The sequence below is a fragment of the Thalassophryne amazonica genome, chromosome 6 (genome assembly GCF_902500255.1).
Source record: "Thalassophryne amazonica chromosome 6, fThaAma1.1, whole genome shotgun sequence".
NCBI lineage: Eukaryota > Metazoa > Chordata > Actinopteri > Batrachoidiformes > Batrachoididae > Thalassophryne > Thalassophryne amazonica.
This window is the reverse complement of record NC_047108.1, coordinates 125,657,253-125,729,341: the sequence shown is the minus strand read 5'-3', so window position 1 is coordinate 125,729,341 and position 72,089 is coordinate 125,657,253. Positions and strand designations below refer to the sequence as shown.

At 43.1% G+C, this 72,089-nt stretch overlaps 1 protein-coding gene and 1 long non-coding RNA gene across 3 annotated transcripts; one reads left to right on the top strand and one right to left on the bottom strand.

Annotated features, from left to right (window-relative positions):
• Positions 1-19,683: 19,683 nt before the first annotated feature.
• On the top strand, positions 19,684-44,638 carry camk1gb (calcium/calmodulin-dependent protein kinase IGb). Its single transcript, XM_034173380.1, has 13 exons — positions 19,684-19,833; positions 23,332-23,443; positions 27,700-27,825; positions 27,936-28,010; positions 28,106-28,244; positions 29,139-29,262; positions 29,362-29,437; positions 32,467-32,579; positions 32,665-32,743; positions 33,134-33,221; positions 35,039-35,388; positions 35,482-35,580; positions 44,494-44,638. Exons 1-12 carry the CDS (start codon positions 19,722-19,724, stop codon positions 35,537-35,539), a joined length of 1,452 nt encoding a protein of 483 aa, XP_034029271.1. The 5' UTR covers positions 19,684-19,721; the 3' UTR covers positions 35,540-35,580; positions 44,494-44,638.
• Positions 44,639-44,820: 182 nt separating this feature from the next.
• LOC117511737 lies at positions 44,821-63,075 on the bottom strand. 2 transcript variants are annotated; one of them, XR_004561063.1, is made up of 3 exons: positions 63,057-63,075; positions 57,941-57,946; positions 44,821-45,220 (listed from the first exon to the last, which is right to left on the bottom strand). It is a non-coding gene; the product is annotated as an uncharacterized LOC117511737 (long non-coding RNA). The 2 variants fall into 2 exon arrangements; XR_004561062.1 differs by lacking the exon at positions 57,941-57,946 and adding an exon at positions 57,263-57,264 and having other exon boundaries at positions 44,821-45,224.
• Positions 63,076-72,089: the final 9,014 nt, after the last annotated feature.

Below are 72,089 nucleotides of genomic sequence, written 5' to 3'. Positions count from 1 at the left end.
AAAACGACCCCCTGTGAGCAAGCACTTGGCTACAGTGGGAAGGAAAAACTCCCTTTTAACAGGAAGAAACCTCCAGCAGAACCAGGCTCAGGGAGGGGCAGTCTTCTGCTGGGACTGGTTGGGGTTGAGGGAGAGAACCGGGAAAAAGACATGCTGTGGAGGGGAGCAGAGATCGATCACTAATGATTAAATGCAGAGTGGTGCATACAGAGCAAAAAGAGAAAGAAACAGTGCATCATGGGAACCCCCCAGCAGTCTACGTCTATAGCAGCATAACTAAGGGATGGTTCAGGGTCACCTGATCCAGCCCTAACTATAAGCTTTAGCAAAAAGGAAAGTTTTAAGCCTAATCTTAAAAGTAGAGAGGGTGTCTGTCTCCCTGATCTGAATTGGGAGCTGGTTCCACAGGAGAGGAGCCTGAAAGCTGAAGGCTCTGCCTCCCATTCTACTCTTACAAACCCTAGGAACTACAAGTAAGCCTGCAGTCTGAGAGCGAAGCGCTCTAATGGGGTGATATGGTACTACGAGGTCCCTAAGATACAATGGGACCTGATTATTCAAAACCTTATAAGTAAGAAGAAGAATTTTAAATTCTATTCTAGAATTAACAGGAAGCCAATGAAGAGAGGCCAATATGGGTGAGATATGCTCTCTCCTGCTAGTCCCCGTCAGTACTCTAGCTGCAGCATTTTGAATTAACTGAAGGCTTTTTAGGGAACTTTTAGGACAACCTGATAATAATGAATTACAATAGTCCAGCCTAGAGGAAATAAATGCATGAATTAGTTTTTCAGCATCACTCTGAGACAAGACCTTTCTGATTTTAGAGATATTGCGTAAATGCAAAAAAGCAGTCCTACATATTTGTTTAATATGCGCTTTGAATGACATATCCTGATCAAAAATGACTCCAAGATTTCTCACAGTATTACTAGAGGTCAGGGTAATGCCATCCAGAGTAAGGATCTGGTTAGACACCATGTTTCTAAGATTTGTGGGGCCAAGTACAATAACTTCAGTTTTATCTGAGTTTAAAAGCAGGAAATTAGAGGTCATCCATGTCTTTATGTCTGTAAGACAATCCTGCAGTTTAGCTAATTGGTGTGTGTCCTCTGGCTTCATGGATAGATAAAGCTGGGTATCATCTGCGTAACAATGAAAATTTAAGCAATACCGTCTAATAATACTGCCTAAGGGAAGCATGTATAAAGTGAATAAAATTGGTCCTAGCACAGAACCTTGTGGAACTCCATAATTAACTTTAGTCTGTGAAGAAGATTCCCCATTTACATGAACAAACTGTAATCTATTAGACAAATATGATTCAAACCACCGCAGTGCAGTGCCTTTAATACCTATGGCATGCTCTAATCTCTGTAATAAAATTTTATGGTCAACAGTATCAAAAGCAGCACTGAGGTCTAACAGAACAAGCACAGAGATGAGTCCACTGTCCGAGGCCATAAGAAGATCATTTGTAACCTTCACTAATGCTGTTTCTGTACTATGATGAATTCTAAAACCTGACTGAAACTCTTCAAATAGACCATTCCTCTGCAGATGATCAGTTAGCTGTTTTACAACTATCCTTTCAAGAATTTTTGAGAGAAAAGGAAGGTTGGAGATTGGCCTATAATTAGCTAAGATAGCTGGGTCAAGTGATGGCTTTTTAAGTAATGGTTTAATTACTGCCACCTTAAAAGCCTGTGGTACATAGCCAACTAACAAAGATAGATTGATCATATTTAAGATCGAAGCATTAAATAATGGTAGGGCGTCCTTGAGCAGCCTGGCAGGAATGGGGTCTAATAAACATGTTGATGGTTTGGATGAAGTAACTAATGAAAATAACTCAGACAGAACAATCGGAGAGAAAGAGTCTAACCAAATACCGGCATCACTGAGAGCAGCCAAAGATAACGATACGTCTTTGGGATGGTTATGAGTAATTTTTTCTCTAATAGTTAAAATTTTGTTAGCAAAGAAAGTCATGAAGTCATTACTAGTTAAAGTTAATGGAATACTCAGCTCAATAGAGCTCTGACTCTTTGTCAGCCTGGCTACAGTGCTGAAAAGAAACCTGGGGTTGTTCTTATTTTCTTCAATTAGTGATGAGTAGAAAGATGTCCTAGCTTTACGGAGGGCTTTTTTATAGAGCAACAGACTCTTTTTCCAGGCTAAGTGAAGATCTTCTAAATTAGTGAGACGCCATTTCCTCTCCAACTTACGGGTTATCTGCTTTAAGCTACGAGTTTGTGAGTTATACCACGGAGTCAGACACTTCTGATTTAAAGCTCTCTTTTTCAGAGGAGCTACAGCATCCAAAGTTGTCTTCAATGAGGATGTAAAACTATTGATGAGATACTCTATCTCCCTTACAGAGTTTAGGTAGCTACTCTGCACTGTGTTGGTATATGGCATTAGAGAACATAAAGAAGGAATCATATCCTTAAACCTAGTTACAGCGCTTTCTGAAAGACTTCTAGTGTAATGAAACTTATTCCCCACTGCTGGGTAGTCCATCAGAGTAAATGTAAATGTTATTAAGAAATGATCAGACAGAAGGGAGTTTTCAGGGAATACTGTTAAGTCTTCTATTTCCATACCATAAGTCAGAACAAGATCTAAGATATGACTAAAGTGGTGGGTGGACTCATTTACTTTTTGAGCAAAGCCAATAGAGTCAAATAATAGATTAAATGCAGTGTTGAGGCTGTCATTCTCAGCATCTGTGTGGATATTAAAATCGCCCACTATAATTATCTTATCTGAGCTAAGCACTAAGTCAGACAAAAGGTCTGAAAATTCACAGAGAAACTCACAGTAACGACCAGGTGGACGATAGATAATAACAAATAAAACTGGTTTTTGGGACTTCCAATTTGGATGGACAAGACTAAGAGTCAAGCTTTCAAATGAATTAAAGCTCTGTCTGGGTTTTTGATTAATTAATAAGCTGGAATGGAAGATTGCTGCTAATGCTCCGCCTCGGCCCGTGCTACGAGCATTCTGACAGCTAGTGTGACTCGGGGGTGTTGACTCATTTAAACTAACATATTCATCCTGCTGTAACCAGGTTTCTGTTAGGCAGAATAAATCAATATGTTGATCAATTATTATATCATTTACCAACAGGGACTTAGAAGAGAGAGACCTAATGTTTAATAGACCACATTTAACTGTTTTAGTCTGTGGTGCAGTTGAAGGTGCTATATTATTTTTTCTTTTTGAATTTTTATGCTTAAATAGATTTTTGCTGGTTATTGGTGGTCTGGGAGCAAGCACCGTCTCTACGGGGATGGGGTAATGAGGGGATGGCAGGGGGAGAGAAGCTGCAGAGAGGTGTGTAAGACTACAACTCTGCTTCCTGGTCCCAACCCTGGACAGTCACAGTTTGGAGGATCCAAGAAAATTGGCCAGATTTCTAGAAATGAGAGCTGCTCCATCCAAAGTGGGATGGATGCCGTCTCTCCTAACAAGACCAGGTTTTCCCCAGAAGCTTTGCCAATTATCTATGAAGCCCACCTCATTCACTCAGACAGCCAGCAATTCAAGGAGAACATGCGGCTAAACATGTCACTCCCGGTCCGATTGGGGAGGGGCCCAGAGAAAACTACAGAGTCCGACATTGTTTTTGCAAAGTTACACACCGATTTAATGTTCATTTTAGTGACCTCCGATTGGCGTAACCGGGTGTCATTACTGCCGACGTGAATTACAATCTTACCAAATTTACGCTTAGCCTTAGCCAGCAATTTCAAATTTCCTTCAATGTCGCCTGCTCTGGCCCCCGGAAGACAATTGACTATGGTTGCTGGTGTCGCTAACTTCACATTTCTCAAAACAGAGTCGCCAATAACCAGAGTTTGATCCTCGGCGGGTGTATCGTCGAGTGGGGAAAAACGGTTAGAGATGTGAACGGGTTGGCGGTGTACACGGGGCTTCTGTTTAGGGCTACGCTTCCTCCTCAGTCACCCAGTCGGCCTACTTTCCCGGCTGCTCAGGATCTGCCAGGGGGGAACTAACGGCGGCTAAGCTACCTTGGTCCGCACCGACTACAGGGGCCTGGCTAGCTGTAGAATTTTCCACGGTGCGGAGCCGAGTCTCCAATTCGCCCAGCCTGGCCTCCAAAGCTACGAATAAGCTACACTTATTACAAGTACCATTACTGCTAAAGGAGGCCGAGGAATAACTAAACATTTCACACCCAGAGCAGAAAAGTGCGGGAGAGACAGGAGAAGCCGCCATGCTAAATCGGCTAAGAGCTAGTAGGTACGCTAAGCTAGCGGATTCCTAAAAACACGCAAAGTGAATAATGTGTAAATAATTTAGAGGTGATTCAGCAGAAGGAGTGCTTTAGTTAAGGCACCAGACAGGCCATGAAGCAGCACAGGTAACGCACGGCAACAGTGCTAAAAAATAAAATAAAATAAAAATCCACCAGACAGGCTGTGGAGCAGCACAGGTAACGCACGGCAACAGTGCTAAAAAATAAAATAAAAACGAAAGCGTTAGCAAGCTAGTTAGCTTGCTAAAAAAAAAAAACCTACTGGGGCAGTTTTGTTTTTCCTCTGAAGCGATTAGATGGTGTCATTTTCCACTTCATTAAGAAAAAAGGGCAAAGCTGAAGACTGCAGCCCTGATCAGAGTGACTGGAACCTCTCAGTTTTAAATACACAATTTAAAAAAAATGTTAAGAAATGAATTCAGATTAACCAATTTTGTACAATCTGAATAATTAATTAAAAAAAATCAGTTAATGAACAAGACAAAATGCTTTAGTGACTAAAAATTTGACATCAAATTTTAAAAAAATCAGTTAATGAACAAGAAGAAATGCTTTAATGACTAAAAATTTGACATCAAATGTATGCAAACAGATATTGATAAATGGAGAAACGTACAATAAATCACCACTTTCACAGCCAGTTTTCTTGGAGATGCATCAACATTTCCAAATCACTGCATCCACCAGACCACGGAACAGTCTTTGGTCCTGGATGGCAACCACCCATGTAGATGACCAGCCCATCTTCACTTCTCAAAACTAGCTGTCTGTCTGCCGCAACCAGGTGAGACGTGGGTGTCCCCTTGGCCAGCCTTTGATGCTAGTGTCCACAACAATGAGGCATTTTTATCCTGGGTCATGTCCACATAAACGCACCACATGGCCAAAAAATGTAGCTGAAGTTAACCTCCCCATGCAAGTGATACTCTTCATCCCTAACTAATTGCTTTAACAGTCATTCTAGCAGTAACCAAGCATCCTAAAAAGTCCTGCTGCTACCAAGGACATCCACGAGGTCACTAGTTATGGTACAAGTCTCACAATTATACATTAAGCCAGGAAACTTCAGGACCATAAAGACTCAGACCTTCATTCATCTGCAAACATAACTTGAGTCACCAAACACTTCTGTCAGTGACCTCATGACTCCCATGAGCTCTTCCCAGATCCAGAGACATGAATGTTTCTACAGGTTGAACACTTTTGCTGCATACAGAGACATCTGATGGCCAAGTCCAAGAAAGTTCTTGAAGTTGTGATCCAGGACTGTTGCAGACCCAGACACTCGGATTCCTCACTCAGCTTCTCAAGTGCTGGAATGGGCTGTCTTTGATTCCTCAAAGATCACTGCGTCAGTGTGATTTCAGGTGGTGTCAGAAAAAATTATGGCAGCAAACATTTGCTTGATGAACTCATCTGGTGCAGACCGTGTTTGATTTGGCATTGCATGCTATCCAGCAAATTGTGTGGTAGATAACATGAGCCTGCACAGACTAATGCATGAGAACCTATAAAAGGTTCCGTGTGAGCATGACTTATAATGTCACACAAGGTAAAGCCATAAAGACATCCAAAACATATGATGTGTGCAGCCAGTGCATTCTGAGTGCCGGTCCCAAGCCCGGATCAATGAGGAGGGTTGCATCAGGAAGGACATCTGGTGTAAAAAGTACCATAATTAAAGATGCAGATACCAAATTGAATTTCCATACCGGATCGGTCAAGACCTGGATTAACAACGACCACCGCCGGTGCCGTTGCCCAGCAAGCTGCCAGAGGAAGTTGGGCTACGGCAGGGCGAAGAAGAAGAGGAAAACATGTTCAGAGAGAGTGTGAGAAGAGGAAAACTAGAAGGAAGGAAGTGAAAGTTGGGACTTTGAATGTTGGTAGTATGACTGGTAAAGGGAGAGAGCTATGATGGAGAGGAGAAAGGTGGACATACTGTGTGTGCAAAGACCAAGTGGAAAGAAAATAAGAGCAGGAGCATCGGCAGTGGGTTCAAGTTGTATCATGGTGAGGACAGGAAGAGAAACAGTGATGGGGTCATTTTAAAGGAAGAGTATGTTAAGAGTGTGTTGGGGGTTAAATGAGTGTCTGACAGGGTGATGAGTGTGAAGTTGGAAACTGAAGGCATGATAATGAATATCATCAGTGCATATGCACCACAGGTAGGTTGCGAGATGGAGAAAGAAGATTTCTGGAGTGAGTTGGATGAGGTGGTGGAGAGTGAACCCAAGCATGAAAGAGTAGTGATAGGAGCGGACTTCAGTGGGCATGTTGGTGAAGGGAACAGAAGTGATGAGGAAGTAATGGGTAGATATGGTATCAAGGATAGGAATGGGGAAGGACAGATCGTAGTTGATTCTGCAAAAAGGATGGAAATGGCTGTGGTGAACACCAACTTTAAGAAAAGGGAGGAGCACAGGGTAACACATAAGAGTGGAGGAAGGTGCACCCATTCTTTGTCTTCTTCTTTGTCTTTCAGCTGTTCCCTTTAGGGGTCGCCACAGCAGATCAGTCGTTTCCATCTCACCCTGTCCTCTGTATCTTCCTCTGTCACACCAACCACCTGCATTTCCTCCCTCAGCACATCCATAAACCTCCTCTTTGGCCTCCCTCTTCTCCTCCTGCCTGGTGGCTCCATCCTCAGCATCCTTCTCCCTATATACCCTGGGTCCCTCCTCTGCACATGTCCAAACCATCTCAATCTCACCTCTCTGACTTTGTCTCCAAACCGTCCCACCTGAGCTGTCCCTCTGATATGTTCATTCCTAATCTTGTCCATTCATGTCACTCCCAAAGAGAATCTCAACATCTTCAGCTCTGCCATCTTCAGCTCTGCCTCCTGTCTTTTTGTTAGTGCCACCGTCTCTAAACCATACAACATAGCTGGTCTCACTACTGTTTTGTAAACTTTCCCCTTCACTCTTGCTGATATTCTTCTGTCACAAATCACTCCTGCCACCTTTCTCCACCCACTCCACCCTGCCTGCACTCTCTTCTTTACCTCTCCACCACACTCTCCATTACTTTGAACAGTTGACCCCAAGTATTTAAGCTCATCTACTTTCACCACTTCTATTCCTTGTAACTGCACTATTCCACTGGGCTCCCTCCCATTCACACACATGTACTCAGTCTTGCTTCTACTGACTTTCATTCCCCTTCTCTCCAAAGCATATCTCCACCTCTCCAGACTAGACTCAACTTGCTCTCTACTCTCACTACAGATCACAATGTCATCTGCAAACATCATAGTCCATGGGAAATCCTGTCTGATCTCATCCGTCAATCTGTCCATCACCACTGCAAACAAGAAAGGACTCAGAGCTGATCCTTGATGTAATCTCACCTCAATTTTTCAATTTCAATTTATTTTCATTTATATAGTGCCAAATCATAACAGAGTTGCTTCAAGGTGGTTCATACAGGTAAGGTCTAACCTTATCAACCCCCAGAGCAACAGTGGTAAGGAAAAACTCCCTCTGAGGAAGAAACCTCAAGCAGACCAGACTTCCCATCTCTGGATGAAGCTGCACCTTAAACAGAGAGGAAAAAACAGAATCAGGCATAGGTAAGACAAAAAAAAAAAAAATACTGTATAATTTGCCAGCATTAAACAACAAGAAAAACAGAGAAATACTAAGGTGATCGCCGGCCACTAGCCCTAAACCTCACTAAAAGACCCAGAATTTAGGTAAAGTTGAGGCCGTGGCACGCTCCGTTTACTAATAAAATGAATTAAAAGAGTAAAAAGCTTAAAACAAAACTGTACCAGTATGCTAGCCATATGAAAGGGAAAATAAGTGTGTCTTAAGTCTGGACTTGAAAGTCTGCACAGAATCTGACTGTTTTATTGACGCAGGGAGATCATTCCACAGAACAGGGGCATGATAAGAGAAAGCTCTGTGACCCACAGACTTCTTATTCACCTTAGGGACACAAAGTAGTCCTGCACCCTGAGAACGTAAAGCCCGGGCCGGTATGTAAGGTGTAATTAGGTCAACTAGGTAGGGAGATGCCAGTCCATGAATAATTTTATAGGTTAGTAGCAGAACCTTAAAATCTGATCTCACTGGGACAGGAAGCCAGTGAAGGGATGCCAAAATGGGTGTAATATGGTCGAACTTTCTGCTTCGTGTCAAAAGTCTGGCTGCAGCATTTTGAACCAATTGGAGACCCCTAATGCTAGACTGCAGTAAACCAGAAAATAGAACATTGCAGTACTCCAATCTGGAAGAGATAAATGCATGGATCGGGGTCTAATGTGGAGGTCAAAGGACAACGAAGGATCAAAAATTACCCCAAGGTTCCTCACTTTGTCAGTGTGATGTATGACACACGAGCCAAGGCTGAGCGTTAACTGGTCAAATTGATGCCGATGTCTCATTGGACCAAGAACCATCATTTCAGTCTTATCAGAGTTTAAAAGTAGGAAGTTTCTAGACATCCAACTTCTCACTGCTGCAAGGCAATCTTCTAAGGATTTTATGTGAACGAGATTACCAGCAGTTATCGGCATATATAACTGAGTATCATCTGCATAGCAGTGAAAGATAAACCCAAAATGCCACAATATGTGCCCAAGGGATACTATATAAAGGGAGAAAAGCAGGGGGCCTAAGACAGACCCCTGTGGAACCCCAAATTTCATGTCACTAAGGTTAGAGGTAGTGTTACTGTACAAAACACAGTGAGAACAACTGGTCAAGTATGACGTCAGCCATGCAAGGGCACTCCCAGTAATCCCAAAATGATTTTCCAGCCTATCAAGTAGAATATGGTGATCTACTGTATTTAATGCAGCACTGAGATCTAACAGCAACAGAACCGTAGTGGTGTCAGAATCCATTGTATGCAGAAGATCATTCACCACTTTAGTGAGAGCCGTCTCTGTGGAATGATATTTTCTAAAAGCAGACTGCAGTGGCTCAAAGAGATTATTCTCAGTAAGATAGTCTACGAGCTGCCATGACATCACTTTTTCCAGAATTTTAGAGAAAAATGATAGATTTGATATCGGCCGATAGTTTGTCAATACACTAGGGTCAAGATTAGGTTTCTTAAGTAATGGTTTAATCACTGCAGATTTGAAACATTTAGGAACAGATCCAGAAGTTAAAGAAAGATTAATCATTTCCAGCACAGTCGGCTGGAAATGATGGCCCAAGAGTGGGCCACAGGTCCTTAAACAGTGTTGTTGGTATATGATCAAATAAACAGGTTGTGCTTTTTGTTGACATTACGAGTTTTGTCAGCATGCCTAGTGAGATACTGTCAAATTCTGTAAATCTAGGTAATACCTCAGTAGTGGCGCCCACATGAATAGCAGGGTGTAGTGGCTGGATTAAGGCATGCTGGGATATGTTTAATCTAATGTCTTCTATTTTCTTCCCAAAGTAATCCAGGAAATCTTGTGCTGTAAAAGGAGAGCAAACTGCAGGTGGTTGTCCATGCAAAAGTGTTGCCACCGTGTCGAACAAGAACTTTGAGTTATGCTTGTTTTGTTGATCAAATCAGAGTAGTAAGTCCACTTTGTAGCCAATAATGCATGCTTATAGTCTAAGATAGCATCACGCCACGCAAGGTTAAATACTTCTAATTTTGAACGACGCCATTTCCGTTCTAGACCTCTTGCCTTATGCTTGAGGTCACACAGATAATCACTGAACCAAGGTGACTGTGATTTGGGGGAGCGCAGTTTTAACACAGGTGGTGCAATCATGTCGAGTGTAGTTTTGAGCACTGAGTTTAAACTATCCACATGTCTGTCTACTGACTGGGTATTTGTCAAATGTGAAGCTAAGACATCAGGCAGTCTAGCTTCGAGTTCAGTCTTAGTTGAGGAGTTTATGCATCACCGTAATGATATATAAGGTTGTTGTTCCACTAAACACGGCAGCGAAACTGTAAACTTAATAAGTGAGTGATCAGACACCACTGATGTAAGAGGCATGATGTCAATATTCGTGACAGCAATACCACGTGCGAGAACCAGATCCAGGGTATTTCCACTAATGTGCGTCGAATCCCAAATGCATTGCCGAAATCCTAATGCATCCACAATTTCCATAAATGATTTGCAGAGGGGATCAGAAGGCTTATTTATATGAATGTTAAAGTCACCAATGATCAGAATGTTATCTACACTAGTTGACAAGCTAGAGATGAACGCAACAAATTAATCTAAGAATTCAGAATATGGGCCAGGAGGCCTATATACAGTGACAAAGTAATACGACTGATTTTTACTCTTCTGACCTTGGTAATGTGTAATATCCTGAGCAGAGCGGAGAATCAGATGCTCAAACGAGTGATATTTGTAACCCCCAACAGCTAATAAGCTAAACCTAGATTTATAAATAAGAGCAATACCCCCGCCTTGCTTCGCATCACGAGGGACGTGACTAAATGTATATGCTGGTGGGCAGGCCTCATTTAAGGGGAGGACAGCTGTAGGTTTAAGCCAGGTTTCACATAGCGCAATCATATCTAAGTGATGATCAATAATTAGATCAATGATTTTGAGGACAGTGATCTTATGTTAATGAGACCCAGTCTAAGGACCTCAGTGAGGTTGACAGTTGAACTGTCTGGGTTTAGGGGTGGTTCCAGAGTAGCATATATAAGATGCCTAGAAGTAGGTTTAGGTTTAAGACATTCCACGCGCATTGTAGGTAGCAAACACAAAATCTTTGCTATTGCTGGAACAACCACTGGGCCATCCTCAATTTCAGCATCATCCAATATAGTAATGGGTATTAAGTTTGGAAAGCATATCCCTCTATGATTTTTATGGACACGACTACGGAAGCAGGCCACAGTCTCAACTTGTTGAAATTCCCTCCCTGGCAAATAAACTGCACTATCACCATAGTGGATTTTCTGCACCAAATTCCCCACTAAGCTAATGGATTCCATACCCACATTTGTCATAAGCCTTGCAGGGTCTCTAATCACTTGCTCCGTGGCCTGCTGTAGATTCCTAATGTTACCTTCCCTGTAGAGCTCTATCTATGTTCGCAAACAAGATGGCGGCACCTTCCCCAGTAGGGTGGAGGCCGTCCGGCATCAGCAACCCACGGCGGCCCCAGAACGAAGGCCAGTTATCAATAAAGCTAAAGCCTTGCTGTCTACAAAACTGTGCCAGCCACCTATTTAATGATGTCAGCCTGCTGAACGCCTCATCAGTACCCCGGGGGGGACCAGAGACTATTAATCGATGCCGACACATCTTTCTGGCAAGGTCACAAGTCCTCTCTATGTCCATTTTTGTGACCTCTGAGTGCTTCATCCTGATATCATTGGTGCCAACGTGTGACTATATCTCATGTCATGTTCCTTCGTCTGTCTTCCCTTCTGCAGCATCAGCACCCTAAGATGAGATGCAATGTCGGGAGCTCTGGCCCCAGGAATACATTTAACATCAGCCGGTGTCTGTAACCTGACTTTGCGGGTGATAGAATTCCCTATCACTAAAGTCCGGTGTTTCAGCCTGGAGACAGGAGTGGAAGTCACTTGTGGGCTCAGAGAATTCACATCTGGCAAATCCAAGGGGGAAAACCGATTCACAGTTCACACTGGCGAGTGTGATTGGGGTGCCACAACCGGGCACCAAGCCCTATGGGGCTTCCTCTGCCTAGCCACATTCCGAAAGCCGTCCTCCACAGCCGGCATTTCTAAGCTGATGCTAATGGGCTCGCTAGCCGGCCCAACAGTAACCTCATCTGGAGTGCCCGTAACATCTAACTCCACTGCGTTAAGAAGCTGCTCTAACTTACGGACACGGCTCTCTAAGAGAGCAACCCTATCTTCCAACATCACGCAGGATTTACGGAGGGTGTAAAGTAGGATTAGTAGTGTACTTTGTGCACTAAGAAATTCAAGAATGAAGCCAAGCAAACACGAGCTAACCACTCCTAAGGGTCACACAGACACAAATAAATTTATTAAAATTCACAGCAGTTACACTGAAAAACTAACAGAAGTATTAAATAGGTAAAAAAGCAGCAGCTATAAAATACACTAAACAGTTAATTAACTAACAGGAGTGTAAAAAAATTAAATGAAAAAATGATGACGGGGTCTGAAATAGCTAACGCAAGCTAACCACTAGCGAAAATGCTAGCCGCTCCTAAGATTTTACACAGGAGTAAAATAATTACTTAAAAGTCACAGCAGTTCAACTGAAAAATGAACAGAAGTATTAAACGGGTAAAAAAGAAACAGATATAAAAAGTAACAACTGAGAGGGGAGGGGTCGACCTAGCTAGTGAAAGCTAACCGCTAGCGATTCACAACAGGACTGTTGTTAAATAATGTTCAGAGTAGATACAATTAATAACCAGAAGAGTGCTAAACAGAAATAAAAGAAGTGTATACAACCGTGTGAAGTTCAGAGTGGCGTCACAGCAACAAACAGTCCGTCAGAAGCAAGTTGCCAGATTTGTGAAAACCTCCACTTTGAATGAGTCTATCATTCCGACTGCGCATCTCACCGCTGTCACACTCTTCTTGTACATGTCCTGCACTACCCTAACATACTTCTCTGCCACTCCAGACTTCCTCATACAATACCACAGCTCTTCTCTTGGAACCCTATCATAAGCTTTTTCTAAGTCCACAAACACACAATGTAACTCTTTCTGGCCTTCTCTGTACTTCTCCAACAGTATTCTCAGAGCAAACATTGCATCTGCAGTGCTCTTTCTCGGCATGAAACCATATTGCTGCTCACAGATAGCTGTCTCCCTCACCACATCTACAGTACTTTTCCAGTTGTCCAAAAATGCTTCCCCTCCAACCAGTGCTTTTCTCACCTGCTCGCTAAATTTCACACAGCAGTCTTCCTCCTTCAGCTTCCACCATCTAATCCTTTGTTGAGCTCTCACTCTCTTCTTCTTTACCTCTAAAGTCATCCTACAAACAACCATCCTATGCTGTCTAACGACACTCTCTCCTGCCACCACCTTACAGTCCCTGGTTTCTTTTAGCTTGCATCTCCTATAAAGAATGTAGTCCACCTGTGTGCACCTTCCTACCCCTCTTATACATCACCCTGTGCTCCTCTCTTTTCTTAAGGTAGGTATTCACCACAGCGAATTCTACAGCTAGCCAGGCCCCTGTAGTCGGTGCGGACCAAGGTAGCTTAGCCGCCGTTAGTTACCCCCTGGCAGATCCCGAGCAGCCGGGAAAGCAGGCTGACTGGGTGACTGTGAGGAGGAAGCGTAGTTCTAAACAGAAGCCCCGTGTACACCGCCAACCCGTTCACATCTCTAACCGTTTTTCCCCACTCGACGACACACCCGCCGAGGATCAAACTCTGGATATTGGCGACTCTGTTTTGCGAAATGTGAAGTTAGCGACACCAGCAATCATAGTCAATTGTCTTCCGGGGGCCAGAGCAGGCGACATTGAAGGAAATTTGAAACTGCTGGCTAAGGCTAAGCGTAAATTTGGTAAGATTGTAATTCACGTCGGCAGTAATGACACTCGGTTACGCCAATCGGAGGTCACTAAAATTAACATTAAATCGGTGTGTAACTTTGCAAAAACAATGTCGGACTCTGTAGTCTTCTCTGGGCCCCTCCCCAATCAGACCGGGAGTGACATGTTTAGCCGCATGTTCTCCTTGAATTGCTGGCTGTCTGAGTGGTGTCCAAAAAATGAGGTGGGCTTCATAGATAATTGGCAAAGCTTCTGCGGAAAACCTGGTCTTGTTAGGAGAGATGGCATCCATCCCACTTTGGATGGAGCAGCTCTCATTTCTAGAAATCTGGCCAATTTTCTTAAATCCTCCAAACCGTGACTATCCAGGGTTGGGACCAGGAAGCAGAGTTGTAGTCTTACACACCTCTCTGCAGCTTCTCTCCCCCTGCCATCCCCTCATTACCCCATCCCCATAGAGACGGTGCCTGCTCCCAGACTACCAATAACCAGCAAAAATCTATTTAAGCATAAAAATTCAAAAAGAAAAAATAATATAGCACCTTCAACTGCACCACAGACTAAAACAGTTAAATGTGGTCTATTAAACATTAGGTCTCTCTCTTCTAAGTCCCTGTTGGTAAATGATATAATAATTGATCAACATATTGATTTATTCTGCCTTACAGAAACCTGGTTACAGCAGGATGAATATGTTAGTTTAAATGAGTCAACACCCCCGAGTCACACTAACTGTCAGAATGCTCGTAGCACGGGCCGGGGCGGAGGATTAGCAGCAATCTTCCATTCCAGCTTATTAATTAATCAAAAACCCAGACAGAGCTTTAATTCATTTGAAAGCTTGACTCTTAGTCTTGTCCATCCAAATTGGAAGTCCCAAAAACCAGTTTTATTTGTTATTATCTATCGTCCACCTGGTCGTTACTGTGAGTTTCTCTGTGAATTTTCAGACCTTTTGTCTGACTTAGTGCTTAGCTCAGATAAGATAATTATAGTGGGCGATTTTAACATCCACACAGATGCTGAGAATGACAGCCTCAACACTGCATTTAATCTATTATTAGACTCTATTGGCTTTGCTCAAAAAGTAAATGAGTCCACCCACCACTTTAATCATATCTTAGATCTTGTTCTGACTTATGGTATGGAAATAGAAGACTTAACAGTATTCCCTGAAAACTCCCTTCTGTCTGATCATTTCTTAATAACATTTACATTTACTCTGATGGACTACCCAGCAGTGGGGAATAAGTTTCATTACACTAGAAGTCTTTCAGAAAGCGCTGTAACTAGGTTTAAGGATATGATTCCTTCTTTATGTTCTCTAATGCCATATACCAACACAGTGCAGAGTAGCTACCTAAACTCTGTAAGTGAGATAGAGTATCTCGTCAATAGTTTTACATCCTCATTGAAGACAACTTTGAATGCTGTAGCTCCTCTAAAAAAGAGAGCTTTAAATCAGAAGTGCCTGACTCCGTGGTATAACTCACAAACTCGTAGCTTAAAGCAGATAACCCGTAAGTTGGAGAGGAAATGGCGTCTCACTAATTTAGAAGATCTTCACTTAGCCTGGAAAAAGAGTCTGTTGCTCTATAAAAAAGCCCTCCGTAAAGCTAAGACATCTTTCTACTCATCACTAATTGAAGAAAATAAGAACAACCCCAGGTTTCTTTTCAGCACTGTAGCCAGGCTGACAAAGAGTCAGAGCTCTATTGAGCTGAGTATTCCATTAACTTCAACTAGTAATGACTTCATGACTTTCTTTGCTAACAAAATTTTAACTATTAGAGAAAAAATTACTCATAAGCATCCCAAAGACGTATCGTTATCTTTGGCTGCTTTCAGTGATGCCGGTATTTGGTTAGACTCTTTCTCTCCGATTGTTCTGTCTGAGTTATTTTCATTAGTTACTTCATCCAAACCATCAACATGTTTATTAGACCCCATTCCTACCAGGCTGCTCAAGGAAGCCCTACCATTATTTAATGCTTCGATCTTAAATATGATCAATCTATCTTTGTTAGTTGGCTATGTACCACAGGCTTTTAAGGTGGCAGTAATTAAACCATTACTTAAAAAGCCATCACTTGACCCAGCTATCTTAGCTAATTATAGGCCAATCTCCAACCTTCCTTTTCTCTCAAAAATTCTTGAAAGGGTAGTTGTAAAACAGCTAACTGATCATCTGCAGAGGAATGGTCTATTTGAAGAGTTTCAGTCAGGTTTTAGAATTCATCATAGTACAGAAACAGCATTAGTGAAGGTTACAAATGATCTTCTTATGGCCTCGGACAGTGGACTCATCTCTGTGCTTGTTCTGTTAGACCTCAGTGCTGCTTTTGATACTGTTGACCATAAAATTTTATTACAGAGATTAGAGCATGCCATAGGTATTAAAGGCACTGCGCTGCGGTGGTTTGAATCATATTTGTCTAATAGATTACAATTTGTTCATGTAAATGGGGAATCTTCTTCACAGACTAAAGTTAATTATGGAGTTCCACAAGGTTCTGTGCTAGGACCAATTTTATTCACTTTATACATGCTTCCCTTAGGCAGTATTATTAGACGGTATTGCTTAAATTTTCATTGTTACGCAGATGATACCCAGCTTTATCTATCCATGAAGCCAGAGGACACACACCAATTAGCTAAACTGCAGGATTGTCTTACAGACATAAAGACATGGATGACCTCTAATTTCCTGCTTTTAAACTCAGATAAAACTGAAGTTATTGTACTTGGCCCCACAAATCTTAGAAACATGGTGTCTAACCAGATCCTTACTGTGGATGGCATTACCCTGACCTCTAGTAATACTGTGAGAAATCTTGGAGTCATTTTTGATCATAATATGTCATTCAAAGCGCATATTAAACAAATATGTAGGACTGCTTTTTTGCATTTACGCAATATCTCTAAAATCAGAAAGGTCTTGTCTCAGAGTGATGCTGAAAAACTAATTCATGCATTTATTTCCTCTAGGCTGGACTATTGTAATTCATTATTATCAGGTTGTCCTAAAAGTTCCCTAAAAAGCCTTCAGTTAATTCAAAATGCTGCAGCTAGAGTACTGACGGGGACTAGAAGGAGAGAGCATATCTCACCCATATTGGCCTCTCTTCATTGGCTTCCTGTTAATTCTAGAATAGAATTTAAAATTCTTCTTCTTACTTATAAGGTTTTGAATAATCAGGTCCCATCTTATCTTAGGGACCTCGTAGTACCATATCACCCCAATAGAGCGCTTCGCTCTCAGACTGCAGGCTTACTTGTAGTTCCTAGGGTTTGTAAGAGTAGAATGGGAGGCAGAGCCTTCAGCTTTCAGGCTCCTCTCCTGTGGAACCAGCTCCCAATTCAGATCAGGGAGACAGACACCCTCTCTACTTTTAAGATTAGGCTTAAAACTTTCCTTTTTGCTAAAGCTTATAGTTAGGGCTGGATCAGGTGACCCTGAACCATCCCTTAGTTATGCTGCTATAGACGTAGACTGCTGGGGGGTTCCCATGATGCACTGTTTCTTTCTCTTTTTGCTCTGTATGCACCACTCTGCATTTAATCATTAGTGATCGATCTCTGCTCCCCTCCACAGCATGTCTTTTTCCTGGTTCTCTCCCTCAGCCCCAACCAGTCCCAGCAGAAGACTGCCCCTCCCTGAGCCTGGTTCTGCTGGAGGTTTCTTCCTGTTAAAAGGGAGTTTTTCCTTCCCACTGTAGCCAAGTGCTTGCTCACAGGGGGTCGTTTTGACCGTTGGGGTTTTACATAATTATTGTATGGCCTTGCCTTACAATATAAAGCGCCTTGGGGCAACTGTTTGTTGTGATTTGGCCCTATATAAAAAAATTGATTGATTGATTGAGCCATTTCCATCCTTTTTGCAAAATCAACTACCATCTGTCCTTCCCCATTCCTATCCTTGATACCATATCTTCCCATTACTTCCTCATCACCTCTGTTCCCTTCACCAACATGCCAATTGAATTCTGCTCCTATCACCACTCTTTCATGCTTGGGCACACTCTCCACCACCTCATCTAACACACTCCAGAAATCTTCTTTCTCCTTCATCTCACAACCTACCTGTGGGGCATATGCACTGATGATATTCATCATCACCCCTTCAATTTCCAACTTCACACTCATCACCCTGTCAGACACTCGCTTAACCTCCAACACACTTTTAACATACTCTTCCTTTAAAATGACCCCAACACCATTTCTCTTCCTGTCCTCACCATGGTACAACAACTTGTACCCACCGCCGATGCTCCTGCTCTTACTTCCCTTCCACTTGGTCTCTTGCACACACAATATGTCTACCTTTCTCCTCTCCATCATATCAGCCAGCTCTCTCCCTTTACCAGTCATACTACCAACATTCAAAGTCCCCACTCTCATTTCCACCCTTCTAGTTTTCTTCTTCTCCCGCTGTTTGTGGCAACGTTTTCCTCCTCTTCTTCGTCGTCTTCGCCCAGCAGTAGCCCAATTTCCACCGTCACCCTGTTGGGCAACAGCACCGGTGGCGGATGTTGTTAACCCGGGCTGCGACCGATCCGGTATGGGAATTCGATTCTTAGTCTGCATAGTTGGGTTGGCTTGTTTTACACCAGATGCCCTTCCTGACACAACCCTCCTCATTTTTCCGGGCTTGGGACCGGCACTCAGAATGTACTGGCTGCACACCCCATGTGGCTGAGTTGTGCACCCATTCTTTGTAGGAGATGCAAACTAAAAGAAATTGGAGACTGTAAGGTGGTGGGTAGTATGAGAGCGTGTAGCTAGACAGCATAGGATGGTGGTTTGTAGGATGACTTTAGACATAAAGAAGAAGAAGAAGGTGAGAACTCAACAAAGGATCAGATGGTGGAAGCTGAAGGAGGAAGCCTGTTGTTTTAAATTCAGCGAGCAGGTGAAGCAATTGTGGGCAACTGGAAAAGTACTGCAGATGTAGTGAGGGAGACAGATAGGAAGGTACTGGGTGTGACATCTGGACAGCAGAAGGAAAACAAGGAGACTTGGTGGTGGAATGAAGAGGTCCAGGAAAGCATAAGTAGAAAGAAGTTGGCAAAAAAGAATTTGGATAGTTGGAGAGATGAAGAAGGTAGACAGGAGCACAAAGCAGCGTAAGTCAAAAAGAGAATAGTCAAAAGCTAAGGAAAAGGCATTTAGCAAACTGTACAAGAAGTTGAATAGTAAGGAAGGAGAAAAGGACTTGTACTGATTGGGCAGACAAAGGGACAGAGCTGGAAAGGATGTGCAGCAGGTTAGTGTGGCACATGGTAATGTGATGACAAGCGAGGAGAGTGTGTTGAGAAGGTGGAGGGAATATTTTGAGGAGCTGATGAATGAAGAAAATGAGAGAAAAGGCTGGATGATGTGGAGAGAGTAAATCGTGAAGTGCAAGGATGAAGAGTGGAAAGGCAGTTTGTCCAGATGACATTCCTGTGAAGGCATGGAAATGAGAGATGGCAGTGGAGTTTCTAAACAGATTTTTTAATAAAATCTTGATAGGATGCCTGAGGAGTGGAGATGAAGTGTATTGGTTCTTATTTTTAAGAACAAGGTGTGCAGAGCTGCAGTAACTACAGAGGCATTGAGCTGATCAGCCACAACATGAAGGTAGTAGCTATTCTGTAAATGTGGAGTTAAAGGGGGCGGAGCCTTTGTGGTTTTTTTTGTTTTTGTTTTTTTACTCCTGTCAGCACTCTGTAGGAGGTTTTAGGGTTTTGCAGCACTGATACGCTACACTGAGTGCTTTTTTAGCTTTGATTCGTCCTTTTTTGTCATTGCCACCTGCAGAAGCAGATTATTTTCTCTGTAGAATTTTTTCTGAACTTACTGTTGTAAGTACAATGTGCTGAATTATCCTGCGGATGCACATTTTTGATTGGCCCCTGTCGGAGTCGTTTGGCCCTTCATAACGCTGCAGCAGCAGGAGCACCTGTGCGCGCGCGGCCCCGCCCCCTCCGCGCTCGCGCTCCACATGGATTCAGCCTGCGATTTGACAGCAGGTGTTAATATCTCTGAGCCCCCAGACGTCGCTGGGCTTTTGGCAGGAGAGTCAGAGCAGAGCTGCTGCGGCGCCGAGTCTCTCGGTGAGTCTGAAATCCCGCAAACACGCACATCTGCAGTTTGCTGCCTACTTTGTATTCTGCGCGTCAATCTGTGCAGATTTTAAACGCATTCCTCTTTTGCGTGGTCATATCTGGTCATCTTGCCGCAGAATGATCCGTGCGCGGGCGCCGCGCCTCCGTGCGTTTTATATTTATTTATTTTGCATGAATATTTTTGTTTATTGCAGAAGAAGGCGATCGTTTCTGCGCAGCGGTCTTGGGATCAGTGGCTGCTGCAGATCACATGTGGCGGACAGTATAATTTGTGTAAATGTTGCATCTTGAAGCTGGTGACGTCAGCGTGCATGTGTTCTTGTTATTGTTGTTGTGATCCGCGCGGCTGGAAAAAACAAACACGCGGCGTTTGTGCGACCTGATGACTGTCAGAGCAAACAGGGAAAATAAAGCTGCAACAACTTTAACTCTTATGTGAGGAAATACAGCAGAATCTCTCACATGTAATAGAGAAGAAAATAAAGGTGGAATTGTTCCTGCAAGTTTCCTCATCTGCTCTTTGTTTTCTGACCTTTTCTGGCGTCATGTTTGAGCATTTTCCGTTATTTTAGTTCTCCATTGTTTGTGTGAAAAACTAATCCTTTTATATAAGAGAAAAGAAGGAAGGAACCAGAAATAACCTGACTTAAAACGCTCCTTTAATCCTCCTCACGTCCTTTATACTAAAGGGGAACCTGCAGAGTGCATCCATCTGCCACAATTACACATGCATGTGCATGTTGGGATTCAAAACATTATTGCATTTTTTTAAGCAATAATTTCATTAACAGTCTGAATGTGTATTTTCACCACTGCATCATGATCTTCTTCTTTGTCTTTCGGCTGTTCCCGTTAGGGGTCGCCACAGCAGATCAATTGTTTCCATCTCACCCTGTCCTCTGTATCTTCCTCTGTCACACCAACCACCTGCATGTCCTCCCTCAGCACATCCATGAACCTCCTCTTTGGTCTCCCTCTTCTCTTCCTGCCTGGTGGCTCCATCCTCAGCATCCTTCTCCCTATATACCATGGGTCCCTCCTCTGCACATGTCCAAACCATCTCAATCTCGCCTCTCTGACTTTGTCTCCAAACCGTCCCACCTGAGCTGTCCCTCTGATATGTTCATTCCTAATCTTGTCCATTCTTGTCACTCCCAAAGAGAATCTCAACATCTTCAGCTCTGCCACCTCCAGCTCTGCCTCCTGTCTTTTTGTTAGTGCCACTGTCTCTAAACCATACAACATAGCTGGTCTCACTACTGTTTTGTAAACTTTCCCCTTCACTCTTGCTGATATTCTTCAGTCACAAATCACTCCTGCCACCTTTCTCCACCCACTCCACCCTGCCTGCACTCTCTTCTTCACCTCTCTACCACACTCTCCATTACTTTGAACAGTTGACCCCAAATATTTAAACTCATCTACTTTCATCACGTCTACTCCTTGTAACTGCACTATTCCACTGGGCTCCCTCTCATTCACACACATGTACTCAGTTTTGCTTCTGCTGACTTTCATTCCCCTTCTCTCCAAAGCATATCTCCACTTCTCCAGACTAGACTCAACTTGCTCTCTACTCTCACTACAGATCACAATGTCATCTGCAAACATCATAGTCCATGGGGACTCCTGTCTGATCTCATCTGTTAAACTGTCCATCACCACTGCAAACAAGAAAGGACTCAGAGCTGATCCTTGGTGTAATCCCACCTCCACCTTGAATGAGTCTGTCATTCCGACTGCGCGTCTCACCACTGTAACACTATTCTTGTACATGTCCTGCACTACCCTAACATACTTCTCTGCCACTCCAGACTTCCTCATACAATGCCACAACTCTTCTCTTGGCACCCTATCATAAGCTTTTTCTAAGTCTACAAACACACAATGTAACTCTTTCTGTCCTTCTCTGTACTTTTCCAACAGTATTCTCAGAGCAAACATTGCATCTGTAGTGCTCTTTCTCTGCATGAAACCATATTGCTGCTCACAGATCTTCACCTGTTTTCTAAGCCTAGCTTCTACTACTCTTTCCCATAACTTCATGCTGTAGCTGATCAGCTTTATGCCTCTGTAGTTACTGTAGCTCTGCACATTACCCTTGTTCTTGAAAATAGGAACCAGCACACTTCGTCTCCACTCCTCAGGCATCCTCTCACTTTCCAAGATTTTATTAAACAATCTGGTTAGAAACTCTACTGCCATCTCTCCTAGACATTTCCATGCCTCCATTGGAATGTCATCTGGACCAACTGCCTTTCCACTCTTCATCCTCTTCATAGCAGCCCTCACTTCTTCCTTGCTAATCTCTTTTACTTCCTGATTTACTCTCACCACATCATCCAGCCTTTTCTCTCCTCATTTTCTTTATTCATCAACTCACCACTGCATCATGATGCAGATCTAAAATCAAATCTGTCACCGGATGTGTGTAACTGACAGCTTTCATCAAGATCAGTGAAATATATTAAAATCTTCAACCAAATTAACTTTAGTGCAAGTATGTAAAAGAATTTAAAGAAATGATTCCGAATCTACATGTAAAACCTGATCAATGCCAACATTTAAAGGATTCTTACTCTTGACATTAGTGATTATGCCTCCACATTTAGGATCAAATGACTAGTTTGGTGAGGAAAATGATCAAAATGTCAGAAGTTCCCCATTTCTGTACATGAAAGTTCAAAATAAAAGACATGCAGATCTCAGTCAGTTTTAAAGTTGAGTGGAGACGAGCTGCGGAAACATAACCTCTTCAAATATCAAAATAAATAAATTAGTAAATCACAATTTTCTCATTGAAAAGTAAAGATTTGTTGAAACATTTTGCGAAAATTCATCAAAATGTGGTGATGATGGGTGGGGGATCCCAAAAAAACTATAAATATTACACTGAGTTGTGGTCAACACTCAATTTTAATGAACTCTTCCTCTTCGGAGTAGTTATTAATACACTATGTGACAAAACTCCAAATATCCAGAGAACAGAAAAAAAAACATTTTGCACACTAAGTGATGTGAAGTTGTATGAAATAATGCAGCAGACTCTGATATCTGAATGAATTCTAATCCTCTTTATGCAAGTCATTTTTTTCTGCATTAAAAAAAGAACACTATTCTTGCACATTCATATCACATGGATTGTGTCTGCGTGCTGGGTTTGGGCCGCTGCACCGCCCTGTGTGCACCTGGCTGCAGGGATTAGTGCCCTCACCTTCAGTGTGCCAGATGCCACGTCACGTCTGCGTCCTCCAGCAGACAGTCTGAGCAGTGCTGTAGACAAACCACCTTCATACCTGATTCAATAATCCCAGTAGAATTATGATTATGATGACACGGGAGTCTGGACATTAACACGGGATTGTCAGGAGCCTTGTTGTCCCCGAATGAAGCAGCCTCCTCTGAAAAAGGGGCATTGTGGAGCTTCAGTTGTTGGTGACTTTTGTTCTTGTGTCTTTTCTTTCTGCTCGATCCGGATCGTGCCAGAATTCCCTGTTGAAGCTGCTGCAGACATGGGTCGCCAGGAGGCCGACTACGTGTGGAAGAAGAGCACTGAAAACATTCAAGAAGTTTTTGAGTTCGTGGAGGAGTTGGGATCGTAAGTACACGCAGCACCAGTTGACTCATTAAATCCAAATGTTAATTTGATGCACTCCATCTTAAATTTTGTCAGTAATACATATTTATGCTGTTGTGGTACTTGGACAAGATAGTCCTCTGAATCCAGGACAGATTACTGGTTTAATTGGATTACTGTGAGGAGACCTACTTTACTGAAGCCTTAGACATCAAGATGCTCTGGCACATAGTTTCGTCATGATGCCTCAATCATCTTAGCAGATCATTCACACGCAGACACAGAAGTAAAATAAACAAGAACCTGTGTACGTACCAACCAAAAACCATCCACATTATGTCTCAGCAACCACAGGTTTTACGGTCTTAATTCTGGATTTCCTCCTGCAAATTATTGATGACTGACTCCAAACACTGATCTGGAACAGGGGCGGCTCTAGCTTCATGTGCAGAGGGTGGGGGGAGGGGGGGAGTGACTTGGTTAGGCATGCCTTTTCCTGCACTCTGAGGCAGTCTGGGAAGTTAAATACTTGCTTTAGTCATTTTTAATGCACAATTTATTTATTTATTTAGTTTAAAGATTGGAAATCTTAAGAGGACTGTGACTTCTGTCAGATTTTCTGAACAGTGCACTGCAGAAGCTGTTTGTCCCTATCATATACAGTCATCTTGGGGGAGGTGATGGTCTAGAGGTTAAACGTTGGGCTTGAGACCAGAGGATCCTCGGTTCAAATCCCAGCCTGACCGGAAAATCACTAAGGTCCCTTGGGCAAGGTCGTTAATCCCCTAGTTGCTCCCGGTGTGTAGTAGGCTCCTTGTATGGCAGCACCCTGACATCGGGGTAAATGTGAGACATTATTGTAAAGTCAATCCCCTCTCTACATCTCTCACTGCTGGGCGGTGCTCAAGGCACCGAAAAGGAATGACTTAGTGTCAAGCTCGTGGTTCCTTATTATCACTTGCATTTTGAGGCAACGTTGGTGCCTGCAGTTTGACTGTGGTGCGTTTCTCTGATCATGTGCTGAAGACCCCATTGGCTGGAGAAGGCCAAGGGGATGTCAGCGGTTCACCTGGCTGCAGCAGGGAGATGATTTAGTTCTGAGAGGTAGGGATGGACCAGTTGCATGCCTGGGTGGTTGCCATCCAGGCATGCAAATGGTTCTGTCATGTCATGAATGTGGCAACACGTGCACTCCTCTTTGTTTCCATTCCCACACAGCTGAAGACCATGTGGAGACCCACCACATCTGACTTCAACCAATAAAAGTTTTTATTATTATTATTATTATTTTTTTAGTAAAGGTTCAGCTGCACATTTTCAAGTGGCCTTTCACTGTGACCCGTCCAAGGCACATCTGTGCAATAATCCTGCTGCTTAATCAGCATCTTGATGGGTCACACCAGCCAGGTGGGTGGATTATCTCGACAAACTGCTCACGAACACAGACCTCTAACAAATTTGTATGAGCAAAATTTATTTCAACTCTTTAAAAATGGGAGTGGAAAAAGAAAGTGTTGCATTTATATTTTTGTTCAGTGCGCACGCTGGGCCTCTGGGTCTGTGCAGGACTCGGTTCTTCATCTTCTTCTCAGCTGGAATCTACGTCAGTTGATTTCTCAAGGGTCACAATTAACTTTCTGGCGAGGAAAATGAGTTCTGGTAACCAAGGAGACCTCCATGCTGATGCTGCTCTCCAGCTTGCCTCAATTTAAGCCCCGTGCACGTCTGTGACAACCTGCAACACGTGCAACAGCATGCATATAAAGAGGGAAGCTGGAAGAACATCACTGTTGTGTTGTTAGAGGAAGAACATTAAGGGTAGAGCAGGCTTTTACTCATTCTGTGCCGCCTCCTCTCTGACGAGTGCAGGTTTCTCCTCTGCCTGTGTGACCTCTGTGACCTGGAACATGTTGTTCCATCGATCCTTCCACACATGCTCACTTTGACTTTTGTGCCTAGAGCCCACAAGCCGCCAGTTTCCATTGCATCATGGATAAAGGGCCTAATCCTCCTGGTAGAACAACTATTTCTAGACCTGGCTGAGGACAACATGGTGACACCGTGGAGAAACAATAAGCCTCTGCTACTTTTACTTTTGTTGATATGTGACTGGTTAATCCACTTAGATCTTTAATTGCTCTTAATTGGCCCTGTGAAGATTTCTATTTTTGCTGGATGCTATTGGGATTAACCTCTATTCCTGTATGGCAGAATGATGCAAGGAGAAACAACGCAGCTTCAAATATGGGACACTTTGTGTTTATTGAAATCTATATGAACATATAAGATGAGATTAAATATTTTCAGGCCTAATTCAGAATGTTTAGAAGTACAATGGTAAGAATATTTCATGAGGTGAAAGATGGAATGAATGGAACATTCCATCTTTCACCTCATGAAATATTCTTACCATTGCAAGAATGAAAAAAACATTCATTATTTGTTTTTAGTAATGCATAAAATAATATAATTACCATTACAAGAATAAAAACAATTCATTATTTGTTTTGTATAATGCCTAAAATAATATTCTTGCCATTGCACAAATGAAAAAACATTCATTATTTGTTTTATATAACACCTAAAATAGATTGTCATTTCATATTTTATTAATTTATAAACAAGCTCCTACAATGTCCACCAAAGCTTGGTAGCGAGACTGAGATGCCCTGTCTCACCCAGGTATCATCTAACAGAGCCTGCTGTGCCCCAAATGGCAGAATTAGTTGAGTTAGCCTGGTGACTTTTTTTTCCTCCACATGCCAAAATGAGAACACGCAACTTTCCAGTGCTGTTCTGTTACATCAAGACCGAGTGTGAGCGACCTTACGAGCTGTGGATGATTGATGATTGTAGGGCACAGGACGGGGCGCATTAACAAAATGTTGTTAGGATCCTTAACATCACTTGGTGTGTTGCACCCTCTGTGCTTTTAGTCCGTGGGCTAGGGTGGGTTACCGTGCACCCCCCCAGGACTCATTGCCATTGGTGTTTTTTGATGCTCTAGGGTATATAAAAGAAGACTAAAGACGTTAACAGTGAAAATTTTGGGATGCAACCACCCTTCTGATAGACATTCTAGAGTAACCCTCAAGAGATTACCCAAAAATGCAAAAATGTATGTTTTTTTAAACCTAACATTGTAGCTTCCTCATACCTTTATTGTTAACAGCAGGGAAAAAAATGCTGATTTGCCTCTATGTGGACACCTTTTGGATGTACAAAACAACAAACTAAATTTAAAAATCTCATCTACTTAAGACACAGTAGATGTTTTACAAAATACTGTCTATTCGTTAACTTATAGTTGCAGTTTTGACAAAAATATAACCCAAAAGTTTTTATAATAGTTTACTGTAAAAACCAGAATGTGGGTGTGGTTTGCATATTGGCTGTAAATGTGTCAAAATACATCACAGGAAAGTCATTGATGGCTTAAATTGTTCCCAAGACATTGTACTCAAGACCTAAAGTCAATAAAATTCCAAATTGTAGGTACAAGTAGCTGCCAAAAAACTTTTGGGTTATATTTTTGTCAAAACTGCAACTATAAGCTAACGAATAGACAGTATTTTGTAAAACAGCTACTGTGTCTTAAGTAGATGAGATTTTTAAGTTTAGTTTGTTGTTTTGTACATCCAAAAGGTGTCCACATAGAGGCAAATCAACATTTTTTTTCCTGCTGTTAACAATAAAGGTATGAGGAAGCTACAATGTTAGGTTTAAAAAAACACACATTTTTGCATTTTTGGGTAATCTCTTGAGGGTTACTCTAGAATTTCTATCAGAAGGGTGGTTGCATCCCAAAATTTTCACTGTTAACATCTTTAGTCTTCTTTTATATACCCTAGAGCATCAAAAAACACCAATGGCGATGAGTCCTGGGGGGGGGGGGGGGGGGGGGTGCACGGTAACCCACCCTAGCCCACGGACTATTTGCATTTTGCAGCATAGCTGGAAGCCCTAACGTGGGGGGGGGGGGGGGGGGGGTCGTGGAATCAGCGGCTGCTCCCCTGTACGCTGTCTACTGGTTACTAGTGCAGTTTGAAAATCTGTGTTTTAGTGAAATGGAAGATCATACATATTGCTTATCACAAAAGACAGCAATTCAACTTCACTGCTAGATGGCACTAAATCCTACATACTGTTGCTAGATTCTTGCATTTTACTTAAAATGCAACAATTTTATGAGAGAATTTTGTGTTTGTGTGATGTTTCAAAGCAATTATCCAGCATGTCATCAGCAACTGATGTCATCGATGTGTGTTCATTGGCAGCGGTGCCTTCTCAGAGGTTTACATGGTGAAGGAGAAGACGACAGGAAAGATGTTTGCCATGAAGTGTGTGAAAAAGAAACAGAAGAGGGACATCAATCTGGAGAATGAAATTGCTGTGTTGAGAAGGTAAAATCAGCTCCCCTTACAGGGCTTCATCAAACTGTTGTTTATGTTCAATACACTTATATTTACCGCTGATGTCACAATGAAAGTGGCTTCTTGTTCTTCCTGGACAGGATCAAACACGAGAATGTTATTGGAATGGAGGATTTCTATGAAAGTCGAACCCATTACTATCTTATCATGGAGCTGTGAGTTTGGCAGTTTGGCAAGACGAGCAAACTAAAAGGTTTTTGTTAAGTGGGGTTCAAGGCAGGTTAATGGGGCCCTTTTTTTTTTTTTGCAGTGTTTCAGGCGGTGAGCTCTTTGACCGTATTCTGGACCGGGGGATGTACTCGGAGCAGGATGCCAGCAGAGTCATTCAGCAGGTGTTGCACGCTGTCGCGTACCTGCACCAGAACGGCATTGTGCACCGTGACCTCAAGGTAGGCAGTGGACCGATAAGCAGAAATGGTGACAAAGGTCAGTTTCAGTTGTTTAGTCCCTTAAGTGGTACAAAAAACCTGCTTATGTCCTATAGTTCCTGACATATGGTCAATAATGTCTTTTAGAAGATTGTTTGAACTTGAACTTGACCTGAGATCGTTACTACACCTGTGTTGCAAGAGAATTGCCCACTAAGTTTTATTGAAATTGCTCTTTGTATTTTGAAGATATTTCTGGTACGGCCTTTAAAATAATGCCTGTCCTCTTCACAGTGAGGTTAATCTCTGATGCTATCACCGTGTGCATCTCCATATTAAAAGGACATATGATGAGGATAAACTGACTGAAATTTGCTCATAGCTGATGCATCAGACCAAATCAAAAAAGCAACTTTGATTTGTTTATGCACTATCCTATAGAGTGCCTTAATTGAGATTGACTGAGTGCCTCAATTAAGGCACTGTACTAGCCTATAAACCTGCCTGCCACCTGCTGGACATGAATGGTATTGTTGCAGGGAATAGTTTTATCTTCACACGCATGATGGGCATTAAGAGCAGGTGTGGTTAAAGTTGCATTTACTGTTGCTTCAAATTATCTTATTTATTGGTCCCTCTATTATTGTTATTATTATTTCCTTATTTATTTCATGCTTTTACATGTTTAATATGCCGATGCAAATCTGAGAGACTCTGAGGGTTTTGCACGTTATTGAGCTTTAGTTTTTAAATGATGCAAAGGGACACAGAGCTCACCGTATTATTATTATTATTATTATTATTATTATTATTATTCATAAATCTGCAGGACTTTTTCATTTAGCGCTCATGTTTATTTTACAGCAGTGATACATTTAAATTGTTAATGATTAATGTCTTTCTGTCCCCATGCAGCCAGAGAACATTCTGTACTACAGCCAGGATGAGAACTCCAAAATCATGATCAGTGACTTTGGACTGTCCAAGATGGTCGATAACGGCATCATGTCGACAGCCTGCGGCACACCGGGATATGTAGGTAAGGAAACGCACCTGTGCAGAAAACAATCCTGCATATAAAAACAGACCTGATTAGTGGTGTCACCGACAGTTTGATATTTTGATTCTCCACTTTCAGCACCTGAAGTTTTGGCACAGAAACCTTACAGCAACGCAGTGGACTGCTGGTCTATTGGCGTTATCACCTACATCCTGTGAGTATCATCGCCGCCTGTGTGCACACACAACATCACCAGTAATTAGGCTCAAAATGATTATGATTGGTTGAGCTTTACTGTTTGTATTTTTTATGTTTTAGTTAATGGGCCAAGCAGGCTAAGGTGAAGAAACAAGACTTACAATCCAGCCTCAGTAGAACACAAAACACAAAATGTACGGTGGCCATCCCTGGTTGGCAGTGGTCAACATTTAAAAATGCTATAATCATACTGATTAGTATACCGCATTATTTTTCTGATCATATATATTCCAAAAAAGGATACAGTTTGGACTGTCTACGACTGAATGTTATGAGGGAAAAAACAGAGATTGTGATTCCCTGTAAGTTATCACCTTACAGGGTCACAGGACGTAGAATCCAATGGCATCAACCTTTTTTGACCATTACTTTGGAAACCAAATATTCAACATGATCAAAACTATTTCATTTATTAATCCCACTAGCTCAACCAATAACTTGAAGACTTTTTTTTTTTTTTTTTACCTAAAATAAAGCAACTTTAACTTTTGACTACTTTACAAGCTGAAATTGACCATTTTTTGTTCTAAAACATTCAGTCATAGATGATATAAAATATCTCTTTTTGGAATCTTTAGTCAAATAAACTGGTATAACCTTTCAATATGATATAAGCATTTTTAAATGTTGACACTTGTGTAATCCTTCACTGACCCCCAGCTTGCATTATAGCTGCTACTCTCTGATGGCCACCATACATTGTTGTGTCGACTGTGGTATACTGAGGCTGGGTTCTAAGTGTTGTTTAGTCACCTGAAGTGGTACCGTTTAGGTCCAAATTGGCTTCAGACTCACTGACCATTAAACGGTTGTTGATCTGATTTATTTAGCACAAAATAAAACTCATACAAAATAATGTATATACAATAAACAACAAAAGAGAGAGAAAGAGAAGAAAAAATACAATATACGAGGTCTGTTAGAAAAGTATCGGACCTTTTTATTTTTTGCAAAAACCTGGTGGATTTGAATCACGTGTGCTTGCATGAGCAAACCTTGAACCTTCGTGCACATGCGTGAACTTTTTCACACCTGTCGATTGCATCATTTTCTGGTAAGTGGCCTTTGTGTGAGGACGTGTGCAGTGCGCTCGGTGGATTTTCATTTCAAGGAAAAAGACGGAACAACTGGAGCAGCGCCGCATCAAATTTTGCCAGAAACTGGGCGACAGCCAGGTGGAAACCATTCGGATGATTCAGACGGCTTTCGGTGACTTTTCAGTCGTGTGACTATCCGAGAAATTGTGGAAGAGGTGGGCATGTCACAGCATGTCCTGTGAGACTTCAACCCGGAGGCGCTTTTGCTCCGCCGTCAGCAGCAGCATGAATTTCACCGCCACTCTTTTCATGACCAAATCTTCTGTCACAGTGGAATGTACCGAAAAAGTGCTGATGTCCACCTCTTCCGCAATTTCTCGGACAGTCACACGATGGTCCTGCATCACCACAGCGTTCACTTTGGAAATGATCTAGTCATTTCAGCATGTTGATGGCCGACCGGAGCGCAGCACGCTCTCCACCGTTGTGCGGATGTCTTTGAAGCATCGTCACCGAAAGCCGTCTGAATCTTCCGAATGGTTTCCACCTGGCTGTCGCCCAGTTTCTGGCATAATTTGATGCGGCGCTGCTCCAGTCGTTCCGTCTTTTTCCTTGAAATGAAAATCCGCCGAGCGCACTACACACGTCCTCACACAAAGGCAGCTTACCAGCAAATGACGCAATCGACAGGCGTGAAAAAGTTCACACATGCGCACGAAGGTTCAAGGTTTGCTCATGCAAGCACACGTGATTCAAATCCATCAGGTTTTTGCAAAAAATAAAAAGGTCCGATACTTTTCTAACAGACCTCGTAAGTAATGTGCAAGGGAGTGGTGGAAGCCAAAAAGGCTTATAGAGAATCCAGATTATAACAAATCATTGTAAATACACCTGCAGAATCTTCGCTTTTAGTCCACTTTTATACGTATATAAGGTGATAGATGGATTCACAAGATGTACATTATCATTCCAAGATTTAACACCATGATATCTGATGTGATGCTGATGACGAGTCGCTCTATGCAAAGATAAATGCAAATGTGCAGCCTGCCTGGTCGGATAATTATGAATTTGATGGTTATGCACAAAATAATATTTAATGAAGGAAGGCCACTTAATATCATAGAGAGCCCTGAAAACAAATGTACAGGTCAAGAAAATATTGATATGGAAAATATTTAAGAGCTGCAATTTAAAAAACAGGTGCACTTGGAGCACAAGGTTTGGAACGAGTAACTATTCGAGCAATTTGTTCTGTAGAAGAAATATTTTGTTTATATAAGTTGCAAAGGCACTTTCCCCATACAAAATTACAATAACCTAAATATGGATAAACAAAACTATAATATAATGTTAAAAGACATTTGTGATGTATTAAATATCTTATTTTGCTTACGATTCCTATTGACTTGGTTATTTTTTTACAAACATGATCAATATGTTCTCTCCAAGACAGTTTCTCATCTATCCACGCACCCAAAAAACATATAGATGAGACCCTTGATATTATTTCATTATCAATGCAAATTTGCATTACACCATGATTACATTATTTATTGCCAGCAAATAACATAAAATTAGACTTTTTATATTTAACGATAATCTATTGGCTTCGAATCAGGTTGAGTAATTACAAAGATCATCATTTAAAGTACTGACCAAACTATCAATATCTTTGCTGGAAATAAAAAGAGTAGTATCATCAGCAAACAACAAAGGGAATGTAGTAGTGGAAACAGATGCAAAATCATTAATATATATTATAAACAATAACGGTCCCAGAATTGAACCTTGAGGTACTCCACACTCTATACAATTGATATCTGAGTCCAGGTTTAGAGAAACATACTGTGTTCTTGTTTGTTGTGTTGTAGCAGCAGCAGTTTAATCTAAAATTATGCTTCTAATGTGGCTAAATGTGCTCCTTTTGTTCAACAAACAATTACAGCCTCTGTGGATATCCTCCTTTTTATGAGGAGACTGAATCACAACTCTTCTCCAAGATCATGAAGGCTCAGTACGAGTTTGACTCGCCCTTCTGGGACAACATATCTGAATCTGGTAAATGCGCACAGCCGTCGTGTGCTGCATCAACTCACACCCAGCACGAAATCAGGCCTGATGTTTGTCTCCTTCTTATCTGCAGCGAAGGATTTCATACGCAACATGATGCAGAAGAGCCCCAGCATGCGCTACAACACTGACCAAGCACTCCGACATCCCTGGTGAGTCGCGCAATAAAGGGGTTGTATTACACACACATTCAGCAAGCTAATACAGTTCACCGGGTGTCATGTTAAAGGTTTGTTTTTCTACTAAACTGCCCTGCTTTTCCCTATGATGTAGATGCTCAATGTACTTTACAGTGATGCCTCACATTCACACACTAATGTTAGCAATGCTGCCATGCAAAAGGCTCAACTGCACACTGGGAGCAATTTGAGGACTTTGCTGAAAGGATCTTGGTCTTTTTTTTTTGTCCAACAGGGAATCAAACAGAGGATCCACTGGCCATAACACCACTAACACCACTTATTTAACCTTCCCAAGGTGGCAGGTCTCTTGTGATTCTGGGATTAGCCTAAACCCATTCTGTTTTGTGGCTTGTTTTACAGGATTATTGGAAAGACGGCTCGGAGTCAGGACATCTATTATTCTGTCAGTGTTCAGATTCAGAAGAACTTTGTCAAGTCCAAGTGGAAGGTCAGTCCTCACTGATTTTTTTCTCTCAAAAATTCTTGAAAGGGTAGTTGTAAAACAGCTAACTGATCATCTGCAGAGGAATGGTCTATTTGAAGAGTTTCAGTCAGGTTTTAGAATTCATCATAGTACAGAAACAGCATTAGTGAAGGTTACAAATGATCTTCTTATGGCCTCGGACAGTGGACTCATCTCTGTGCTTGTTCTGTTAGACCTCAGTGCTGCTTTTGATACTGTTGACCATAAAATTTTATTACAGAGATTAGAGCATGCCATAGGTATTAAAGGCACTGCGCTGCGGTGGTTTGAATCATATTTGTCTAATAGATTACAATTTGTTCATGTAAATAGGGAATCTTCTTCACAGACTAAAGTTAATTATGGAGTTCCACAAGGTTCTGTGCTAGGACCAATTTTATTTACTTTATACATGCTTCCCTTAGGCAGTATTATTAGACGGTATTGCTTAAATTTTCATTGTTACGCAGATGATACCCAGCTTTATCTATCCATGAAGCCAGAGGACACACACCAATTAGCTAAACTGCAGGATTGTCTTACAGACATAAAGACATGGATGACCTCTAATTTCCTGCTTTTAAACTCAGATAAAACTGAAGTTATTGTACTTGGCCCCACAAATCTTAGAAACATGGTGTCTAACCAGATCCTTACTCTGGATGGCATTACCCTGACCTCTAGTAATACTGTGAGAAATCTTGGAGTCATTTTTGATCAGGATATGTCATTCAAAGCGCATATTAAACAAATATGTAGGACTGCTTTTTTGCATTTACGCAATATCTCTAAAATCAGAAAGGTCTTGTCTCAGAGTGATGCTGAAAAACTAATTCATGCATTTATTTCCTCTAGGCTGGACTATTGTAATTCATTATTATCAGGTTGTCCTAAAAGTTCCCTAAAAAGCCTTCAGTTAATTCAAAATGCTGCAGCTAGAGTACTGACGGGGACTAGAAGGAGAGAGCATATCTCACCCATATTGGCCTCTCTTCATTGGCTTCCTGTTAATTCTAGAATAGAATTTAAAATTCTTCTTCTTACTTATAAGGTTTTGAATAATCAGGTCCCATCTTATCTTAGGGACCTCGTAGTACCATATCACCCCAATAGAGCGCTTCGCTCTCAGACTGCAGGCTTACTTGTAGTTCCTAGGGTTTGTAAGAGTAGAATGGGAGGCAGAGCCTTCAGCTTTCAGGCTCCTCTCCTGTGGAACCAGCTCCCAATTCAGATCAGGGAGACAGACACCCTCTCTACTTTTAAGATTAGGCTTAAAACTTTCCTTTTTGCTAAAGCTTATAGTTAGGGCTGGATCAGGTGACCCTGAACCATCCCTTAGTTATGCTGCTATAGACGTAGACTGCTGGGGGGTTCCCATGATGCACTGTTTCTTTCTCTTTTTGCTCTGTATGCACCACTCTGCATTTAATCATTAGTGATCGATCTCTGCTCCCCTCCACAGCATGTCTTTTTCTTGGTTCTCTCCCTCAGCCCCAACCAGTCCCAGCAGAAGACTGCCCCTCCCTGAGCCTGGTTCTGCTGGAGGTTTCTTCCTGTTAAAAGGGAGTTTTTCCTTCCCACTGTAGCCAAGTGCTTGCTCACAGGGGGTCGTTTTGACCGTTGGGGTCTTACATAATTATTGTATGGCCTTGCCTTACAATATAAAGCGCCTTGGGGCAACTGTTTGTTGTGATTTGGCGCTATATAAAAAAATTGATTGAATTGATTGATTGACTGATTCCCTGGATCTGATGCAGTTGGTATGGTTTTTCTTTAAAGTGTAATCTATGTATGATTCACAGCAAGCCTACAATGCTGCTATAGCCATCAACCACATGAAGAAACTGCAGCAGGCTCACTCAGAACTGATCCTGAGACAGGCCACGGATCCAGACGTCAAGGCCATCGATGTGCCGTCCTCCGGACAACGCCACAAACATGCCAATCCGGACAAGAAAAACCCCAGAGTGGCGGCAGTCAAGGGGAACGTTAATGGCACAAATTACATATCTGTGGCCACGAGTCACGTGGAAGCGACGGGTCAACACAACACGCTGAAGGCCAGCTACAGCCACTGCAGTGCGCCACACACGCCTGCTATAGCTGAGCAGGGCAAGCACGTGTACCACTCAGAGCCCGCCAACCTCATCAGGTTCGTACCAACAACCATCTGGTGCTCTGACTTGACTTTTCACCAGCTCAGCAGGACTGATGGATGATGAAAGTGCTGTCTTTTATTTTTCAGTTATGCTAAAAACCAGAACGGTAAGACCGTCCACACCGGCGTGTGTTCAGTCATGTGAAGGCTGCAGGGACTTCATGCTGGAAAAATACATTTACCGTGGTAGGTTGATCCCGCCTGCAGTCATGACCACTGACACACACACAAACAAAATACTTGCACATCATATTTAAGTGGAAACGCATAACAAACTGCAACACTTGGCACCAGAACAACTTAAATTTATTTTGTCATTGATCCAAAGAGCCTTTGGAAGCCAACTAGAGGGATGGAATGCCATTATTTAAAAGGATTTTCCCACATCAATAGAAAATCTGTCACAGGTGTTCAGTTAGGTTGAGATCTGCTGACTGTGAATGCCACAATAATTATTATTATTTTTACCCAAGGCCATCAAATGTGGCCATCCAGCGGGTATGCGTTAGGCTTTGTGTCCGTCTGTGCTCAACATAAGTCCAGTCCTATTGCTGCCAGAGTCTTCAAATTCACAGGGAACAACATCCTTGGGATACAGACCTTGGACACATTCAAAGATGGCTAACCTTGACCTATTCTAAGAGATTAAAAAGTCAAATTCTGTTTCATGTTCTTGTGCAATGAATCATTCATCCATTTTTATTTATTTATTTATTTATTTTTTGGAGGGGCTGGGGTGACAGCCAATCAGAGTAGAGCGGCACTGTGATGTCATGGGCTGGTCTGTCTCTGGTGCTCCAAAAGAGTTTAGTTTATGTGTAAATATAACATGTTTCTCAGGGCTGGATCCAGAGTGAAAATCTGACAGATGCATTTTTGCCCAGTGATAAAATAAAAATCATACACGTCTTGTTATTCAATAATCTTCATTCTTTTATTTGTGTGCAACATACACTGTCACACTTCTTTTAATATATTTATTATACTTCGTGGACCATAGTGAACACTTCTTATTTGTATAAATATGATGTCCTTAAAAAAACAACACTATAACAAAAATTGACTGTAAACAGGACCAAATTTATTGCCAAAATCTTTCAATTATACTTGAATCTATATATGATTTTTTTTTCAATCAATCAATCAATCAATTTTTTTTTTATAGTGCCAAATCACAACAAACAGTTGCCCCAAGGCGCTTTATATTGTAAGGCAAGGCCATACAATAATTATGTAAAACCCCAACGGTCAAAACGACCCCCTGTGAGCAAGGACTTGGCTACAGTGGGAAGGAAAAACTCCCTTTTAACAGGAAGAAACCTCCAGCAGAACCAGGCTCAGGGAGGGGCAGTCTTCTGCTGGGACTGGTTGGGGCTGAGGGAGAGAACCAGGAAAAAGACATGCTGTGGAGGGGAGCAGAGATCGATCACTAATGATTAAATGCAGAGTGGTGCATACAGAGCAAAAAGAGAAAGAAAAAGTGCATCATGGGAACCCCCCAGCAGTCTACATCTATAGCAGCATAACTAAGGGATGGTTCAGGGTCAATTTTTTATCAATTTTCAATTGATAAAATCAACAAACGTATGACTGCATATATTCTTAATAATAATATATTGAGATACAGACAGTTCACAGAAGACATTTTCCATTGATACCAATCAAAATTAGAAACAGTCCAGCAGGTAACAATATTCATCAAGTCCATGACTAAATATACTAAAACAAATACATCACAATTGTGATATGTGTACAATTGTGATGTATTTGTTTTAGTATATTTCAATTTTGTTGTGATTTGGCACTTTATAAGCCGATTGAATTGAAATTGAACATTTTATTGAGTCTTAAAGTACATAAATATGAAATTGGTCACTGAATCCTTAAACTTTGAACATAATAAACTCTACATGGTGGATCCTTGATCTCTGGACATAAATAGGAATAAACAAAATCTGTAGTTTTTGTCAAAAGCATTTCTTTTCAGACATTATTGGCATGAATGTCTTTCCATATCTCTGAGCTGAGCTCTTACAGCTGACTGTGCTTCACTTCAGGATGTAATTTGTAGAAATACAGCACGTCTCATTTTGGGAGGAAAAAAACGTTTTAGTCGATTGTAGTTTCTTGTCTGTATTACAACGTATGGAAAGAGGTGTCATTTTATTTAAAGCAGCAATTCATTTTGAAGCAGAGAGCCGCACAGCGTTTGAAGGTGTGCCAACAGAACAGAGGACGATTCTCGTTTCTTGACTGCAACAAGACGAGTCCCACTTAGTGACTTTAATTCACACAAAAGTGACTCATGGTATTTTAATGGCTTTGAGAGGGGTTAAGAAGTGGACTTGCCGTTTCTGAAGAGCAGCGAATCAAAGAACCAACGAGCTAGTGGATGGACGCATTGCTTCAATGGTTCATGGTTCAAAGTGGAGTCGCGCTACACAGTTGATTACAGAGCCGCTGCAGACCAAACCCTGAATATCCGACTTTATTTGTACGTGCGTATGACTCTGAAACTGGGAAAAATCTGTATAATTTACGGACTATAGGTTGACATGAAAAAAGCTTTAGCAAAAAGGAAAGTTTTAAGCCTAATCTTAAAAGTAGAGAGGGTGTCTGTGTTATATGGCTGGGGGGGCCTGGCTGCCGGTTTGTTTGTCTTTTGGTTTCCTCCCAGGTGGCGTGCGTTTGGGACTGAGTGGCTGTGTTGCTGAGGCTGTCAGGACCTCACCCTGATCACCTGCGACTCGTCAGGACTCACAGCTGTGGTGCATCTGGATGGATTGGAACATGTTGGCATTTAAGTCTGGAGTGCACAGTGTGTATTTGCCAGAGACTCGACCTTGTGACCAGACGGGTGAGATCGTCGTCTCGGGAGCCATCTCATCAGCAGCGGATGCTGAGAACGTCCAGGTTTGATGCACAGTCTGTGAAAGAGGAGGGGGTGAGGTTTCACACTCGTCAGCACACTTCCTGAGGTACGTTAGATTTTGTGACTAACAGTTATACAGTCAGTAAATGTGGTGTCCCTCACACCTTTTTATATTGAGCTGTTTGTTAGTCATGTATCAGCTTCCACTGCAGTGGAGTTTTGTGAACTGGATGTTCCATGCCTGCAGGTTGGGAAGCTGATCAGTAATCAAGCCAGGAAGTGTTTGCTGTTTGTACACCTTTAAGTGTTCTCTCTGTGTGTAGAGTGTGGACTCACATAATGGTTCCTTCTTTCACAGACTTGGTTGTTGAGGCCCTCTGGGGGGTGTTGGTCCCTACATGTCGTTTGGGGGGGAGGAGGGGGGGTATTTTAGCATTTTTGTTTGTAAACTCAAGTTTGGGTTTTTCTTTTCTCCCCTTCCCTGGGGTTTGATGGAACGGTCCTCTGGGGAGGGGGGGGGGGGGGGTGTTTTAGTATTTTTATTTGTAAGCTCAAGTTTGGGTTTTTCTTTTCTCCCCTTCCCTGGGGTTTGATGGGACGGTCCCCTGGGGAGGGGGGGGGTGTTTTGGTTGGTGTTTTGTTTTATGACTAATTACACATGTTTGGATAAAGGCTGGCCGCACAGGTGTAAGAACTCCTGGCCACACCTGTGCTAAGAGACTGTCAGAAACAAGGGCAAAGATGCAGCCAGTTCAACCAGTCTGTTGGAGGATGAAAGCAGACGCGGTTTCCAGCCATGGTCCCTGGAGGGGGGTGTTTCTCCTGGGCCAGGTGTGTGTGGTCGCCGGGAGGCTTCCCGTGAGGGTGGGGTACTGTTATATGGCTGGGGGGGCCTGGCTGCCGGTTTGTTTCTGTTTTTTGGTTTTCCTCCCAGGTGGCGTGCGTTTGGGACTGAGTGGCTGTGTTGCTGAGGCTGTCAGGACCTCACCCTGATCACCTGCGACTCATCAGGACTCACAGCTGTGGTGCATCTGGATGGATTGGAACATGTTGGCATTTAAGTCTGGAGTGCACAGTGTGTATTTGCCAGAGACTCGACCTTGTGACCAGACGGGTGAGATCGTCGTCTCGGGAGCCATCTCATCAGCAGCGGATGCTGAGAACGTCCAGGTTTGATGCACAGTCTGTGAAAGAGGAGGGGGTGAGGTTTCACACTCGTCAGCACACTTCCTGAGGTACGTTAGATTTTGTGACTAACAGTTATACAGTCAGTAAATGTGGTGTCCCTCACACCTTTTTATATTGAGCTGTTTGTTAGTCATGTATCAGCTTCCACTGCAGTGGAGTTTTGTGAACTGGATGTTCCATGCCTGCAGGTTGGGAAGCTGATCAGTAATCAAGCCAGGAAGTGTTTTGCTGTTTGTACACCTTTAAGTGTTCTCTCTGTGTGTAGAGTGTGGACTCACATAATGGTTCCTTCTTTCACAGACTCGGTTGTTGCGGCCACCTGGGGGGTGTCGGCGGGGTCCTTGGGTCCGAAACAGCTTCTGGCTCCGGACCGTTAGCGCTGCTGGGAGCGCACCACGCCAGACCGCACTTTTTATTATATTATCACTGTTATGTATTAAATTCAGTTAGCCTTTGTACCGTGCTCTGCTTATTTCATACTGGGTCCTTCAAACGCTGGTCGGTTCTCCGAGCTGCGTCCGACACATAACAGTCTGTCTCCCTGATCCGAATTGGGAGCTGGTTCCACAGGAGAGGAGCCTGAAAGCTGAAGACTCTGCCTCCCATTCTACTGTTACAAACCCTAGGAACTACAAGTAAGCCTGCAGTCTGAGAGCGAAGCACTCTATTGGGGTGATATGGTACTATGAGGTCCCTAAGATAAGATGGGACCTGATTATTCAAAACCTTATAAGTAAGAAGAAGAATTTTAAATTCTATTCTAGAAATAACAGGAAGCCAATGAAGAGAGGCCAATATGGGTGAGATATGCTCTCTCCTTCTAGTCCCCGTCAGTACTCTAGCTGCAGCATTTTGAATTAACTGAAGGCTTTTTAGGGAACTTTTAGGACAACCTAATAATAATGAATTACAATAGTCCAGCCTAGAGGAAATAAATGCATGAATTAGTTTTTCAGCATCACTCTGAGAAAATACCTTTCTAATTTTAGAGATATTGCGCAAATGCAAAAAAGCAGTCCTACATATTTGTTTAATATGCGCACTGAATGACATATCCTGATCAAAAATGACTCCAAGATTTCTCACAGTATTACTAGAGGTCAGGGTAATGCCATCCAGATTAAGGATCTGGTTAGACACCATGTTTCTAAGATTTGTGGGGCCAAGTACAATAACTTCAGTTTTATCTGAGTTTAAAAGCAGGAATTTAGAGGTCATCCATGTCTTTATGTCTGTAAGACAATCCTGCAGTTTACCTAATTGGTGTGTGTTCTCTGGCTTCATGGATAGATAAAGCTGGGTATCATCTGCGTAACAATGAAAATTTAAGCAATGCTGTCTAATAATACTGCCTAAGGGAAACATGTATAAAGTAAATAAAATTGGTCCTAGCACAGAACCTTGTGGAACTCCATAATCAACCTTAGTCTGTGAAGAAGACTCCCCATTTACATGAACAAATTGTAATCTATTAGATAAATATGATTCAAACCACCGCAGCGCAGTGCCTTTAATACCTATGGCATGCTCTAATCTCTGTAATAAAATTTTATGGTCAGCAGTATCAAAAGCAGCACTGAGGTCTAACAGAACAAGCACAGAGATGAGTCCACTGTCTGAGGCCATAAGAAGATCATTTGTAACCTTCACTAATGCTGTTTCTGTACTATGATGAATTCTAAAACCTGACTGAAACTCTTCAAATAGACCATTCCTCTGCAGATGATCAGTTAGCTGTTTTACAACTACCCTTTCAAGAATTTTTGAGAGAAAAGGAAGGTTGGAGATTGGCCTATAATTAGCTAAGATAGCTGGGTCAAGTGATGGCTTTTTAAGTAATGGTTTAATTACTGCCATCTTAAAAGCCTGTGGTACATAGCCAACTAATAAAGACAGATTGATCATATTTAAGACCGGAGCATTAATTAATGGTAGGGCTTCCTTGAGCAGCCTGGTAGGAATGGGGTCTAATAGACATGAAAATAACTCAGAACAATCGGAGAGAAAGAGTCTAACCAAATACTGGCATCACTGAAAGCAGCCAAAGATAACGATATGTATTTGGGATGGTTATGAGTAATTTTTCTCTAATAGTTAAAATTTTATTAGCAAAGAAAGTCATGAAGTCATTACTAGTTAAAGTTAATGGAATACTTGGCTCAATAGAGCTCTGACTCTTTGTCAGCCTGGCTACAGTGCTGAAAAGAAACCTGGGGTTGTTCTTATTTTCTTCAATTAGTGATGAGTAGTAAGATGTCCTAGCTTTACGAAGGGCTTTTTTATAGAGCAACAGACTCTTTTTCCAGGCTAAGTGAAGATCTTCTAAATTAGTGAGACGCCATTTCCTCTCCAACTTACGGGTTATCTGCTTTAAGCTGCGAGTTTGTGAGTTATACCATGGAGTCAGGCACTTCTGATTTAAGGCTCTCTTTTTCAGAGGAGCTACAGCATCCAAAGTTGTCTTCAATGAGGATGTAAAACTATTGACGAGATACTCTATCTCACTCACAGAGTTTAGGTAGCTACTCTGCACTGTGTTGGTATATGGCATTAGAGAACATAAAGAAGGAATCATATCCTTAAACCTAGTTACAGCGCTTTCTGAAAGACTTCTAGTGTAATGAAACTTATTCCCTACTGCTGGGTAGTCCATCAGAGTAAATGTAAATGTTATTAAGAAATGATCAGACAGAAGGGAGTTTACAGGGAATACTGTTAAGTCTTCAATTTCCATACCATAAGTCAGAACAAGATCTAAAATATGATTAAAGTGGTGGGTGGACTCATTTACATTTTGAGCAAAGCCAATTGAGTCTAATAATAGATTAAATGCAGTGTTGAGGCTGTCATTCTCAGCATCTGTGTGGATGTTAAAATCGCCCACTATAATTATCTTATCTGAGCTAAGCACTAAGTCAGACAAAAGGTCTGAAAATTCACAGAGAAACTCACAGTAACGACCAGGAGGACGATAGATAATAACAAATAAAACTGTTTTTTGGGACTTCCAATTTGGATGGACAAGACTAAGAGTCAAGCTTTCAAATGAATTAAAGCTCTGTCTGGGTTTTGGATTAATTAATAAGCTGGAGTGGAAGATTGCTGCTAATCCTCCACCTTGGCCCGTGCTACGAGCGTTCTGGCAGTTAGTGTGACTCGGGGGTGTTGACTCATTTAAACTAACATATTCATCCTGCTGTAACCAGGTTTCTGTAAGGCAGAATAAATCAATATGTTGATCAATTATTATATCATTTACTAACAAGGACTTAGAAGAGAGAGACCTAATGTTTAATAGACCACATTTAACTGTTTTAGTCTGTGGTGCAGTTGAAGGTGCTATATTATTTTTTCTTTTTGAATTTTTATGCTTAAATAGATTTTTGCTGGTTATTGGTAGTCTGGGAGCAGGCACCGTCTCTACGGGGATGGGGTAATGAGGGGATGGCAGGGGAAGAGAAGCTGCAGAGAGGTGTGTAAGACTACAACTCTGCTTCCTGGTCCCAACCCTGGATAGTCACGGTTTGGAGGATTTAAGAAAATTGGCCAGATTTCTAGAAATGAGAGCTGCTCCATCCAAAGTGGGATGGATGCCGTCTCTCCTAACAAGACCAGGTTTTCCCCAGAAGCTTTGCCAATTATGAAGCCCAACTCATTTTTTGGACACCACTCAGACAGCCAGCAATTCAAGGAGAACATGCGGCTTAACATGCCACTCCCGGTCCGATTGGGGAGGGGCCCAGAGAAAACTACAGAGTCCGACAATGTTTTTGCAAAGTTACACACCGATTCAATGTTAATTTTAGTGACCCCCGATTGGCGTAATCGGGTGTCATTACTGCCGACGTGAATTACAATCTTAACAAATTTACGCTTAGCCTTAGCCAGCAGTTTCAAATTTCCTTCAATGTCACCTGCTCTGGCCCCCGGAAGACAATTGACTATGGTTGCTGATGTCGCTAACTTCACATTTCTCAAAACAGAGTCGCCAATAACCAGAGTTTGATGTCTATCTCGGCTTTCAGTGCTTACCAGTCCAGTAAGTATCAGTGAAATTGTGGAGAGCTGGACATGTCCAAACTTGTGCTCTGACACGCCGAAACAGAGGTGTTCCTTTGTCTCACTTCCAAAGCGAATTGGTCTTGACGCGCAAAGCCTCCGCGCTGCTTTCCATGACAAAATCTCTTGTTAAAAGTGAAATCTGCTGGAAAATGTGATAACCAGAGAAAGAGCACATGACGGTTTCGTATCCACAGAGCCATCAGCTTAGAAATGGTCCGGTGGCTTGTGCCGCGTCGTTGCAGTTCGGAGCGCGGCGCGCTGAGCGTCCTTAAAGGGGTCCTTAAAGCTGTACTAATAGACCTTATTCTCTGTGAAGCCCGTAAAATTTTCACTGAAAGCCAGATAAATTTTTCGAATAGTTTCCAGGTACCAGTCTCTAACAGCTTCTGAAAAAATTCTGATGGAAAAAAAACCCAAATCATTCCGCCATTTCCAGACAATGAAAATCCGACGACAGGGCGGGACCACTCCTTCCACAAGGCGTGCTCACAGGCGAATGACGTCACTGACAGGCGTGGAAAAACTCACGCATGCACACAAGGGTTCAAGCTTGTCTGACGTGAAAACATATGAATCAAATCCGTACAGTTAAAAAAAAATAAAAAAGGTACGATACTTTATGGACAGACCTCGTGTGTATATATATATATATATATATATATATATATATATATATATATACACACACACACACTTTGCACTGGGATACCAATTAAACAACTGCAAATTATAAAGAAGATAATGCTCATACGGCTAAGGGTATTTTAGAATTGCGTTATGTTATTACTTTACTTTAGCTGTACATACATAGTACTGTACAAATGCTTTAAGCACATTTCATGTGTTCACATATGAAATTTAAATACAGAAAACTGATAATTTTCTAATGTGTGTATGTGTGTGATGATGATTACATCAAAAGAATGTCAAAACAAAGCTTGACATTTTACTCTTCGGTGTGTTTCTGCCCTCTGCAGGTCAGTCTTGGTCTGCAGATGCAGCTTCGAGCTGCACTGTGCTGAGGATGATATGTGGTTTGGACCACCAGACCACTGTGACCTGTGAGGGTTCCGTGGGATTGTTCATTTTGGAACGTGTGCCTCTGCAGTTTTTCGACAGCCAGAAAGAAGCTCACAGTCACACATGCTCAAAGATACACCTTCACTCAAAAAGTAAACATTTTGCACATTACTGGAGGAACAGTTCATGTTCAGTTTCACAGTGATGGAACAAAGCATCTGAGTGGAAACAGCTGATTTTTGATGAGTTTATTTTTGTCAGTAGAATTATAATCACAAGTACATATAATGAAAAAAGAAAGTGTATTTCATTTGTTAATATGTACATTAGTCTACTGCCAAAATGCAGTTTAAAGCACAACATAATATATATATATAAAAAAAACTGCATGCTTACTGCATTAATTCACCCTTATATTTATTTGTTCTGTTTAAATTGTTTTTATTACATTCCTTTTCTGTATTGTTTTGTTTTTTTATATTTGCTTTCTTTAAATAAATATATATAGAAATGTAAAGGTTAAAATGCAATTGTTCAGAATGACACCTAGTGCAAATACAGGGTACAGCTTTTATGTAGCTACACACAACGTGTCATTTTCATGCAACTCTTGCATGCTGGCAAAATGCAAGAATGTACAAATATACACCATCTGTGATGATGGATGTAAATGTTCACTAAAGTCTGGCTTTCTGTGTATTGTGAGGGGGAACCCTGCATATGTGTCAATAAAATGTATAACTACAGTATATTTTGTGACTAGTGTTATGAGCTTTAAAGGGGTCATATAGTTCAGATTTTTCATCAAGCTAATAGAAGTCAGCAGGTTTCTTTAAAAGAATATATTAAGGGTTTTATCTTTAAAAATCCCATAAACAGAGATGATGCATTTTTTTTCTTTTTTTTTTAAATCTGTGCCGAGTACATTTTCTCAAACAATTCACAATCATTTTACTGAACAACCTTGTATGTGAACACACCGTAAAGGCTACATGAAATACAATGCAAACGGTATGTTTTTACCTTATACCTTTACCATATTTTAATTTCACTTATTTAACCGGGTTAATCCCGCTGAGTTTGAGATCTCTTTTGCAAGGGAGACCTGGGAAACGGCCTCATGAAAACTCATGTTTGCTCACCGTTTAAGCCCCATTTACACTTTCATGAATATGCATCCCGGCATGTCACAGTCATTAACTGTATAACAAACTGGCACATGAAGATCACAGCTGGTCATGAAAGTGACCTCATGTATGTTTTGATGAAGTAAGGCACTGGATTTGCAGCATATGTGCAAAAAAAAAAAAAAACACATCTACAGTATAACCTTGGCACTTGCAGAAAACCTCCTGATTTGTACGACAACATTAGGGGTTTCATGAAGAGGCACAGGGTGGCTAAAGGTTAAACCTGTGATGGGCAACCGTGTGTCAATCAATCAACTTCAATCAACTTTTTTCTTATATAGCGCCAAATCACAACAAACAGTTGCCCCAAGGCGCTCCATATTGTAAGGCAAGGCCATACAATAATTATGAAAAACCCCAACGGTCAAAACGACCCCCTATGAGCAAGCACTTGGCCACAGTGGGAAGGAAAAACTCCCTTTTAACAGGAAGAAACCTCCAGCAGAACCAGGCTCAGGGAGGGGCAGTCTTCTGCTGAGACTGGTTGGGGCTGAGGGAAAGAACCAGGAAAAAGACATGCCGAGAAGGGGGGCAGAGATCGATCACTAATGATTAAATGCAGAGTGATGCATACGGAGCAAAAAGAGAAAGAAACAGTGCATCATGGGAACCCCCCCACAGTCTACGTCTAAAGCAACATAACCAAGGGATGGTCCAGGGTCACCTGATCCAGCCCTAACTATAAGCCTTAGCGAAAAGGAAAGTTTTAAGCCTAATCTTAAAAGTAGAGAGGGTATCTGTCTCCCTGATCTGAATTGGGAGCTGGTTCCACAGGAGAGGAGCCTGAAAGCTGAAGGCTCTGCCTCCCATTCTACTCTTACAAACCCTAGGAACTACAAGTAAGCCCGCAGTCTGAGAGCGAAGCGCTCTAATGGGGTAATATGGTACTATGAGGTCCCTAAGATAAGATGGGACCTGATTATTCAAAACCTTATAAGTAAGAAGAAGAATTTTAAATTCTATTCTAGAATTAACAGGAAGCCAATGAAGAGAGGCCAACACGGGTGAGATATGCTCTCTCCTGCTAGTCCCCGTCAGTACTCTAGCTGCAGCATTCTGAACCAACTGAAGGCTTTTTAGGGAACTTTTAGGACAACCTGATAATAATGAATTACAATAGTCCAGCCTAGAGGAAATAAATGCATGAATTAGTTTTTCAGCATCACTCTGAGACAAGACCTTTCTGATTTTAGAGATATTGCGTAAATGCAAAAAGGCAGTCCTACATATTTGTTTAATATGCGCTTTGAATGACATATCCTGATCAAAAATGACTCCAAGATTTCTCACAGTATTACTAGAGATCAGGGAAATTCCATCCAGAGTAACGATCTGGTTAGACACCATGCTTCTAAGATTTGTGGGGCCAAGTACAATAACTTCAGTTTTATCTGAGTTTAAAAGCAGGAAATTAGAGGTCATCCATGTCTTTATGTCTGTAAGACAATCCTGCAGTTTAGCTAATTGGTGTGTATCCTCTGGCTTCATGGATAGATAAAGCTGGGTATCATCTGCGTAACAATGAAAATTTAAGCAATACCGTCTAATAATACTGCCTAAGGGAAGCATGTATAAAGTGAATAAAATTGGTCCTAGCACAGAACCTTGTGGAACTCCATAATTAACTTTAGTCTGTGAAGAAGATTCCCCATTTACATGAACAAACTGTAATCTATTAGACAAATATGATTCAAACCACCGCAGCGCAGTGCCTTTAATACCTATGACATGCTCTAATCTCTGTAATAAAATTTTATGGTCAACAGTATCAAAAGCAGCACTGAGGTCCAACAGAACAAGCACAGAGATAAGTCCACTGTCCGAAGCCATAAGAAGATCATTTGTAACCTTCACTAATGCTGTTTCTGTACTATGATGAATTCTAAAACCTGACTGAAACTCTTCAAATAGACCATTCCTCTGCAGGTGATCAGTTAGCTGTTTTACAACTACCCTCTCAAGAATCTTTGAGAGAAAAGGAAGGTTGGAGATTGGCCTATAATTAGCTAAGATAGCTGGGTCAAGTGATGGCTTTTTAAGTAATGGTTTAATTACTGCCACCTTAAAGGCCTGTGGTACATAACCAACTAACAAAGATAGATTGATCATATTTAAGATTGAAGCATTAAATAATGGTAGGACTTCCTTGAGCAGCCTGGCAGGAATGGGGTCTAATAAACATGTTGATGGTTTGGATGAAGTAACTAATGAAAATAACTCAGACAGAACAATCGGAGAGAAAGAGTCTAACCAAATACCGGCATCACTGAAAGCAGCCAAAGATAACGATACATCTTTGGGATAGTTATGAGTAATTTTTTCTCTAATAGTCAAAATTTTGTTAGCAAAGAAAGTCATGAAGTCATTACTAGTTAAAGTTAATGGAATACTCAGCTCAATAGAGCTCTGACTCTTTGTCAGCCTGGCTACAGTGCTGAAAAGAAACCTGGGGTTGTTCTTATTTTCTTCAATTAGTGATGAGTAGAAAGATGTCCTAGCTTTATGGAGGGCTTTTTATAGAGCAACAAACTCTTTTTCCAGGCTAAGTGAAGATCTTCTAAATTAGTGAGACGCCATTTCCTCTCCAACTTACGGGTTATCTGCTTTAAGCTACGAGTTTGTGAGTTATACCACGGAGTCAGACACTTCTGATTTAAAGCTCTCTTTTTCAGAGGAGCTACAGCATCCAAAGTTGTCTTCAATGAGGATGTAAAACTATTGACGAGATACTCTAACTCCCTTACAGAGTTTAGGTAGCTACTCTGCTCTGTGTTGGTATATGACATTAGAGAACATAAAGAAGGAATCATATCCTTAAACCTAGTTACAGCACTTTCTGAAAGACTTCTAGTGTAATGAAACTTATTCCCCACTGCAGGGTAGTCCATCAGGGTAAATGTAAATGTTATTAAAAAATGATCAGACAGAAGGGAGTTTTCAGGGAATACTGTTAAGTCTTCTATTTCCATACCATAAGTCAGAACAAGATCTAAAATATGATTAAAGTGGTGGGTGGACTCATTTACTTTTTGAGCAAAGCCGATAGAGTCTAATAATAGATTAAATGCAGTGTTGAGGCTGTCATTCTCAGCATCTGTGTGGATGTTAAAATCGCCCACTATAATTATCTTATCTGAGCTAAGCACTAAGTCAGACAAAAGGTCTGAAAATTCACAGAGAAACTCACAGTAACGACCAGGTGGACGATAGATAATAACAAATAAAACTGGTTTTTGGGACTTCCAATTTGGATGGACAAGACTAAGAGACAAGCTTTCAAATGAATTAAAGCTCTGTCTAGGTTTTTGATTAATTAATAAGCTGGAATGGAAGATTGCTGCTAATCCTCCGCCCCGGCCCGTGCTACGAGCATTCTGACAGTTAGTGTGACTCGGGGGTGTTGACTCATTTAAACTAACATATTCATCCTGCTGTAACCAGGTTTCTGTTAGGCAGAATAAATCAATACGTTGATCAATTATTATATAATTTACCAACAGGGACTTAGAAGAGAGAGACCTAATGTTTAATAGACCACATTTAACTGTTTTAGTCTGTGGTGCAATTGAAGGTGCTATATTATTTTTTCTTTTTGAATTTTTATGCTTAAATAGATTTTTGCTGGTTATTGGTGGTCTGGGAGCAGGCACCGTCTCTACGGGGATGGGGTAATGAGGGGATGGCTGGGGGAGAGAAGCTGCAGAGAGGTGTATAAGACCACAGCTCTGCCTCCTGGTCCCAACGCTAGACAGTCACAGTTTGGAGGATCCAAAAAAATTGGCCAGATTTCTAGAAATGAGAGCTGCTCCCTCTAAAGTGGGATGGATGCCGTCTCTCCTAACAAGACCAGGTTTTCCCTAGAAGCTTTGCCAATTATCAATGAAGCCCACCTCATTTTTTGGACACCACTCAGACAGCCAGCAATTCAAGGAGAACATGCGGCTAAACATGTCACTCCCGGTCTGATTGGGGAGGGGCCCAGAGAAAACAACAGAGTCCGACATTGTTTTTGCAAAGTTACACACCGATTTAATGTTAATTTTAGTGACCTCCGATTGGCGTAACCGAGTGTCATTACTGCCGACGTGAATTACAATCTTACCAAATTTATGCTTAGCCTTAGCCAGCAATTTCAAATGTCCTTCGATGTCGCCTGCTCTGGCCCCCGAAAGACAATTGACAATGGTTGCTGGTGTCGCTAACTTCACATTTCTCAAAACAGAGTCGCCAATAACCAGAGTTTGATCCTCGGCGAGTGTATCGTCGAGTGGGGAAAAACGGTTAGAGATGTGAACGGGTTGACGGTGTACACAAGACTTCTGTTTAGGGCTACGCTTCCTCCTCACAGTCACCCAGTCAGCCTGCTTTCCCGACTGCACGGGATCTGCCAGGGGGGAACTAACGGCGGCTAAGCTACCTTGGTCCGCACCGACTACAGGGGCCTTGCTAGCTGTAGAATTTTCCACGGTGCGGAGCCGAGCCTCCAATTCGCCCAGCCTGGCCTCCAAAGCTACGAATAAGCTGCACTTATTACAAGTACCGTTACTGCTAAAGGAGGCCGAGGAATAACTAAACATTTCACACCCAGAGCAGAAAAGTACGGGAGAGACAGGAGAAGCCGCCATGCTAAACCGGCTAAGAGCTAGTAGCTACGCTAAGCTAGCGGATTCCCAAAAACACACAAAGTGAATAATGTGCAAATAATCCAGAGGTGATTCAGCAGAAGGAGTGCCCCAATCAAGGCACCAAACAGGCCATGAAGCAGCACAGGCAACGCACGACAACAGCGAACGCACGACAACGGTGCTAAAATAAAATAAAAAAAATAAAAAAATAAAAACGAAAGCGTTAGCAAGCTAGTTAGCTTGCCAACGCTAATGAAAGTTAGCTGATAAAAGTGCTCCGTCGCGATGTTTCGACCGTTAGAGGTCTTCCTTAGGCGTTGGAGCACAGTAAAAAAGTTAAAAAAAGTAAAAAGGTAAAAAAGTAAAAAAGTCTTGAAAAAGACTGTTAGTTCAAGTCCAAAGCAGCAGGTAGCAGTCTCTGTGTAAACAGTCCCAACAGAGAGCCAAAATTCTGATGCAATCTCACTCCGAAGACCAAGTCAGCAAAGTCCACGTTCCCTACAGATCGCCATCCACTGATCCATTGATCAGCAAAATCAAGATGGTGTAGGTTTCCCTTGCAACTGCTGAGTTGACTGGTTGGTTCGTCATGCCCCCCGCTGCTCTAGACGTTGCTTGTGCATACTGCTTTGAGATGCCATATGTTGTGATCAGATGCTGTGTGGATAAATTGAACTGAACTACAAGAGATGACCAAAGTCTATCAAAGTTCATGACACAAATAAGGAATTTTCAAACATCTTGAAAATCCCGCCAGGACCTGGGATGCACTAAAGTTTTTCGAGATATGGGCAAGGTTTCAATCTGTAGCCTTTCGGGAAGCATTTCTACAAAAGTAAGAAAGAGACTTAAACTCACCGGCAACTTTATTAGGTACACCGGTTTAATTGCTTAAAACAAGTAGGCAATCAGCCAATGATATGGCAGCAAAACAATGCATTTAGGCATCTAGACATGGTGAAGACAACTCGCTGAAGTTCAAACTGAGCATCTGATTGGGGAAGAAAGGGGATTTAAGTGACTTTGAACGTGGCATGGTAATGGTACCAGATGGGCTGGTCTATTTCAGAAACTGCTGATCTACTGGGATTTTCACACACAGTCATCTCTAGGGTTTACAGAAAATGGTGTTGTGTGGGCCACTGAAGAGGAGGTACTGTTGGGAACTGTTACAATCGGGAACTGCTAGCGGTGAAAGAGGCTCTTGAGGAGCGGAGACACCTGTTGGAGGGAGCTGCGGTGCCATTGATGGTTTTCACAGGCCATCGGAACCTGGAATACATCCGGACCACCAAGCGTCTGAACCCCAGGCAAGCCCGCTGGTCACTGTTTTTCGAGCGTTTTGACTTCCAGATCACATACCGCCCCGGGACCAAGAATCAATGATCTGACGCCCTGTCCCGGGTACACGAGGAGGAAGTCAAAACCGAGCTGTCAGATCCACCTTAAACCATCATCCCAGAGTCCAATATCGTGGCCACCCTCACCTGGGACGTGGAGAAGACCGTCCGGGAGGCCCTGGCACGGAACCCGGACCCAGGGACTGGCCCGAAAGACAGACTGTACGTCCCACCAGAGGCCAGAGCTGCTGTCCTGGACTTCTGTCACGGTTCTAAGCTCTCCTGCCACCCAGGGGTGCAAAGAACCGTGGCAGTGATCCGGCATCCATGGTAGCCGACATCCGGGAATATGTCCAGGCCTGTACCACCTGCGCCAGGGGCAAGGCAGACCACAAGAGAACGCAGGGACTCCTCCAGCCTTTACCTGTGCCTCATCGCCCCTGGTCCCACATCGGCCTGGACTTTGTCACAGGGCTGCCGCAGTCCCAGGGTATGACCACCATTCTCACGATAGTGGACCGATTCTCCAAGGCAGCCCACTTCGTGGCCCTCCCGAAGCTCCCAACGGCCCAGGAGACAGGAGACCTCCTGGTCCACCATGTTGTACGTCTGCATGGGATTCCATCTGACATTGTCTCCGACCGTGGTCCCCAGTTCTCCTCGCAAGTCTGGAGGAGTTTCTGTAGGGAACTGGGGGCCACCGTAAGCCTCTCGTCCGGGTACCACCCCCAGACAAACGGACAGACAGAGCGCGCTAACCAGGAACTGGAGCAGGCCATCCGCTGCGTGACCTCCGCGCACCCGACGGCCTGGAGCAACCATCTGGCCTGTATTGAGTATGCTCACAACAGCCAAATCTCATCTGCCACCAGCCTCTCCCCGTTCAAGGTATGTTTGGGGTACCAGCCCTCATTGTTCCCACTCACGGAGGGAGAGGTCGGCGTGCCCTCAGTCCAGGCCCACCTAAGAAGGTGCCGTCGGGTGTGGTATACTGCCCGCTCTGCCCTGCTTAAAGCCCGGACGAGGGCCAAGGCCCATGCAGACCGCCGGCGTTCCCCGGCCCCTGCATACCAGCCTGGGCAGGAGGTTTGGCTATCCACCAAGGACATCCCACTCAACGGTGAATCCCAGAAACTGAAAGACCATTTCATTGGACCATATTCCATCCTGAAAGTCCTTAGTCTGGCCACAGTGAAGCTGGTAGCTTCAGCTTCACTGCGGATTCATCCAGTATTCCACGTGTCACACATCAAACCCTGCCACTCCTCACCACTCTGCACCCCCGGACCAGCGCCGCCTCCTGCCCGGATCATCGACGGAGAGCCTGCCTGGACCATGCGCAGGCTCCTGGACATCCGTCGACAGGGCCGGGGGTTCCAGTATCTGGTGGACTGGGAGGGTTATGGACCCGAAGAGCACTCCTGGGTGAAGAGGAGCTTCAACCTGGACCCGGCCCTCCTGGCTGACTTCTACAACCGTCATCCCGACAAGCCTGGTCAGGCACCAGGAGGCGCCCGTTGAGGGGGGGGTCCTGTTGTGTGGGCCGCTGAAGAGGAGGTATAGGTATAGGTGGTACAGCTGGCCCACCACCAGAGGGCGACCTGCCTGAATGGCGGGCTTCAGGCACGAGAGGGCGCCACCGCCTCACAGGAGCAGCCGGGAGTGACAGCTGTCACTCATCAACAACTCATCAACACCATCCATAAAAGCTGGGCAGCAACTCCACCTCCCTGCCGAGATATCAGTCTACTAACCAGGTAACCATCTCAGCCATATCATTGCCGTACGCAAGGATAGTTCTGAATGTTTCTGCAGTGGTAACCTTCTGTAACTTGCAGCTTGGAGCTGGTTGGTGAGAATTTGGAGGAGTAGGCGAATCCACTCCTAAATTCTTAGTTGTTACATTAGGCACTGCACGGATTGTGTTTCCTGCTACCTTGGAGTGGAGGACTGTTTTCACTCAGGAAGGAACTGTGAGTTGCTGACTGTTTGCTGGGTGTGCACACACCCACCGTAACCTGTTTCTGCTTCCTGGCAGCAGTACCAGATCTGACAGCTGGAGACGGTGGCCACCTGGGGACTCAGGACTTGGCGGCTCCGGTTTGTTCCAGATCCATTGGCAGTGGAAATCGTGTGGGACCCGGCTCTTCTCTGGACAGACGTCTTCTATCCTCGAGCCTGCCCACACGTCACCTTTGTATTATTTACTTTATTCCAAATCTGCATTTGTCTGTATTCCGTTGTGCCCATTCCACAACATTAAATTGTTGTATTTTTGGCTTATCCATTGTCCGTTCATTTACGCCCCCTGTTGTGGGTCCGTGTCACTACACTTTCCCAACAAATGGTCTGACAAAGAGAGGATATCTAGTGAGCAGCAGTGGTGTAGACAAAAATGCCTTGTTGATGTCAGAGCATTTAATCTATTATTAGACTCAATTGGCTTTGCTCAAAATGTAAATGAGTCCACCCACCACTTTAATCATATCTTAGATCTTGTTCTGACTTATGGTATGGAAATTGAAGACTTAACAGTATTCCCTGAAAACTCCCTTCTGTCTGATCATTTCTTAATAACATTTACATTTACTCTGATTGACTACCCAGCAGTGGGGAATAAGTCTCATTACACTAGAAATCTTTCAGAAAGCGCTGTAACTAGGTTTAAGGATATGATTCCTCCTTTATGTTCTCTTTAACTTTAACTAGTAATGACTTCATGACTTTCTTTGCTAATAAAATTTTAACTATTAGAGAAAAAATTAGTCATAACCATCCCAAAGACGTATCGTTATCTTTGGCTGCTTTCATTGATGCTGGTATTTGGTTAGACTCTTTCTCTCCGATTGTTCTGTCTGAGTTATTTTCATTAGTTACTTCATCCAAACCATCAACATGTCTATTAGACCCCATTCCTACCAGGCTGCTCAAGGAAGCCCTACCATTATTTAATGCTTCGATCTTAAATATGATCAGTCTATCTTTGTTAGTTGGCTATGTACCACAGGCTTTTAAGGTGGCAGTAATTAAACCATTACTTAAAAAGCCATCACTTGACCCAGCTATCTTAGCTAATTATAGGCCAATCTCCAACCTTCCTTTTCTCTCAAAAATTCTTGAAAGGGTAGTTGTAAAACAGCTAACTGATCATCTGCAGAGGAATGGTCTATTTGAAGAGTTTCAGTCAGGTTTTAGAATTCATCATAGTACAGAAACAGCATTAGTGAAGGTTACAAATGATCTTCTTATGGCCTCAGACAGTGGACTCATCTCTGTGCTTGTTCTGTTAGACCTCAGTGCTGCTTTTGATACTGTTGACCATAAAATTTTATTACAGAGATTAGAGCATGCCATAGGTATTAAAGGCACTGCGCTGCGGTGGTTTGAATCATATTTATCTAATAGATTACAATTTGTTCATGTAAATGGGGAATCTTCTTCACAGACTAAGGTTAATTATGGAGTTCCACAAGGTTCTGTGCTAGGACCAATTTTATTCACTTTATACATGCTTCCCTTAGGCAGTATTATTAGACGGCATTGCTTAAATTTTCATTGTTACGCAGATGATACCCAGCTTTATCTATCCATGAAGCCAGAGGACACACACCAATTAGCTAAACTGCAGGATTGTCTTACAGACATAAAGACATGGATGACCTCTAATTTCCTGCTTTTAAACTCAGATAAAACTGAAGTAGTTGTACTTGGCCCCACAAATCTTAGAAACATGGTGTCTAACCAGATCCTTACCCTGGATGGCATTACCCTGACCTCTAGTAATACTGTGAGAAATCTTGGAGTCATTTTTGATCAGGATATGTCATTCAAAGTGCATATTAAACAAATATGTAGGACTGCTTTTTTGCATTTACGCAATATCTCTAAAATTAGAAAGGTCTTGTCTCAGAGTGATGCTGAAAAACTAATGCATGCATTTATTTCCTCTAGGCTGGACTATTGTAATTCATTATTATCAGGTTGTCCTAAAAGTTCCCTGAAAAGCCTTCAGTTAATTCAAAATGCTGCAGCTAGAGTACTGACAGGGACTAGAAGGAGAGAGCATATCTCACCCATATTGGCCTCTCTTCATTGGCTTCCTGTTAATTCTAGAATAGAATTTAAAATTCTTCTTCTTACTTATAAGGTTTTGAATAATCAGGTCCCATCTTATCTTAGGGACCTCATAGTACCATATCACCCCAATAGAGCGCTTCGCTCTCAGACTGCAGGCTTACTTGTAGTTCCTAGGGTTTGTAAGAGTAGAATGGGAGGCAGAGCCTTCAGCTTTCAGGCTCCTCTCCTGTGGAACCAGCTCCCAATTCGGATCAGGGAGACAGACACCCTCTCTACTTTTAAGATTAGGCTTAAAACTTTCCTTTTTGCTAAAGCTTATAGTTAGGGCTGGATCAGGTGACCCTGAACCATCCCAACCATTGATCTCTGCTCCCCTCCACAGCATGTCTTTTTCCTGGTTCTCTCCCTCAGCCCCAACCAGTCCCAGCAGAAGACTGCCCCTCCCTGAGCCTGGTTCTGCTGGAGGTTTCTTCCTGTTAAAAGGGAGTTTTTCCTTCCCACTGTCGCCAAGTGCTTGCTCACAGAGGGTCGTTTTGACCGTTGGGGTTTTTACGTAATTATTGCATGGCCTTGCCTTACAATATAAGGCGCCTTGGGGCAACTGTTTGTTGTGATTTGGCGCTATATAAATAAAATTGATTGATTGATTGATTGATTGAGAGGAGAATGGGCAGACTCGTTGAATTGGTGACTGTGTGATACCGTCATGTCCATATGGGCCAACATCTCTGAGGAATGTTTCCAACACTTTGTTGAATCTATGCCACGAAGAATTAAGGCAGTTTTGAAGGCAAAAGAGAGTCCAACCCGGTACTGGCAAGGTGTACCTAATAAACAATGTTGGGTAGACTTAGACTTAGACAACTTTATTCATCCCACTAGGGGCAATTAATTTCAGCAGCCTGCATACCGGCACATCACAAAAAAAAAACATACTACATCCACATACTCATACATCTACACCTTACAAGGAATTTAAAAGACGGATAGCAGAAGGAATAAAAGATTTTAACAACCGATTCGTCCTGCAGACAGGTGAAACATAACGACGGCCCGAAGGCAACAAAGAAAATTCACCGGCCAGCACATGTCCGGGAGAAGACGAAATACAATTTGCCTTCCTCAACATTTGCTGTTCACAAAAACTAGCTAGGTCTCTGGTTTCCACTCCAATGATCTTTGAACATGTCTTTGTGATACTATGCAAGCTACTTTTATCTTTCAGTGCCAGGCTAGAAAACCAGCAGATGAAAGAAAAACATAAAAGACTTTCAATAAAGGACTGATAAAAACGACCCATAATAACAGAACTGACAGAGAAGGACTTCAATTTGCGAAGGAGGTACACTCTCTGTTGCCCTCGCTTCACAATGTCTGCCGTATTTACGTCGAATCTCAACTTCTCATCAAAAAAAGTGCCCAGATATTTATATGCAGGAACTTTTTCTACAGCTTTCCCATGAATAATGCTGTCTATAGCAAACCCTTTGTTACATCTAAAATCAATTATAAGCTCCTTCGTTTTAGATACATTTAACTCCAAGTGATTAGTATCGCACCATGAAACAAAATCAGCAAGGGCCTCCCCATGTCCTGACTCCTCTCCCTGAAGAAGGGACAGCAAAGCAGTATCATCAAAGAACTTAACTAAATAGCTGCGGTGCCTGACACTTCTGCATTCATCTGAGAGAGAAAACTGACCCACCTTTCGTCAAAAAAGTGACAGCTGCCAATCAAAATCGGCCACGTCACTAAGCCCCGCCCCCTCTATGACGTCATAGCCAATCAGAATTGATGACGTCACTATGTCCCGCCCCTAAGCCCCTCCCCTAGTCCCGCCTCCAAGCCCCGCCCCTTATGACATCACAGCCAATCATACTCGATGACGTCATTATGCCCCGCCCCTAAGCCCCGCCCCTAGTCCCGCCTTTGAGCCCCCGCCCCTTATGACGTCACATCCAATCAGAGTCGATGACGTCAGTATGTCCCGCCCCTAAGCCCCGCCCCCGGCTCCTCCCCTAGTTCCGCCCCTGGCTCCTCCCCTAGCCCCACCCCCAAGCTCCTCCCCTAACCCCGGCCAAGCACCGCCTCCAAGCCATACCTCCCCTCCCACCCAGGGTCTAATATTTTAATGTCATTTTATTTCATGAATTAAAGAATGATTAAAAATACCTAGATCTTTTTAATGTATTAAAGAATTAACTAATTCTGAAATAATTAAACATAAATCACTGTCTATTATTTAATGCCCCTTTAATATCTTTAATTCTTAAATTATTACGTTTCCTTTTCTGTTTTTTAATTCGTAAATTAAAGAAGGGGAACAAATAGCCGTCTCTCTCGGCTGTAAGTCTTTGCAGCAAGACGGTCAAATACCCACGCATAGAGCCGCTCGCGGAAACATGACCCCACGGCTGTAAAACCTGTTGCAGACGCTGTGTCTGTGTGAGTGCGTGTGTGTGTGCGTGTGTGTGTGTGTGTGTGTGTGTGTGTGTGTGTGTGTGTGTGTGTGTGTGTGTGTGTGTGTGTGTGTGTGTGTGTGTGTGTGTGGCGGGACACCCGCTGAGCGGAGATGCTGCCCCGAGGTGATGAACCCGAAGAACAATAAACAATGCTCCTTATCACTCACGCCAGATGATGTTTTCTTTTAAGATATTAGCCGATCGATCATGGGGCGCGGGACACCCGCTGAGCGGAGATGCTGCCCCGAGCCCGAACAATCAACAATGCTCCTTATCACTTACGTCCCTGGGAACGAGTCAGCGAGCATTTCCACTACGACCGGTGAAGAGTGAAGATGCCTGGACCCCCAGCTATGGGTATAAAATAGAATAAATTTGCGGAAAAAATCCTGGAAAACCATGTTGTTTAATTAAGTTTTCTTGTCTTCGAGCAGAGTGCGAAAACCGCATCAGCTTTCAGGGTAAGTGATTTAAGTAATCTGTTTTGATAGAAATGAGTGTTTTTAAATGATGCACGCCGTCTGAAACTGTCTTTTTTTTTTTTTTTTTTTTTTTTTTTTTTTTTTTTTTTTTTTTTAGACAAAACCACGCAGACGGTCCAGACCGCGTTCGGACCCGTCCTCGGTAATATATTTGAAATAGTACAGAATATCCGCTTGCGAGGGTGATGCTTTGTATTCATTTATTTATGTTAATTCTAGAAATCAAGTCAGAGCCCCCTGAAGAAGTTCGAAGGCTGGAAGCCCCGACTTCACCACGCAGATGTAAGTACAGCGATCGAGATTAAATCACGATTAAAACTCTGGAATAACCCGATTTTTTCTGTCACAGCCCATGGAGAAGCGGGTCAGTGGGAGAGACCCGTAAAACGATCTGCGGATGTACACGGTAAGGAGTCGGAGTTTATGTATTTATTTATTTTAAATATTTAATAACTAACGATTTTCTCTTTTTTCAGCACGCGGTGGAGGGAGACCGTCTATTTTCCACCGAGACGCAAGGCTCGAAGATATTCTGAGCTGGGATTAACCTCGTCACGCAACTTTCTTGAAAATGTGTAGTCTGTTTTTATTTTTTTATTTTTTCTCTTATTCCGATGGAACGGGAGAATTCATTTTGAAGAGGTATATTAACTGAATTTCTTGAGGTAGATTCTTCCTGCTACAGATTTTAAAAGATGGAAGGAGAGAATTCACATCGGGAAAATAACTTCGGACGTGTATTGGATTTAAACGCTTCAATAATCGACTCAGCGGGGAGCGCTCCTGGAGCAGATGGTCCATTACCCGAGGCGTTAAATTCGCCGCCTCAAAATAACATCGAGTCCGGAGAGAGACTTTTAAGTCGTGTTCGTTTAACACCGTTAAATGAGGCTCTTAACAATTTAGCGGCTGAACGAGAATCGGAAGAAATTAACCCCTACATCATTTCTGCGATTAACGCTATAAATTCGACGGTCCAGTCTGATACTGAAGAGCCCCCTGACCCCCCGCACACCTCACCTCCAGACGAGTCCGGTCCCGCGGCGTTGAACCAGGTACGTCTGACTCCGTTAAATAACGCCGTAAACCTCCTCGCGTGTGAAGTTAATCCTCACGTCCAATCCGCGGTGGATGAATTAAATCAAACGCCTAACGACGCTCGCGCTTTTTCACCTTTAAGAAGTCCCTCCCCGCGCAATGCGCGCGGAGAAGAGATTTTAAACAGAGCTCGTTTAACCCCGATAAACGCGGCGATCTCTGTTTTGATGGAAGACGGGGATGATGCACGACCGGGACCCAGCCGACACTCTCCCATGACGGGCGGTGGGGCTGCTAACGTCATCAGGAGACCTGCTTTTAACAATATCGAAATCAGGCTGCCTCTCAATTTCCAGCGCGCCGACGAAATTCCCGACTACGCGGAATTTTACCGTAACGTCGTTGGGGCTCTTCATAACTCGGTCGAAAAGGCTTTAACACACGCCAGGGCCGGGGACTTTATCCAAATGGAGATTCGTGGGGACTCAGTCTACAACGAGGCCGCTTTGATCAGCTCATATAACGACGCTGGCGATGTGACGGGCTTCCAAAATCTGTTAGAACGATTGATACAATCAAATTCCAACGTTTTATCCGACGAGTCTCTGGAATTAGTGGTTCAAGTCATCCGCAACCAGAACGGCACGGGGAAGCGCAGAATAGATGACCTCCTCCATCACGAGGTTCTGAGGAAAAAATCCAAATGCCTTAATATCGTGTATAATCCTGACAACAGTTTATGTTTCGCGATAAACCTCGTTCAGTTATTGAATCCTCATCTGAGTACGCACGAGGCGGAGCAGCGCGGACTGGCGTTACAAAATAGCGTCGGATTAACGGAAGCTACGCCGGTATCTTTAGAGCAGGTGGGAAAATTTGAAAACGCTCTGGGTTGTAAAATTGTGGTGTTTTTCAGAGCCGAAGGGGAGAGAAAGCTGACAAAATTCCAGACAGGAATACCGGCGCAGCAGAAAACTCTTTTCGTTTTTCTGTTTAATAATCATTTTTACGGAATCATCGATTTAAAGAGATTTTTGGGAGTGAAATATGTATGTAAGTTTTGCTTTGAGGGGTACAATAACCACGCCTCCCATAATTGTCCGTCATATTGTAAAATTTGTGAATCCACGCAGTGTTATGAGAAAAATAACCCTGTATTCTGCAGCGAATGTAACAAGGAGTGTCGCTCTCCCACCTGTTACAGCCTGCATAAACAGCCGAAGTATCGTCCTTCCGCCGGTAAGTTCGTTAATGTGTGTGATAACAGAAAAAAATGCCCTCGATGTAAACGTGAGTATTACATAGCGTTTTCTAAAAACAGCGCTCCGCACGTGTGTAAGCAGAAGAGGTGTCATATATGCGGCGAGGCTCTCCAGGAGCCGAGCGAGGGTCACCTCTGCTATATGACGCCGGTCAAAGCTGAAGAGACGCATTCAGAGAAATATGTTTTTTATGATTTTGAAACGTATGTCGATAATAACGGGGAACACATACCGTTTTACGTCGGCGCTGTAACAAAGACGGGTGATTTTTGGAGCGCATGGGGGACAGACTGCGTAGCCCGCTTCTTTAAACATTTTAGAACGAGAAAATTCAAAGAATACGTGTTCATCGCTCACAACTCAAAAGGTTTTGACGGCTATTTGCTTCTAAAGTATTTAGTCCAGCAGGGCGTAACCCCCGCTGTGATTATGACCGGGAGTAAACTATTACTCATGACAGACGCCGCCTTTAAACAGAAATATATAGATTCGTTATCTTTCCTTACAATGCGCTTATCTCAGATGCCTAAAGCCCTGGGGATCCGGCTGAAAGACGAAATCATCCGCAAAGGTTACTTTCCGCACCTGTTCAGTTCAGAAAAAAATCTGAACTATGTCGGTCCGTACCCGGACTCAGCGGCTTACGGGGTCGCAAATATGTCAGAGGGAGAAAGAGAGGAATTTAACGCGTGGTACATGCGGAAAAAAAAACGCAATTTTCGATTTTAAAGCCGAGGCCGTTATGTATTGTGATAACGATACAAAAATCTTGGCTGCAGCCTGCTCCAAATTTATGTCTGAATTCATCGCTGAAACACTCGTGGATCCTTTTACCTGCGTTACAATCGCCTCGGCGTGTATGAAAGTCTTCCAAACTAACTTTCTTGCTCCAAAAACGCTGGCAATCCCCTCCGCCGACAATTATAGAACGAGGCATAAAAAATATTCGGACGTGGCCGTGCAATGGTTAGAATGGGTTGCTGAGACGCAAAACATTATCATCGATCATGCTCTAAACAGGGGCGAGAAAAAAATAGGAGGTTATTATGTTGATGGGTATGCTCAGATTGACGGCCGGATAAAAGTGTGGGAGTTTCTCGGATGTTTTTACCACGGGTGTGCAAGGTGTTTTACACAGCATGAAATAAACCCTCTCACAAACACCTCATTTGGAGAGCTCCACGCAGCGTGTCAGAAAAAAATAGCCTTTCTGCGGGCTATGCCGGGCGTCACCCTCAACGTAATTTGGGAGCATCAATGGCTTGAAATGAGGCTGAGGGATGAGAGCGTTCGGTGTTTCCTCGCCCGCAGGGGGTTACCGCCGCCCCTCGAACCTCGCGACGCTTTATACGGCGGTCGGACTTGCGCGGCCCGTCTGAGGTACACGGCTGAGCAAGATGAGACGGTCTATTACGTCGACGTGACCTCGCTGTATCCTTACGTTAACGTAAATTTCACATATCCCACGGGGCATCCGGAAATTATCGAGAGAAATTTCCGAGACCCCAGGACTTATTTCGGGCTCATCAAAGCCATCGTGTACCCGCCCCAGGGGCTAAAATTCCCCGTCCTCCCACACAGAACTCCTCACGGTAAACTGGTGTTTACTCTGTGTCGCACCTGCGCTGATGAAAATAATCAAGCTGCAGCGTGCACACACAGTCAGCAGCAGAGAGCTCTGTCTGGGACTTGGACGACCCCGGAATTCCACAAAGCTCTGGATACAGGCTATGCTGTAGCTAAGATTTTTGAAGTCTGGCATTTTGAGGAAAAAAGTGATAAAATCTTTGAGGGGTACATAAACACCTTCTTAAAACACAAGCAGGAAGCCTCTGGTTTCCCTCCCGAATTTGATAAAGACTCCGAGAGCAGAGAAAAATACATCACGGACTACTGGCTGAATCAGAAGATTCGTTTAGACCCAGAAAAAATCAGTCACAATCCGGCAAAACGACAGATGGCTAAGATCTGCCTCAACTCCTTCTGGGGGAAATTCGCCCAGAGGGCAAATCTGACGCAGACCGCGCTCGTTAAAAATGCTGACGATCTGTTCAGGTATCTGTTTTCTGAAGAGTACGAGGTCACATATCTAACATTCCTCAGCAGTCAGGCGGCTATGGTTCAATGGAGGTACGGCCCGCGGCACGTCAGCCGACCGGGTAAAACCGTCAATATTTTCATCGCGGCGTTTACAACGGCGTACGCGCGTTTGACCTTGTACGGTTTTATGGAGGCTGTGGCAAATCCTGACAGGATTCTGTATTATGATACCGATAGCCTGATTTACGTTTGTAGGCGGGGTGAAACCCCGCTGCCTACTGGTAATTATCTGGGGCAGCTCATCGACGAGTTGAACGGCGACGTCATCACAGAGTTTGCAGCGGCGGGACCTAAAAGTTACGCATATAAAACCGCACGAGGTAAAACGGTCATGCGTGTGAAGGGGATCACTCAAACCCACGAAAGCTGTCAGAAAATAAACTTTGACAGCGTCAAAGATCTGGTCGAGGGTTATATAAAAGATCCCGCCCTCGCTGCATCTATCATAACGCCGCAGCAGGGAATTAAACGTCATAAAAGCAGTTTCAGTTTGACAAACGTGTCATTTCAAAAATCCTTCAGGGTGGTGTATGACAAGCGGCGTCTTTTAAAGGACGGGGAAACCGAACCGTTCGGATTTTGAAACATGTCTCACTCTGGAAATACGGTGGAGATTGACCCCAGACTTCAGCTCCCATTCTCCTGTCTCATCGTTGGACCGAGTGGTTCGGGAAAGACTGTGTTTGTGAAAACATTGCTGGAAAATTGTAGCCACGCTATGAGATATGTGCCTGACAACATTGTATGGCTGTATACGTCTGAACAACCTCTGTATTCTGAACTGAAGAATAAAAATATTAAATTTGTAAGAGGACTCCCTGACTCATTTCTGGACGACAGCCTTTTCCCTGAAGGTCAGAGCCATCTGGTTATTTTGGACGATCTCATCTTTCAAGCAACGGATCATCCTGAAGTTGTAAGAATTTTCACCCAGTACAGACATCACCGGAATATGAGCGTCATCATGATCACACAGAACGTGTTTCATAAAGGGAAATACAGTCGAACCATCAGTTTGAATTGTAATTATATGGTGCTGTTTAAAAATACCAGAGACAAGTTACAGATGAACATTCTGGCTCAGCAAATGTTTCCCGGCAGAAAACAATTTTTTTTGGAGGCACTTGATGATGCTACGAGCGTACCTTACGGGTATTTATTACTGGATTGCACGCAGGAGTGTCCAGATCAGTTCAGACTGAGATCGGGATTACTCCCGCACGAGTGGCCCACAGTTTATTTACAGAAAGATAAACGGATATGAGCTCTCTTTTAAAAAGGAACGCCCCCGCTCTTAAAGCGCTAATCAGAGCCGGGGCGAGGGAGCGTCACCACAGCCTGAAGACCTGCAGGCCGGAGCTTCTGAAAACTTTATCCGAGATCGCTTTGAATATATTAAAGGGGAATATCGCCTTGAGCGACTCTCAATTCCGGGCCTTGAAAAAACGAAAAAGAGTTTTACGTCTTCTGGCCGACAGAAAAACCAGTTATAAAAGAAGCGGGGAGCGTTGATTCAGACGGGCGGCTTTCTCCTGCCTCTGCTCGCCGCGGCCCTGCCCGTTATAACGAGTCTAATAGTACCCAGAGGATAATGGCGTTCAAAGCGGCGCAAAAGATGTTTTTACTCACTCCACAGCAGATGCTTCAACTCAGTCATTCCGTTCCGCCGAGCGGAAATAACATCAGACAAACGGCGGAAAATGATTTAGACTCGCGAATGCGAGGTATACTGGAAGAACGTACTCACTCTCCTTATGAAAAAATTAAAAAGTATGAGGCTCTGCTGCAGCGCTATTTAACCCTGATCAAGCAGGGGGAACTCGAATCACGCGTTTCACCCCCGCAAGAGACTCGCGTCGCTAAGCAACCTGAGGAGGAGGGGGTGGAGGAGGAGGAGGAGGAGGATGAGACTGTCACAGAGGTCCTGAAGAATATCCCCTCCAGAGAGCGTAGAAACGCTGAATATATTATGAGGAAATTATCGAAGGGTGATACGCGCTGGAGTCCGTCGGGGGAATTTATTTACAAGGGGAAAGTCGTGAGGGGGTCTCACGCCATAGATCTTATGAAACATCTCGGATCCTCGTTCAAGAAATCGAGCCCTCCTACAGGCTGGGTGAAGTTCCTCAATATTTTACAGGAGCGGAACATCCCGGTGGCGTGCGTATCAAACCCGCAAGCCCGCGAGCAGCTTCAGAAGCTTAAAAAAGGCCGGAGCAGCTCGCCGGATGAATCCCTTCTTTTAACCGATTCGCCGGCCAGGAAGAAACTTAAGAAAAAAAAAGACTTCCAACGCTGGGAAGGTTTCTCACCATAAAAGGAGGGTATCGAATTAAAAACTGACTGGATATTATGATCAAGATTCTTTAAAATACATCGCAGTCAGTCACGTTTTTGTATATTGTTACTAATAAAACACAGACTGAAACTCATCTCCGGCCTTCATCACTTTTATTCAGTATACGGTTTAAAAAACAACTTTCAACACTTCTCTACTTAATAACAACGATGCAAAAACATTAAAGGTATGATCGGGGGTGCATTTTCTACACATTCGGAACATTTTTCACAAAAAACACATAAAAAAAAATCAAAGGTCAAAGGTCAAAGCTTCTTTCTACGTTTAAAAACGGGGGTTTACATCATGCAAACGCGATAAAACTTTAAAGGTATGATCGGAAGGCCGCTCTCACACATCCACCCCGTTTTCAGGCGAAAAAAAACACATACAAAAAATCAAAGGTCAAAGGTCAAAGCTTCTTTCTACGTTTAAAAACGGGGGTTTACATTATGCAAACGCGTTAAAACTTTAAAGGTATGATCGGAAGGCCGCTCTCACACATCCACCCCGTTTTCAGGCGAAAAAAACACATACAAAAATCAAAGGTCAAAGGTCAAGGCTTCTTTCTACGTTTAAAAAACGGGGGTTTAAATTTTCCGAACGCAATAAAACTTTAAAGGTATGATCGGGAGAGCGTTCTAAGAGAGCGTTCATTTTCACACGGAAAAACATAAAAAAATAGGAACGCCGGTTAACACAAGCCGTGACAATATTTAAACTCATGCAGAGGCCCTGCTAGCTGGTTACAGGAGGTATTGCAGCTTTTCTTAAGGCAATAACGATATCTTTTCACAAAATCAGAAACCAAATCATCGTTCGCGATAGTATTTTCGGAGTATAAAGACACCACGTCCCGGTACGACTTCCCACTGGCTCTGTTATACAGATAATACACGCAGTGTTGTCCGCATACGTCGGATAACTCGTGCTGAAGCTGCTTGTTGTGATACAGAATGTTTTTAACATCTGGGAGATTCTCCAGATATTGCAGGATGCTTTTAGGGTAGTAATCAAAGTCAGGGCTGAGGCCGAACGAGTCAAAAAATGTGGCTCGACCATTTTTTTCAACGGTGAGCGCTAACCAGTGTTCTCCCGGTAAATGTCTAGGGTGGGTGTTTACAATGAAATATACGGGAGGGCCCGGCTTGATCCGGAATAACTCGTCAGACGCAAAAACACCGGCAAACAGGTCTCCTATTAAGCCCCTCATAACAGCGTCCAATTCCAGGGTGTTCATCAGTAAAAATCCACAAGGACCTGTCGCTTGGAATTAATCTCCAGGAGAGAATCATAACACGCGTACACTATCAGCGTGGTGGTATGCGGAGTCGCGACTCTGAATCTCATTTCAAGTCGCAGGGTGCCTGTGGAGACGGGGCTCAGAGCGCCGCTGTCCTCCTCCGGGTTTAAATTGAAGACGTACAGCGCGTAGCCGCGCGCAAAATCCTCCCGGTCTATACAGAGAGGCTGGTCTTTGAGGTGTCGTCCGGTCGCGGTGTAGAGATTGTAAAACTCCCTGACAGAGAGTTCGTTGTTAAATTCAGGCTGGAAAGCTTTAGCCGGCAGCTGTCTCCCGTTTTGACTGAGTGCGAGGTACTCCAGGTCATAGTGTGCAAATTCAAACGGGGACAGATCTCTTCTCCCACTGAATGCATTGTGATTCACCATACCCAGAACCACATATTTGGGCATGGTTCCTAAAAACAGGTTCTCCTGGTTGCATATCCTGGAATGGCTGGGGATCACGTAATTCTTAACGTTGATTCGTGATAACGGGTACACGGCGTTCCCTTTCATGAGAGCCGCGGAGTGGCCCAATCTCACTGCAGGGGATACGGTGACTTTCTTAACGAATAGGGACGCGCCCAGAATTTTCAGCTTGAAAGTGGAGGCCGCCAGCCCCATCAGGCAGAAAGCATCGCTGGCTCGAATTAATTTAACTCTTAGATCAATGTTATTCAGAAGAAGCCTCTCGCAGAAAAATATGTCCGCGTGCAGCGGACCCTGAACTTGAAATTCACGCGATTCGGCGCTAAAGCGCGCTCTGCTCACGAGGCCTTTATTCGGGCCCGCGTCATCCACAGCGGTCGAATTGTGCTGACCCGGGGTGTCCTTGTAAAACAAACCGCCCGTGAACTGCGATTTCAATGAAGCGGGGGAAAAGTTCAGCAGCGTCTCAATCATTGCCCTGTACGGGTGCGTCGCGCTGGACTGGGAAATCAGCCGGTCACCCAGAGTCACGTCGACTTGTGAGAAAATCGTATTGAGAGGATAATTTATGACGCCCACGCGGGCGTCATTAGCCAGGTCAGTCCCGTCGGCGTTTGTAATTTTCATTCGCAGATAAAGCAGCGTATTATTGAGGTCTAAATACCTCTCACCGTCTCCGGGGATAAAAAACTCGATAGGGCCCATGTCCGTCAGGGCTGATAACGGGCTGACTTCAACGTATTGGCTTTGCTCGATGGACAGCTGGGTCCCGGGGACGGCGAATAAATCCAATTCGCTCATGGTGCATTCGGGGGAATTATTTCGCAAAAGAGACATTGTTTAAGAGAAAATATCCCCGGACAACCTCCTCTTCTTATGCTTCCTTCGAACTGTTCTGCTTTTTCCGGGGGTCTTTCGCTTTTTAACCGTTTTGACCCGTTTCCCCGGGGGGCGTTTCCGGGGCCTTCTTGAGAGCACCATGATCCCGGACCCCCGCTGCTGCTCGGGCTCCTGACTCCGTCCGGCCCTCTCAACAACGCGGCTCACTACGTCGGAAGCGATGCTTCGGGCTGCGTTTTTCAGGTGAGGTTTGGCGATCGTGTATCCTTGTTTAATCAGCGGCGACACAAATTTGAACAGTTTCGAAAATATGTTCCCGAGCCCGCGCCCGTACATAACAGGAGCGCCGTGGAAGCCGTGAAGGCCGTTCCCGACTTGATTTTCATAGTAAGGCACAAATCTATAAATGTCGGCTTTGTGCGCTGCCCCAGCCATTTTTTTTATCCCGCCGGTTTAAAATGTAATGTCACAACCACTTTACCGTATCTGAAATCCACCGTTTGATCTTGATCGCTTTTGATTTCGATGCGTATTGTCTCAATATGTCTTTTGGAGACCGGGATGTAATAAGCGGGGTTGAATTTCTTTGTAATTATTTCCCCGAAACGACCTCCAATTTCGAACGCTCGGAGGAGAGGAGCAAAAGCGTCACCCACCGCCTGAGGCTGTACAACGTCTGTATAACAGAACAGGTGATACATCCCTGCTTTTATATCGGGGTAGCGGGGACAGCTCGTGACCCCGGGTCCGCATCTCAGCCATTGATTAGGGTGCATCCCCAGCATGTACGCCGTCGGGGCTTCAAAATATACCTGGCTGGTACCGTCTCCTTCCCACAGAAACTTTTTCTGGATATCGTCATATTTTAAAGTCAGATTCGGATCTATAGTCTTCAAACGAGGGTTTATCAGCCCTGCAATAACCTCAAAGTTATCATAATATCCCGTGTCAAAATATTGCGAGTGAACGGCGAGTTTGTTCTTGCCCGTAATTTTCATCACCTGGAACGTACAGGAAGGCTTTTCCGGGATATTTAACCAGGTGTGCGGATAACAAATTTCCGTCAGCGCCACATCCCAGTCACCCTCTAGATCCAGGTGTCGAGCCAAGTCCACCTGGTAGCATGAAATTGTGTTGTCCGGGAATACTTTTAGGCTGGCGTTTGAAGGCAGAATCATATAAAATCCGTGTTTCAGATCCCGATCCATTTCTCATATGTCGGTTGAAGATGGAAGTTCTCATATTTGTACGGCCATCAGCTGGTCCGCGGGAACCCAGGAGTTAAATTTCTCGGGCCAATTTTTCCATCTGACAAATACAAATTTCTTTCCCTTGGTAAAACGTTCACGAATAATTTCTTGAACCTGATACGGTCTGTCTTTTGCTATTTTAACCTTCTGCAATTCCGGTTCATAGAATGAGCCTTCAATGATCTCACCGTCATAATCTTTCAATTTATAAACGGGCGGCGTACGTTGTATACATTCTGACACCGTGAACATTTCATCCGTAAAACTTTGTTCATATTTTTTATCAAAAACTCCCCTGAGCTTGGAGACCCTGACTATATCTCCGACCTTATATTTACACTTCACAGGCCTCCTGCGTAGGGTGGATGCCCCATACAAATTTTGAAACACTTGATCGACATTTCGATCATTAACCTCATTCGGCCTCATCTTAATGCTTTTATGATAACTCTCGTTATAAGCCGTGAGTAAAGACGGTAGGACGTCGATGTATCTTCTCGTGTTTTTAGCAGTAAAATATCTCCACATTCTCGTCTTTAGCGTGCGATTAAACCTCTCGACAACCGAGGCTTTCAGATCACTTGCGGTGGCAAAATGTAGAATCCGGTGTTTTTTCATTAAATCCTTGAACGGTTTGTTAAAAAACTCTTTCCCGGCATCAGTCTGCATCTTCAGAGGCACCCCGCTCTGCTTTAAGAGTGAGGCAAAGGCCTGTGAGACTTCGCGCCCTTGCTTTGACTTCAGAGGTCTGGCATACGCTTTTTTTGAGAAGATATCGATAACGGTCAGCAGGTACTTGTACCCGTCGTTAAAATCTGATAACCCCTGCATGTCGCATAAATCCGCCTGAAATTGGTTAAGCGGGTTTGTGACAAATACTCTATTTCTTGGAAAATGCGTCCTGGCAGGTTTGTGTAATGTGTATGCATCTTCCCCCGACAGGAAATCTCTGATATGCTTCATACGAATTTTAGAGCTGTGCTGATCATGCAGAGCCCTGCGTAAACGCTCCGGCCCTCCAAAACTCCCCGGATTTACCGGACTATAATATACATCCTTCATTAAACCCTCATCACCCATCTTTTAAGACGGATCTCTTCAGAATGATGAACCGGATAGTCCTTTTGCATTTTTATATGTTTTAGCGACCATAAATATTAGTCTTTTGTTTTAAATTGAACTCTGATTCAGCACCGCGGAGAGCGCTCACAGAGCAGCCTCGAGCTTTTAATAAGACTGTGTTAAAACCCCTCATTAATTCATACGAGCACCTTTTTTCCACCAAAACCTCGTTTGTATGACTCTGTCTTGCAATATGAAGCGCCTTGAGGCAACTGTTTTGTTGTGGTTTTGGCACTATATAAATTTGATTTGTAAAACATTTCACCCTTTTTCAACAATATTATAGGAAAGAACACAGGCCGTATAAGGTTTAGAATATATGCTTTATTACATTCATTAAAGTCACGCACAGAGAAAAAAGCAATTGTTCATGTTTATTAAACACAACATGCGTGAAGGAAAAAAGTATACGTTTTAAATAGGAGCTCTTGGAAACGTTAAATTGAACTCTGATTCAGCACCGCGGAGAGCGCTCACAGAGCAGCCTCGAGCTTTTAATAAGACCGTGTTAAAACCCCTCATTAATTCATACGAGCACCTTTTTTCCACCAAAACCTCGTTTGTATGACTCTGTCTTGCAATATGAAGCGCCTTGAGGCAACTGTTTTGTTGTGGTTTTGGCACTATATAAATTTGATTTGTAAAACATTTCACCCTTTTTCAACAATATTATAGGAAAGAACACAGGCCGTATAAGGTTTAGAATATATGCTTTATTACATTCATTAAAGTCACGCACAGAGAAAAAAGCAATTGTTCATGTTTATTAAACACAACATGCGTGAAGGAAAAAAGTATACGTTTTAAATAGGAGCTCTTGGAAACGTTAAATTGAACTCTGATTCAGCACCGCGGAGAGCGCTCACAGAGTAGCCTCGACCTTTTAATGAGACCGTGTTAAAACCCCTCATTAATTCATACGAGCACCTTTTTTCCACCAAAACCTCGTTTGTATGACTCTGTCTTGCAATATGAAAAACATTTCACCCTTTTTCAACAATATTATAGGAAAGAACACAGGCTGTATAAGGTTTAGAATATGTGCTTTATTACATTCATTAAAGTCACACACAGAGAAAAAAGCAATTGTTCATGTTTATTAAACACAGCATACGTGAAGGAAAAAAGCATACGTTCACGTACAAAACTGGAAAACTCTCAGTAATACATCTCCCCCGCATTTACGGTTTATTTCAGTATTCAGCTGTAAAAGTGTAGGAACAATCTCCCCTCTGGACACCCCCATCTGTTTCACCCGGCACGCTATCACATCCACAAACAGAGTGTATAATGTAAGCAGATGCATCGTATTACACCGTGTAAAATCGTCAGTGGTCAAAACAGAGATTTTCAGTAATATGTTGTACAGAGATTTTTCAGATGAATGGAGAGCTGCGCTGTAGATATGATCTGTCCAGACTCCGGGCCCGGGGCGACGTCTGATAACGTCGAAGACCCTCTCCATAGCGCATAAAGGCGGGGCGTCTGGGATCTCCAGCCTGCGAATGACTACCCGCTCCAGCTTATACGAGAGTCCACGTATAATATAAACTTCCCGCAAGCTTTGAAAGAGAATCATCACACAATTACCCATGACTGTAAAACAATATAATGATATTTAAAAAAAAACAAAAAAAACAAAAACAAAAAAAAAGCAGGTTTTTCTTCAGTCGTCTGGGTTATAGACGGCTACCATCCCCTCCAGGTCGAGATC

Coding starts and splice junctions, on each gene's coding strand:
- camk1gb (XM_034173380.1), top strand. CDS start 19,722: ATGGATTCAGCCTGCGATTTGACAGCAGGTGTTAATATCTCTGAGCCC. Junction 28,245..29,138: donor TTGTGCACCGTGACCTCAAG/GTAGGCAGTGGA, acceptor GTCCCCATGCAG/CCAGAGAACATTCTGTACTA. Junction 33,222..35,038: donor TTGTCAAGTCCAAGTGGAAG/GTCAGTCCTCAC, acceptor TATGATTCACAG/CAAGCCTACAATGCTGCTAT.